This window comes from Lutjanus erythropterus, chromosome 11 (assembly GCF_056507025.1).
Source record: "Lutjanus erythropterus isolate fLutEry1 chromosome 11, fLutEry1.hap2, whole genome shotgun sequence".
In the NCBI taxonomy this organism is placed as follows: domain Eukaryota; kingdom Metazoa; phylum Chordata; class Actinopteri; order Lutjaniformes; family Lutjanidae; genus Lutjanus; species Lutjanus erythropterus.
In genome coordinates, this window is record NC_139327.1 from 5,592,649 (window position 1) to 5,653,596 (window position 60,948).

At 36.6% G+C, this 60,948-nt stretch overlaps 3 protein-coding genes across 3 annotated transcripts in view; 2 read left to right on the top strand and 1 right to left on the bottom strand.

Moving 5' to 3' along the window:
• Positions 1-6,539, top strand: part of LOC146318588 (glucose-6-phosphate exchanger SLC37A4-like) — a 19,330-nt gene extending 12,791 nt beyond the window's left edge. Inside the window, exons 5-10 of the mRNA XM_084730561.1 lie at positions 2,207-2,359; positions 2,438-2,523; positions 2,619-2,732; positions 3,881-3,946; positions 4,054-4,192; positions 6,249-6,539. Coding sequence (XP_084586687.1) covers positions 2,207-2,359; positions 2,438-2,523; positions 2,619-2,732; positions 3,881-3,946; positions 4,054-4,192; positions 6,249-6,415 — 725 coding nt within the window. The 3' untranslated portion in view covers positions 6,416-6,539. The remainder of the gene's footprint in view (positions 1-2,206; positions 2,360-2,437; positions 2,524-2,618; positions 2,733-3,880; positions 3,947-4,053; positions 4,193-6,248) is intronic.
• Positions 6,540-15,114: 8,575 nt separating this feature from the next.
• Positions 15,115-20,489, bottom strand: hmgn1b (high mobility group nucleosome binding domain 1b). The gene is made up of 6 exons (XM_084730562.1): positions 20,306-20,489; positions 18,754-18,774; positions 18,574-18,603; positions 18,446-18,487; positions 16,230-16,337; positions 15,115-16,140 (listed from the first exon to the last, which is right to left on the bottom strand). Exons 1-6 carry the CDS (start codon positions 20,321-20,323, stop codon positions 16,093-16,095), a joined length of 267 nt encoding a protein of 88 aa, XP_084586688.1. The 5' UTR covers positions 20,324-20,489; the 3' UTR covers positions 15,115-16,092.
• A 17,378-nt stretch (positions 20,490-37,867) lies between these two features.
• Positions 37,868-59,990, top strand: igsf5a (immunoglobulin superfamily, member 5a). The gene is made up of 9 exons (XM_084730903.1): positions 37,868-38,005; positions 39,537-39,618; positions 45,994-46,305; positions 50,478-50,768; positions 54,456-54,575; positions 56,254-56,278; positions 56,392-56,489; positions 56,600-56,664; positions 59,445-59,990. The coding sequence occupies exons 2-9, from the start codon at positions 39,552-39,554 to the stop codon at positions 59,550-59,552; spliced, it is 1,086 nt and encodes a 361-aa protein (XP_084587029.1). The 5' UTR covers positions 37,868-38,005; positions 39,537-39,551; the 3' UTR covers positions 59,553-59,990.
• The last annotated feature ends 958 nt before the right edge of the window (positions 59,991-60,948 follow it).

Below are 60,948 nucleotides of genomic sequence, written 5' to 3' on the forward strand. Positions count from 1 at the left end.
ATCCAGGTGATTTAAGTTAAAGTGAATGATGGTTAAAATTTTAATATTTTCAATTAAAATCATTTAATTGTCCGGCACCAAAGTAATGACAAATCAGGTTCACAGCTCACTGTGACCAAAGTTTGAAATACAAATTTTCTGACCTTCTAAAAGTCAGGATGACAACACTTTTTACAGTTTATTTTAAAACATAAGAGTTTAAGTTGGTCTCAAAACTCAAAAATCAATTACTGTACATTGCCTTGAAACCTTGAGTCCACTCAGTTGATTTTTTTTTACTGTGTCTGGCTGTCTTAAGAGAAAAAAAGAGAATTTAATAGCTGCAACTCCAGAAAGTTTTTTCCCCCCGTTTTGTTGGCTGCAAATGGCTCTTTTGATCATAAAGGTTGCAGACCTCTGAATATATAAAGAAAATGTTATTTGATTAGAGCTGAAATTATTAGTTAGTTAATCAAGACAGACAGGATAGACAGAGAAATAATAAGCAAATTTTAATCACTGGAGTCACTGTGCCAACATTCAAAGTGAACATCCACTGTCAAAAAAAGTGAATATTTGCTGCTTTCCTTTGTTTTATGACAGTTAAGTGAATATGTTTGGGTTTAGGACTGTTTGGAAAAAGTGAGCAATTTAAATCTTGTTTTTTTATTGTTATTATTCACAGAAGGCACAATAACACAAACAGACTAACCGATCGGGGCAGTGGTAGTTTAGAAACGCCTGTGTTCTATGAGGTAAAATCTGTAAGTGTCTGTTGGCTTTGGAGAGAGTGATGTTTGGCTTACTTGACAGCAAGTTTCCAAATATTCTAATTATAGCATACACTTAAAAGAACAAAATGTAGCCATCTCACGCACAAAAATGAGTATAGCAACCCAAATAGTGAGCCATAGATCGTATATTAAATAGGTTGAAATCAAAAACAAATAAAAATCGTTATTCCAGAACAGAAAAGAAATTTCACCACTGCAGGTGCAGTGTTTTTGTCAGAGAAGCAAGTATTTCTTCTTTGTTTCTTTGATCTCTGATGACATTTTATGATATTGCTTAGCTTTCTACACTGGTACTCTTGTTGCTTCTCCGGAGTGGGGACGAGGTGACTGCCATCTATTGTATACAACACAGTTGGTTACTGTAATCTTAGAGTTCTGATAAGTACCCACAAACAGATAGTTCTCTCCTTAACCCAGGCTACACACATAAAGCTTTAGCATGAGACATAACTGTGGAAAAACACATTACAAAAAAATAAGACCAAAAAGCGCCAGTTACATCAGAATCTACCAGTTCATTATAACAAGTGCCAGTTCAAATATAGTCAGACATTCCCCATATTAAGGCCAGGAGTGAGCACCAGGGGCCAGTTACACAAAGACAGACCCTGCTTTAGAGCAGTGTTTCCCAAACTTTTTTTCCTGGGGACCCAGTTTTTAAAGTTTTTAAAGTCATTGTGACCCAAATCACAGTAAGTCTTATCGATAAAGAAAACTTTTTTGTGCATGAATAAACGTTCCTGACCATTTTTACTGCCGTTTCTGCATCACACTGTATTATCTTGACACTTTATTGTAGAAATGAGAAATAAATGCATTGATGCTGAGTTAACAGGTCATCTCATTGTTTTAGTACATAGGAGCCAACCTCATAAATGAGACAAAATAAGTTCATTTAGATGGAATTAACAGGGTCTTGTTTTTTCTTCTCATCAGTAAAACGATTTTTCACATTTTAATGCTTTATAAAATATGTACTGCAGATATAAATCTTAAATTTGCTGAATTTCCTCCTTAGTCTTTTATTTATTTCGAGACCAAAATAAAATCTCCTGTGACCCACCTGTTGGTACTGACCCAGTCTTTGGGTATGACTGCTGTAGATTATGCCAGCCCTGCATTGTACCACACATATTATAAATAAGTCTATGTGAAAAATAATTCTTTCAGTCTTCAATCTGTTGTCACCAGAAGATGGCAGTGTGGATTGCCAGATGTTAGTAGAATTTGTAACAGAGCTGTGTGACTGAACAGATCTGCTGTGCAGCATAAGCCACTAGACACTGACATCACCAGGACTGACTCCATAGAAATAACACTTACTGATTCAGATGGGACTCGTTTGCACCATGTGATGCATGCTGTATAGAATCTGATCTCTTGTTAATTTGAGTGTGTGAACGTGTCTCCCTGTGTGTACTTCTCCTCACCAGGCAACAGTGAAAGCACCCTGAGTGAGTTCCTCCTCTCTCCTTTCCTGTGGGTGCTGTCTCTGGGCTACTTGGTGGTGTTTGGGGTGAAGACGGCTGCCACTGACTGGGGACAGCTGTTCCTCATGCAGGAGAAAGGCCAGACTGCTCTCATGGGTACGCATTTAGTTTGTCCTTTACTTCTCACTGATTAGAACTTGTCAGGGGTGCTGATGTCAGCTGTGTTTCCCACAGGCAGCACCTACATGAGTGCCTTGGAGGTTGGAGGTTTTGTGGGCAGCCTCACATCAGGCTTCATCACTGACAGAGCTGTTGCTCGGGTGAGTAGAAGGCAGGAATAAATTAAGCAAAAATGACTCAGTTTATTGAGTAGAGAGCCCATTGTTAAAAACATCCTCTCTTTGTTTTCCTCCAGCAAGGCCTGGGCACCCACGGCAACCCTCGCCATGCCCTACTCATTCTCATGATGGCTGGAATGTATGTGTCCATGTACCTCTTCAGAGTCACCATCACACCTGAAATCCCAAAGGTAATTGCAGCTTAAAGGTTCTGTACACAACATTCACTGCCACTAGATGCAGCAATAGAGCAACAGCATCTCAGAAAAAAATCTAGTAATTTCCCCTCGCAGATCATAATGAAACACGCTTAATTCAGACTTATCAAACGCAAAATAAATTTCACCAAAGCCAACTTTGTTAGTCTTTACACTGTTCAAATAATCACCAGCTCTGGCTTGTTTGAAATTAATCCTTAATTTACATTGTTAGTTGTGAAAAGAAACAGCCATTAAAATCACTGTCCTCAAAGCCAACAAAAGCATGCTCTCAGTTTGTAAAAGCAAAAAGAAGTAACGGCACAGAAGTTAAGCGATGTAGTGCTGTGGACAGGGTCAGAAACAAAAGGTATTTTAGCCAGTAAAAAAAGTCCACCTAAAAATCTGTATCAGTTTAAGTGTATGTTATATTTTGTTATATTTAGTATATTTTCACCATTTTATCTAGCTGCCAGACAGCCTGACGATCAGTCATTGTTGTATAAGCCAAATAGTGCTCTCTCCAAACAAACCAAACTTCATAGGTGAAATCAGTAATTTTACCTCACAGAAAATGGAAGATGCTGATATACCTCTGCCTCGATCTGTTAGCTTTTTTGAGTTATTGTCTGACTTCTGTGTTTTTAAAGTGTAGTTTGATTTCACCAAACTCACACAATAACACAAACAAACTAACAGATGGAGGCAGCACTAAACCAGCAACTCCTGTGTTCTGTGAGGTAAAGTGACTGATTTCGCCTATGGAGTTTGGTTGGCCTGGAGAGAGCAATATTTGACATGTATAACAGCAGTTTCCTGCCAGAAAAGGCTGTCTGACAGTAGAGTAAAGGGGTGAAAATATTCTAAATAAAGCTTACACATAAATTGATACTGAATTGTTTTTTCGGTGGACCTTTTTAAGTGTCTAAAATACCTTTTGTTGCTGACTCCTTCCTACAATGGTGGTTAGGTAATTCACTGATTATTGATAAGTACCTCCTACAGCCTCACTTCAAATAATGCAAACTAGCCCTTTAATGTTCAGTATCTCATACATATAGCTTTTAATTTCTCTCATAACTGTGTAAAATGCTTGAAATATGCATGTTCCAGTATCACAAGAGCTTGTTTTCTTTACTCAGGAGGCTCCTCTGTGGGTCCAGGTCATTCATCCCATCTCTGTCCTCATTGGTGTGTCAGAAAAAGAGGTACACTCAAACATTTGATGGGGTTCGTGGAGATAAACATTTGATGTTCTGAATATTAGCAAAGCTGTCATGAACACTGCTCCGCATTTTCTTGTTGTCATACACAGATCTGGATCCTCTTCCTCGGTGCTCTGTTTGGATTCTCCTCTTATGGACCAATTTCCTTGTTCGGGGTGATAGCCAGCGAAAGTGCCCCTTCAAATTTCTGTGGAACCTCTCATGCTGTTGTAGCACTGATGGCTAATGGTAAGCTGCACATGCATAAGACCTGCAAAAACATCTCAATAGTCTCACAGCAGTTTGTGAAAATTCAAGGAATTTAATCTATTACACAGGGTTCCTACATATTATGGAAAAGTGTGGTGCGTGATTTTAGAAATTTCAAGGGTTGGATGAGTATGCCAAAAAAAAAAAGAAAGAAAGAAATGAGACTTTCCAGGGACACATTTCCCCTATACTGTGTTCTAAAATATAAAATTCTGAATTTCTAATAATAAATTCATCATACAAGCAGCATCTGGAGCAGGCAGTCAGCACAGCCATAATATTTACCACTGTGTGGAAAGAGTGCAGGCCAGAGCGATGCTGTCAAAAACAAGAAAGAGGTACGGCATGCGACTGAAGACACACTCCTAGCTGCCTCTACAGCTGCACATCACAGCCTGCAACACGAGTCTGCTTCAAGTGCCTTATAACTGTACCAAATCCTGACAATTACTTTGAAAGAAAATACCACAATATATTTGAATTTTATTTATACATGGGGTCACAAATAACCAAATATTAAAGATCTTACACCCAAAAATGGAAATTCTGTGACCAGTTTTCAAATGTTAATGATGATTGAATCATTTTTGGGTGAACAATCCCTTTGAGCTTGTCTAAGCAGCCGTGAGTTATGCAGAGCTAATCTTCTCTACATAAGGAAACCACAGCTTTAAGGCTGCCTTCCTCATTATTTACATTGACACAGTGAATTAACAAGGCTGCACAGAGGCTGTGAGAAGTAAATAATTTAACTTTTTCAACTAATGTAATATTATTTATTCAATATGTTGAGAAAAAACTTATAGGAGCATAGGTAGTACTGGTTAGTTCACACCCTCTTGGGACAGAGATGTGGATTTGATGGCCACAGTGGGTAAATGCAAGATTTCTCAGGGCTGATTATTCCAAATATAAAGTCTGACTGGCAAAAGATTCCAAATGGGAAAAGAAAGTTAGATGCAAACTTTGTGTAAAATTCTTCAAACATAGGGGAGGGTTAGAAGTACCCTGCAGTACCTAGATTTTATCTTATGCTTAGCAATTATTTGGCACTTTATAGTATACATCGTCAAACAGTTGTCCTTATAGCTTTGAAAGTCATAATGGATAACTCCAGCAGTGTTGTGCAAGTTAAAAAAGAGTTAGCTCAAAGTTTAGGTCACAGTCTCAAAAATTAACTAGTTCATGTTCATTTCTTCTGGGTTTTTGTTTGTTTGTTGGTTTTTTTTTTTGTGTTTTAAATTTGAAAAGGACTTTCCTGCTACCAGGAACACTGGAGTCTACATAATGACATTATATTAAATGGTTTGCATTATTATTTATTTATTTCATTTGTAAATGTCAAATTCCTTGAAATCAATTCAGTATAGTAGCCTCGTCTTCTGTAGAGACATTCTTTGGCTTTGAATGCAGACGATGCCTGATACACCACAGAATTGTAGAGGAATGATCAGAAAAAGTTTTTATATCATGGTGACACTTTGTTCATATTTGTGCGTTCTCTCTCTCTGCTGCAATCACACTTTTTTAATCAGCTGATGATGTCAGCGTTGTTATCTCTCTTGGGAGTGAACAAAACTCACATTCAGGTTCATTAACTGCAAACTGATTTGTTCAGTTCAATGAATGCTGGTCTTTTAGCGCGTTCATGCACAACACTGCAATTCCACCGCATCCAGGTATTATCCAGATTATCCAGATAATCAAAAAGACATGCTAATGCTACATGATCAGAATGTGATCAGATCTGCCTGACCACATCTGGAGGTAGTCTTGCTTACATTGTGTTCAGATCTTAGGTTGGCGTAAACGCAGTCTGGGGAAAAAACATCTGGATACCGTATCTGGATATAGATCATGTTTTAATACCAGGTGTAAATGTGGTGTTTGTGTCCATGTACATGAATATATTTTTTACATTTTATGACTATTTCATGAACTGCTGTGACAGTGGGCTAAACATGTGTATCCCTGACTGTAGTATTCCAGCATTGACGTCATTCATGTGACTAAAACAAGCTGTCTTTTGTTACAGTGGGGGCTTTTATGGCGGGACTTCCCTTCAGCACTATTGCCAAACAATACAGCTGGGACATGGCGTTCTGGATAGCCGAGGTGATAATGGCCATCGCCACCATTGGCTTCTTCCTTGTACGCAACATGCGCACCAAAATGGGACGCATTGCTGAGAAAATGGACTAAATTATCTTCCTGAAATGAGCCAACTGTCGACGCCCTGTTATGTGACTAGATGAACTGTGGTCTTGCACTCTTTATACAGAACACTGCACACTAATACAACTCCAGTCTGACCAAACAAAACTCATCTCAGTATGTTTTCTAGATTAATTGGGTTGATGAAGATGCTCAGGGTGGGTGTGAGTCATTAAACCACTTTAGATTCACGATCAGATACCTTTGTCGCACATATTATGCTGAGTTCTTCCTTGTATTCACCAGCACAAAGATAGATGATAATCATTCATCACAAGCTTTACACAACTCTTTAGTGCTTCCATTTAATCATAGAGGTAGACATTTAAATGTAGCTTTTATAACAGCTGTGTGCTAAAAAGAACCTGGACTTGAAGATATGTGAAGGTTGGAGTTGATTTTGTGGAGATAATGTGGATTTATGTTGCTCATTTCATACCTTGCCTTCAGTGGAGGTCAGTTATTGAATGTACACTGATGGGCCTGTTTATTCTAGCCTAGTATTTTTCTAGCTATTTGCACAAATCTGGTAGCATGTATCATGGTCATTTTACTGATACCTCAAGTATTTGTAAAAATGTTCTAGGCTCATTTTGTCAGTGAAATGAAGTAATCTGAGATCATGTTATTTTTATACACAGTTCTATGCTTCATGGTACAGAATATAAAAATGCTGATGCAGACTTCTTAGCTTTTCTGATCTGACATGTTTTTAAAGGTCGATTAACAGCAAAACCTTTGCTACACGTGTTTTGTCACTGCCACTGTACTTACGTACAGCAGTTACGACACTGGACTGTATACTGTTAACTTTCTCATCTCTTAAATCTGTGAGCTTTGTCAACTCCAGTAACAATAGGTCTACATTCAGTGCCATGTTGGCACATCTGAGTATAACTGGAATTGTACACTGTACCTGAAAGGGTTAAAGACATCTAATAAATGGTAAGATTACTTTGTTGTTTGTTGGTTTATGTTTATCTGTAGTTCAACTTGTGCCCCCAGCTGTCCTATGAGATTTGGTCTATTGTAGAGCTGCTCTTACATTGCAAAGCACCTGGATTCAGAAGATCACATGAGAATCCATCTTGCCAGTCTTCAAGTTGTCTGTTTGTGTTCGCACCAAAAGCAGCTAATGAGCATCCTAGGAGGGACCACTGGTAGCTATGGGTGTGGTTTTAGGTGTGATAGGAGCAAGAAGCATTCATAACTTGTCTTGAACAAACAGTAGGGGCTCCAGAAGAGGTCAGCATAGATATTGTGATAGCATCAGTTATATCAGAACTGAGAGCATTTCTTCACTGAAAGAAGAGCAAAGAATGACACTGAAGGCTTTTCTCCATGGAAAAGATGTTTCTGCTCCTCTCTTTACTGGCTTCAGCAAGAGCTTGTTCTGGTTGATTGAAGTTAGACTCCTGTGTAACAAACCAGTGGGTGTGTCAGGTTAAGGCTGCAACTAATGATTATTTTCATTATCATTTAATCTGCAGATTATTTTCATGGCTAACTGATTAGTTATCTAGTCAGTAAAATGTGAAAAATGCTCATCACAGTTTCTCAGAGCCCAAAGTGACGTCTTCAGATTGCTTATTTCAACAGTTCAAAATCCAAAGAAAAGTAGCAATATCCTTTCATTTAAGAAGCTGGAACCAGCAAATGTTTCCACTTACGTTTTTTGAACACGCCATTTAGGTTTAGTCTTTGTTGTTATTTGATAACTGCTGATACATAAAAGAATTCGTACAGGGGCAAGTAGACTTCTGACCCACTTGCCTGATACATGATTAATCTTGCTCAGGGAACTCTGAAAAACATATGCTTTGTATCCTATGTATCACCATGATACATTGTCATGTTTACAGTGTGTGGAGAACCTTCATCAAAATTTCTTGTAGTATCTTCTTTGATTCAGGGTCATGGTAACCACACTGAGTTCCTGTCCTGGAAATCTCTGTAAATTTGAAGATTGTAGAAAACCTGGGCATCATTTTGCAGACAGATTGAAGTATCCTTAAATCTGACTGCTTGGGCCACAAATGAACACAGTCAATAATTTAGTATTTTCCTATTTTCCTGTCAGTGTAAAGAGAGGAAAATAAAATACAAAGTATATATTGTGAATCTATTACAAAAATATGTTCACCATGTTTACCAAGATATGCATTTCACTTCACATTTTGAATTTTCCATATGGGCTATACTGTCCAAGTTTATTTGCATTTACATTTTTGAAATGATCCTATCTGCTGGCTGTTCCCAGTACTCAGTGCAGTTTTCTTGAACATCAGTTTTGTTAGAGGAAATAAATAAGGAAGCGACTGAATCCAGTTATAGACCTTTTTCATGGCAGCCATATTGATAAGAAATATTTGGGTAAACACAGTGCTACCAGTGATACTAATTAAAGGCCCATTCCATTTAGGGAAGCAGAGCCTTTCCAGTGGATAATTGTTTTATACCATAGCAATGTGTCATTTCAAAGAGAACATGATCAAACCAAACAGTCAAAGCAAGAAGAGCCAGATCTACTTTAAAGTAGCTCGTGAGATAGCCATCTGCTAACTGATAAAGCTAAATTTCTGTTTTCAAAAAGCTGTTTCTTATATATCAGTTTTGATAAACATCAATTTTGTTATCCCACATACATAAGGAAGCAGCTAAAATCCAGTCATAAAGAATCAAACCAGCTAAACTAGACTAACAAGGAAGCAGCTAAATTCAGGCATGGAGAATCAAAAACAGCTAGTTTAAGCTAGATATACTAAAGGTTAACTAGGCTAGCTTAGCAGAATAGCAGTAAACTTCCATCTTTGTTTTTTTTTTTTTTTAAAGTAGGCTACAGACTTTTTTCACTGTAACCATATTGATATGAAACAGTAGGGTAAACAGTGTTAGCAATGATATTAATTGAGGGCCTGTTCCATTTAGTATAGTGCAGGAGTGAGCCATCATGCACATAGCAGCACCCTGACTGTTTGACCTGAATGGAACAGAACCTAGACCTGTGTTTATTCAACTATTTCATGTCAAGATGCTGCTGTGAAAAAAGGTCTACTGGAACATATGCTTTTCACTGTTGAATTTTCCATAGGGGCAATACTGTCCTACAAAACTAAACCAGTAAAACAGACCTTGTTTAATCTAGATAGTGAGATAGCAACAGCCAACAGATAAAGATACATTCATTTTTTTTATTAGCCGCCATTTTCCGCCAGTGAAAGAAAAAAATATCCATGTGGTATGTCATAATTATGAAATTTAAAAAAGTCCTACTTATGAGATACAAAGTCAAAATTGTAAGATAAAAAGTTATTAAATTATTATTATTGGATAAAAACAATTCTATAATAATTAAAAAATAATAATTATATTAATTATATTCATAATTAAAAGAGTGACAGGCTGTTTACTGAACATTTACTGACTCCAAACTAACTGACACCATGTCAGAGAAGCAGCACAAGTCTTTACATCAGCCTTCAGCCTCCGAGGACACAAGAGCTGAGTGGACAAAAAGTTGATTTTTGAGGATGTGTCCGTCTGACTGCTTTCTTAACGGCTCAGGCTCAGTGATGGTTAAATACCAGCTGTTGTGAACCGACTTCAAACTGGAAAGTTGTAAGTTTTGCCGTGTTTGTGTTGTTTTAGTGTTTACTTTGTAGTTTATCATGTTGAGTTTGGCGCTACTGTGTTGCTAATATGGCTGTTAACAGTAGTTTGGACGCTATTGGACTAATTTATATAATACTGGGAGACAGTTAAAAGACACTGTTTGAAACAACTATGTAATGAAAGTATGTGGTCAGAGGCTGTAACTGTTTTTTCATGTTGCTTTTTGTGGAAGTTTATACTGCAGCGCGAGGGGCTGAGCTTTGCTTTTGTACGGAAGCCGGTGTGGCTCTCGGCTCCGGCGCGTGAGTGCTGCTGCTGTGTGTGTAAATGGGTCTCTCTGTGGTCTCTAAAAGCAGAAATTATGACTTTGTAGCTCATTATTTCGACTTTTTAAAATCTCATAATTATGACGTAGCATGGGGATATTTTTTTTTCTTTCACTGGAGGAGATGGGCGGCCATACTTTCCTGTGGTCTGTATCAGGTTTAATGAACATCAGCTTTGTTTATTATCTCACATATGTTTTTTTTCCAGATTAAACAGTCAGAGGCATACCTCAAAATAACGGGTCACACATTCATTGTATCAGTTTCCATCAGCTACAGCTGACACTTCAGCCACGTAAGCCAGTGGTTTATCTGATACACGGGCTCAGTATGAACGAAACAAATACTTGAGTGTACAGTGTGAACACAGCAAACCACCCGACAGCTTCGGTCAATACAGTGAATCTTCTTATTTTCTCTACAGACCAATCACGTCAGAGGCGTGGGTGATCGTGCTACCGACATTGCGTCAAAGATACGTAATGGCTTACAAAAATATTGGTTTGTTTACAAAGGGATGCTTGATATAGTTTAGTGAAAATATGTATAAATACATCACGGAGGGAGGAAAAGTGAAAGGCGGTGAGGAAAAAAACAGCTGATAAAGCAGCGGACCAATGAGAAGCTGTCCATGGTGCTGAAACACTTTCATCTGCTTATTTTAGCCCACTGTGAGACTGGATTTACAGCGGACACCAAGTATTTCCATTTTAAAACATTTTATAGTAGAAGTTTAATACGTAATGCTTGTGTTTCTTCTTTCTATTGATCTTTTTTGAACTGAGCTAAACCTCTTTTCCTCTTCACTTCAACTATCTTTAAATTCTTCGGATTGAGTCATTTTTAAGAAAAAAAGTGAAAATTCTCAGATTTCAGCTTCTTCAACTTCAACTCCTCTCCGACAGTAAACTGAATATCTTTGAGGTGTGGACAAAACAATGCATTTGAAGGCATCATGTCAGGCTTTAGGAAACACTGATCGACATTTTTCAACCTTTTTTGACATTTTAGAAACCGAACAACTAATCAGTTAATCTTGGTCGTTAGATTGATCACTAATGAAAATATTGATAGTTACAGCTCTAAATCATATCTAGTCAAAAATACCCTCTATAACAAGTGTTATCACTCTGTTAAGATTTATTTTTATTGACTAATGCAAAGGAAAACAGTATTATTCATTAAATGTTTGCTAACAAAAAAATTAAACGTTTTAAAATTACATCAAAGAGCAACACAGGGGTAACAAAATTAAAAATGACATAATGGTACTGAAATGTATATAATATGTCTCTATATTGGGAATGAGAGTGTACAAAATACAGATATAGAAATTTAAAATGTATTCATAACTTTTAGTATAGTAACATGTTGCAGTAATAATGTATGGTTGTCACAAATGGCATGCTTTTAAATAAAGTATCAGTCTATATTTGACATTGAATTAGATACTTTCAGTATGTTATATTTTAGATTCCATTACCGAAGTAGCCTTAAATGTTCTTTCCTGCATTCATATTGTGTGTGACAGCCATGAAGCAGGTGACAAGAACATGGAAACTTCCCTATATGTATATATATGTATATATATATATATATATATATATATATATACAGTTAAGCCCGAAATGATTCATACCCCTGGCAAATTTTGCTGAAAATTACTTTTATTCAACCAGCAAGTTCTTTTTTGGACCGGAAATGACACAGGCTTCTCCCAAAAGATAATAAGACGATGTACAAGAGGCATCATTGTGGAAAAAATTATTTCTCAGCTTTTATTTACATTTGAACAAAAAGTGGCATGTCCAAAGTTATTCATACCCTTCTCAATAATCAATCGTAAAAAACCTTGATTGGCTATTACAGCAATCAAACACTTCCTATAATTGCTGACCAGCTTTTTGCATGTCTCCAATGGTATTTTTGCCCATTCATCTTTAGCGATGAGCTCCAACTCATTCAGGTTGGAGGGTCTCCTTGCCATCACCCTGATCTTTAGCTCCCTCCACGGGTTTTCCATTGGATTGAAGTCAGGACTCTGGCTCGGCCACTGCAAAATGTTCATGTTTCTGTCCGCTAACCATTTCTTCACCACTTTTGCTGTGTGTTTTGGGTCATTGTCGTGCTGAAATGTCCACTGGTGCCCAAGGCCAAGTTTCTCTGCAGACTGTCTGATGTTGTTGTTGAGAATCTTAATGTATTGCTCTTTTTTCATGGTGCCGTTTACTGTGATTAGGTTCCCTGGTCCATTGGCTGAAAAACACCCCCAAAGTATTAGGTTCCCACCACCATGTTTGACAGTGGGGATGGTGTTCTTAGGGTTGAAGGCTTCTCCTGTTTTATGCCAAATGAAGGAAACATCATTGTAGCCAGACAATTCAATTTTTGTTTCATCTGACCATAAAACAGAAGACCAGAAGTCTTCTTCTTTGTCCAGATTAGCATTTGCAACGGCCAAGTGGGCTTTTGTGTGCCTTATCTGGAGAAGTGGCGTCCTCCTTGGTCTGCGTCCGTGTAACCCAGCAGTGTGCAGTGTCCGTTGGACGGTCTGCTTTGAGACATTGCCACCTGCACAGCCCAGATTCACCAGGATGGCCTTGGAGATCCTTGAATTCTTTTTCACCTCTCTCACTATCCCCCTGGCCAGCACAGGTGTCAATTTTAGCTTCTGACCACGTCCTCTGAGATTTTCCACAGTGCAGAACGTGTTGTATTTTTTAATAATACTTTGCACTGTAGCCACTGGAACTTGAAAACATTTAGATATGACCTTATAGTCCTTTCCAGACTTGTGAGCAGCCACAATGCGCAGCCGCAGGTCCTCAGTGAGCTCCTTTGTCTTAGCCATGACTGTTCACAAACCAACTGCAGAGAGCTGCTGTTTTTCACCTGTTGAGTTGATTACAACTGCTGTTCCCAATGAATCAGGGTAATTAGGATGCTTTGGAACAGCTTGGACTATTTGGAATTTTACAGACCTTTGGATTTTCCCATAGACTGTGACAGTTTGCAAAGGGTATGAATAATTTTGGACATGCCACTTTTTGTTCAAATTTAAATAAAAGCTGAGAAATAATTTTTTCCACAGTGATGCCTCTTGTACATGTTCTTATTATCTTTTGGGAGAAGCCTGTGTCAGTCTGGCTAAATAAAAGTAATTTTAAAAAAAGGGGGGTGGGATCTGTCTGAAGCTGCAACTATTAAATATTCTCTTTTCCTTGAAGACTTTTTTTGGCAGCCATAGCTTATGGAGACTCAAGAAAATGAGCCACCATCACAGTTTAGAGGAAAAGACACCAAGCAATACACACAGTCTTTGATATTTTAGTTGATGAAATATTAACACTTTTTTACAAACTTTCTGCTGACCTTTAGTTGAGATAATGTACTATTCTTCATTAGATAAATTTATAGTAAAAGTTAAACTTAGGGAAACTCAAAAAAAAAGTTTCAAAATTTGGTCACAGTTGACTGTGAACCTGTTGTGTTACACTATAATTTTTTTAAATACAACATTTTGGAGTTTCTAAAATTCAAATATTTAAATTTATTGATAGAAGAAAGGTGAATCATCTCAACAAAAGATAAGTAGTTGGTGAAACTTTTTCAAAACTGAAGAATTTGACTTGATGTACTATGTATGTAGTATGTTGGCTTGAAAGTTTGAGCTGTTTCAAGTTTTTCATGGACCTACAACAATGAAATATGAAAAAATATTTTAAAAATATGTTATTCATTTCCATTTTTTTTGTTTTGCCAAAGTCACAGGGAGCCACTGGAGAGGAGATAAAGAGCCACACATGGCTCTGGAGACTCCGGTTGCAGACCCCTGGTCTAGCCCATGATTTGCAATGATCAGGTACTCCTCCTCTCCTCCTCTGTCACTATGCCCCCTCTTTAACCCTTTCCTATACCCCATTGTGAAAAAAGATTTTTCCATCTATCTCTTGTCAGTAATCTATTAGGTATCTATTAATTTAACTCGTATAGAAAGTTAAAACGTACTCAGGTGAACAATTGGTCTTGAAGATAAACTTTTAAGTGCTGCCATGGAGTATTAAAGCCTTTTAAAGCTTTGCCTGTTACTTAGCAGTTCATGTTTCTGCACTCTTGTATCATCTGTCTTAAAGGGACAGTTCACCCCAAAATCAAAACTCCATATTTTCCTCTAGCCTGTTGTGCTGTTCATCTATCTAGATAGTTTTGCTGTGAGTTGCAGAGTTTTGGAGATATCGGCTGTCTGTCTTCTCAACAGTGTAATGGCTCTAGATAGCACTCATCATGTGATGCTAAAAGCACAAAAAAGACATCTGAAAAATTACAGCAATGTATCTTTCCAGAAATCATGACCTGGTTATTCATGGTAATTCACACACCTATTTGTGAGCAGTTTCATGTAGGAAATATTTTAATTCTACAACAGAATCTACCTACGAAAAACTCTTTGCTAACATGAAACTGCTCACAACTAGGTCTGTGGATTATCTTGAGTAACTGGATCATGATTTCTAACTTTTCAAGTGCATTTAGTACATTATGTTAGAGAGAAGGCCGACATCTCTGCAGCCGATGTCTGCAAACGTGTGCAACTCCCACTGAAGCAATCTTAATGGATAAAAATATGATTTTTTGATTTTTCGGGTGAACTGTCCCTTAAAAGCTTGGCGTTTTACCCCGTAGTTCATGCCTCTGGACTCTTGTATCAGCAACCTTAATAATTAACCAACTTTTCAGAATGAAACAGCATAACAACTACCAACCAAGTTTTATTGGTTTGTTGATAACAATCATTACACAGGTACATCTATAAACAAATAAAAAGAAACTGCACACTTGTACTTGATACAGATACCTAAAACTCACATGAATATTGCTACTGCTGGTATGCATTTGACATCTCAAATAAATGTACAGTTTTGTCTGTCGGCCTTTGAGAAGCCAGCTTCAACAGTTTGTTTCTTCTTTTTATGGTTACACACCTCATTAGCTTGGCTAAGAAAACAAATTCCATTTTTACCATCCTTACAAGGTACCATTAAACACTGCATATAGAAAGATTGAAAACCTTTTTCACAGCAGCTATACAAATTTTATTGCGATGCTATCACAGAACAGAGACACAACCAACACACGCGATGCACAGTTCTGATAGGGAGAGCTCCAGTACTAGGGATTTTTAGCTTTATTGATCAGATTCGTTAAGAAAACTGCATGAGTACAAGAGTTAACATATAGGAACAAAGCTTACAAACATTCTAAAACACTGTTCTTCATTATAAACAATAAAACAATGAGTTGCCCTGTGACTTTGTCCATTCCCACCCCAGCACAGATTACATACACTGTCCCTTATAAAGCATATGGAATGTAATCCACGCAGGCATGCTCTTCCGGTTGTTGCCCCAGCTCCTGTGAACGTCGTGCTTGCGTGTTGACACGGTAACCTGTTCCGCACCCTCCCCTTCCTTCACATTTAAAACTGAAATGAAATCCACCGACAGTAACAACAATGACCGCATTTTTTTTTATGGCGATGCAAAATTGTGGGATGTGATGAAATTCCCGTCTCCAAATTGACTTTTTTCTTTCATTAAAAAAAAGTGTTCTCTACAATCAAACTACTAAAAAACCTGTATTTAGAAAATAGTTGATAAAAATATTCCCCTGAATTGTACAAGAAAAGAGGTACAGGGAGCACTGGTAAAAGACGTGGTTTGAGAGATGTTATTCTGCTGCTTCGTCTTTTTCTTCAGCTGCGTCTGTAGCGGGTGCCTGGAAGACAAAGTTTGACAGTGTCAAAAGTGTCATCACCACAGAGATGAGCTTTATTTTATGGTCATGTATGATGTCATGATTCTTACCTCTTCCTCAGCTTTGGCTTCGCCATTCTCAGCAGGGGCCTCTGGTGCTTTCTCCTCGGGCTTGGCCTTCTCCACCTCCTTGGCTTTCTTAGGCTTAGCAGGTGCCTTCTGCAAACAACAATATTAACCACATTAGTTACTAACAACGTAACAATATATCAAATATCACAATAACAAAAGTCTCAATACCATCCTGGACTGTGACAACATCTACCATGATATTACACAGGTTTTTAATATAGCACTCAATTCAACATTTATTCAATAGAGGACACATTTTCAAGTTATTATGGCTGAATATTTTTTTACTTGTTTTAAATATATATGATATATTATTAATATATAGTGATATTATTGTACCTTAAGGTTTTGGTATCATTACATCCCCATCAGTCACTCTTTCAACATTTGAGAGTCTAATAAATGTGTAGTAGAGATGTTAATGACTAATTGTTCATGGATTAATCACATTAAGAATTTAACAGATTAAAAATGTAATCATCATTAATTAATCGATTACAAACTAAAAAAAGGTGTTATTTGGTAGCTTATGAACTATTAATTAATTGATTTTTTTCATTTTTAACTATTGGATAAGGAAAATGCAAAACAAACAAACAAAAAAGGTTGTGGTTAATGAAAAATTAAATTAAAATATTCTAGACTATGACACCATGATATTGCATGGCTAATTGTTTTATTCTATAAAAGGGTTGCAACTGACTGCTGCATCGATTTTGTTTAGTAGTTGTAGAGACATAATTCAAACATTTATTGCCAAAGACATTTCACACATGAGTTCTGCACATACTCTGGCCATGGCTTTATTTTGTTTTGTCAAAGAGGGAAAGCAGAAGCACTTTAAGGGTGGGAAAACTCTATGAACAAAAAATGCTGCACACAAATATATAACATTTGTTTTTTAATAAAGGACAAAGGTGTGTTTTGGTAGTTTATTAATTATTGATTAAAAATTGTTATCCTTTTCAACTACTGGATAAGGAAAGTGCACAAAATTTTCCTAATCAAAGAAGATGCCTCCTGCAGTTTTTTTGTTGTTTTTACCACATTAGTCACTGAGTGTGTAACAAAAATGAAAACAAAATGTAATAAAGTATAGCTAGAAAAAAATACCATGCTGGATTGTGACAATATCTACCATGATCCTCCATGGTTAATTATTTTATTTTATATTATTTTATTGCATAATTCAAGCCTTTGTTACCAAAATATTTTGCACATGCTTGGATCATGGCTGGCTACTTTTATTTTGAAGGACAGTAGAAGCATTTTAAGGGGAAAAAAATATACAATCCAAAAAATATTGCACACAGACATATCAGATTAACTGTTTAACAGAGGACATCAAGTTTTTTTGTACAGCCATAAATATCATATTGTGGACATTTTATCGTGATATTATTGTACGATAAGTTTTTGGCATCATTACATCCCTATTAATCAACCTTTCAGCCTCTGAGAGTCTGACAGATGGGTCTAATCAGAAGTAGGGATGCTGAAGACCAATCATTAATCGATGAACTGCAGCAAAGAATTTAACAGATTAAATATGTCTTCACCAATAATTGATTTATTTTCTAGAACAGTGATTTCCACAGGGTGGGCTGCAAAATTACTTGAGAAAGGCTGTGAGAGGTCATTAAAAATAAATAAATATAAATGTTAAACGAATGAATGTAAGCAATAAATAGGTTTCGATATTGTAAGTTTGAAATTACTATAAGAGAATATTTATGATTAACTAAAAAGAACTAAATAAACAAAGCCATGGAATTTAAATTGCACATTTTTCTTTATTTTTCTGACATTATTTAATAGGTATATATTAGATGACCTGTCACACCAGCACTGGAAAGTATCTCTTATCTCATCATTGGCATAATTAGTCACATGCATTGATCACACTTGTGATTAATTGTGATTTGGTTGGGCCACAGAAGATTTTCAGATTTCTAATTGGGCCTTGGCTTTCTTAAGTTTGGGAAAGGCTGGTTAAGAAATGAGAGTAGCTGAACCTCATGTGACATTGTATTTTGTATTGCATTGAAAGAAAATAAGAAAATAAAATGAATGTCAGTATGTTTTGCATCATTAATTATTAATAATTATTGACTGTCAACTTTTTAAACTATCACTTCAGGAAAAATCTACAAACTTTGCAGCCCAAATCAGAAGTAATTAAGACAAGGTCCCACCTTTGGCTTAGCTTTGACCTCTGCCTTTGCAGGTACAGGTTTCTGTGGGACAGAAAACATTGATGTCAGCATTAAGAACACAGGTAACAGCATGCATATTTTCTGAGCCTGAGCTTGTCTTTACTTACTTCTAGCAACCTGGCAGATCTCCTCTTGGGCTGCAGAGAGAGGGAACAGACAGGGCGATTACTTCTAACAGATCAGCCAATGGCTCCCACTGATGGGGTGTTACTGACCCCTGGTGGGCGCGTAGACTAACTGATAACACAGACACTCCAAATAAAAACGTGTTTAAGTTTTTTTCTTACCTCGTCAGCTCCCGCGGTATTCTGTGAGGACACAAAAGACAGAAACCCATGTTATGGAAATTGTCTGCATTTTACTATGATTACAGGTGGGGATTGTATGGGGATATGAACTTGAAGTATTAGTTATGTAACTCAAAGGTGGGCGTTTCCAGGCAGGATATCAGCCTATGACTGCACATCCAGCCTCATACATGTTTTAGTTGGAACCAAGCACTGTGATTGGCTGAGATATGTTCTACAATTTTGCACAATGGAGCTCATACTCTGGGAAACAAAATCAAACCCTCAGGGCATGTAAACAGTAGATCTTAACAAGGCTGAGTGAGACACACTCATTAGTCAGCATGTTTATAGTCATACCACTGAGGAATTTTACGGGTTTTCTAAACTATCAAAAAATGAATCCTTGTGGAACTACTTAATGTGGTGCAGGAATAATACATAAAGTGTCCTTTGAAATTACTGAGTATAAAATTAGTTTGATATAATGCACAATAGCATCACGTAGTTTACACATCGTCGTGTGATGGTGCTTTCCAACCTCCTGCAAGTGATCTGCCTACTGTAAAACTATGGTGGAGGAGGGGGCGGACTCCGCCTCCCCCCGACACATCCATTCATTGGTAATAAATGGGATAGCCAGTGAGAGGAGAAAACCGAGCGGTGTGCTGAGTGTTCCCGCCATGAATTTGAAAAGAGTCACTCCGAGATGCTCAGCGACTCTGTCGATCTGGTAGCAAAATCTACTGGAACCCCCCAGCAACAAGAGCAGCGCTCTGCTGACGGAGGCTCGCCATTGCATAACCTGCGACTGGCCTGAGCCGACAACACACTAACACACAGACAGCCCGCTAACGCGACGGCCAACACACGACTAATGCATTTTCACGGTGGAAAATAATGGCGGCCATAATAAAAACCACACATGTATGCTCGGGTTATGCAAGAGAGTCCGTTATAAAATCATATAAAAGTGTTTTGTTCGACAAGAAAACCATAAACAAGACTTATTACCCACATTAAGATAACAAATACACCATTAGAGCTACACTCCCGTCGAGTATTACGCTGTTACGTGTAATTTGTTGTCGGCGTGGGTCCATTTTCTCTCAGAGAAACTTTAGTATCCAGCGTGACGACCCCCATAGGAAACAATCAATATGCCGCCAACTTTCTCTGCAGAAAAGCAACCCATCGACAGGGAGAACGACCCCACTTTATCCTGCACTGCATATCCAGGAAATATATCCAATTGCATTAATGCATATCACCATTCTGCGGTTAAAATTATGTCCAGCACACGAAAAATCACTGGCACAAAGATAATCACTGCACAAGAGAGATAAGACCAAGAATCAGCCACTTCAGAAAATCAAAACAGAGCCTACATACCAGCTAAACTCTTGGCTGCACGGCGCAACATTGTTGACTTTCACTCGAAACATTTGTAGCAACACTGTAACAACTCTTAGCGCCAGCCCATTTTGCAAACTGCAGTTAGTGGTTATAAATGCTGTATTACTGAATGCATGAAACATGTCGGTGTACTCACTGTGCTCCTTTTAGGCATGGTTGGTTTTCGTGGGATGTTTTTAAAAAAGAAAAGAAAAGAGAGCTAAAGGTTCCTCAGTACGGGAGAAAATAGAGTGGTATATTCAAGATAAAGCTGTGCCAGTACAGTCTAACACAGCGCAGCGAGACGTTAATGTTCCATTGGAAGAAAAACTAGCTCAAACCGGATTGGATTCTCCCCCTCCCTCCCTATTAAAACCGTTATAGTTCCTACGTGATTGACTGGGCTATGTCCCGCCCCTGGTGCCCACTGATTGGGTCACACAGTGGTCAGCAACACGATTTCAAATCTAGGCTTTTACCTGTGTGGATACGTCACACGTCAGTCAACAAAAATGGCGAGCTATTTGTCTGCCTGTGCAGCCATCTGGTTTAACAAGGCAAAAATGTCTTTAAATCTGCTTTCGCCTCGTCCAGAACGGCGTTTATTCCCTCAAAATGCCACATTCTGACATAACCGATCATTAACTCAGCTATATGTTTAAAGCTAGCACATTATGCGCCTGTAACACGAGTAAGACAAGAAAATGTGGCATGTGTACTGGTAGAAGATTGAGAGAGGGGTGTGTGCTCCCCCGACCAAGTCTTTTGTATTTTAGCTGGGGAAAATGGCGACAGGATAGTTGTGCCTACAGCTCCTAGCGTGTGTGTCTGTGGTGTTGTGCGACCTGCTCGCGGTGTTGTCACCGTCCACTCGCTCCATTGTGAGCGATCAGTCCAAGACATGACTCCGCTGGAAACGAACCGCGGTGGCGCTCCAGCTTTGTGTTAAAGTCATTTCAGACATTTCAGCACGGAGACATTCATTCATTTCCCCTGAGTGAGTGATACAGACACTGCCCTGACTGTCTTCTGTCTCCACTGCCCTCCCTGACCAAACTAAAACACTGAACGTTGTGTGACTCATATAGGTGCACTGCCCAACAAGAGACAATAAAGGCTACATGTTTTCAAATTTATCTTTTATACTCATTTAAAAAATATATGTTATGCAAATTGTAATATAATCCCCTTCTGTGGGGACTGTAAGGGGTGTAGCTCCCACCCATAATCAGGTATAAGTGATAATAACTTATTTACCACATACTTTTGTCAATAATTTATTTATAAAATGTTTTGTTTTTCTGGTGGTTCAAAGATTATTGATCAGTTTACTTGGCTTGGCTTTGCTGAGCTCTTTTAGACTGTTTTCAAGCTAAATAAGAAAAGTACAGTCCACAAAAACAATAGATGTCCTCTAAAGCAGAATTCAAGATTCAAGTGAAATTATGTGAATAATTTTGGCTGGGATTCTCCATTACCAAAAAAACAAAACAAACCTTGTAAATTGAGTAATGAAACACAAAAGAAAAATAAAATAATAAATATAAAATAATAAAATAAAATATGCATTTGTAAAATAAAATGTAGAACAATAAATTAAAATATTGTGTAAAGAGACATAGCACAGATAAACATAGGACATAAACAGAACATTTAAATATAGGAAAAAATATGTTATGCGCATTGTAATGTAATCCTCGTCTGTGGGGTCTGTAGGGGGTGTAGCTCACAAACCTAGCCATTATGCGTAGGAAATAATAACTTAGTTAGCATATACTTTTGTCCATAATTTCTTTATAAATTGTTTTATTTTGCTGGTGAGGACAAAGATTATTGAGCAGTTTACTCTTTTGCACTCAACAAAAACAATACATAGTCTCTAAATCAGGATTCAAGATTTAAGATGGTTATTGTCACACAAGTATAATAATGTAAAAAGGTTTAGCTGGTTATTATTATAAAGGAAAAAACTAAATAAAACTGTAATTTAAGTGATACAACACAGAATATTATTCATAGAATAAAAAATTTACAATGATAAAATAAATAAATGATTTACAAAATAACATATTCAACACTGGAATAAAAAATTGTGTAAAAAATCATAAATATTGGAACAAACACATGCTTTGCTTGCTGCTTTGGACAGAGTTATTATTAATGTGTTTGGCATGTTAGGATATGATGATTTGCAGTATATTAATTAGGCTCCAATAAAAAAAAAAACAGCCCACAAAATCATCAGATGTTTTTTTTTTTGTTTTTTTGTTTTTTTTTAGGAAAGCGGACTTTCAAATGATCATCCTGTTTCAGCAGGAAATACATCACATTCAGAAAGTACTTTGTCAAAACAACATTTATCGACTTTTATAACAAATAAGATGAGAAAAAATGAGGATGTGCTCAAGCAGACTAAATTTTCCCCAGCTTTTATAGCCCAACACCACAAATCTTTCTGAATTCAGACCTGGCTGGGTAACCTGCTGACTGGATGAAGCTATATTAAAAACAAATAAAGGTTGTGGCAGCATTTGCTCCAGTATTATTGTTTAATATTTTTGTACTAGAACATCCCCTTTTTTTCATGAGACAATTTTTTTTTTGTTGTTGTTGTATGGTATTGACCTTACTAAAAAACGCAATCACAAACATTTTTATTGTTAGTTTTTTTTCAAGCAAAATAACATATAAATTAAAAGAAACAACACTCAGATAGTACAATGGTGCTACAGAAAACAACACGAGACTACACAGCACCAACTTAGACTTCACAGACCTACATAAGACTGCATCAACATACATCAACCTACACAGGACTACATTAATTGCATGAGTGCAAACAAGTTCATATCTGCTTGGTTCCCAGTGGGTTCCTCAGATCTGTGACACACACTGAGCCTAAAGATGCTGTCAGACAGCATAAGACTGTGCATACAGCAGTGTGTACTGCTGCCACTTTAGGAAAATAAAAATGGATCAGTATCTCATTACAACATGAAAAGTTTATTCTTATAATAAGATGTCTTTCATGGTATAACAAGTTTTTTTGTGTTACATGACATACGAACTTCAACTTTTCTTGTAATAACACTGTACTATTTATCTTGTTATAGTGTGCAGCATTTCCACAGACCATAATAATGAATTGTTGTAATATCACGTAAAAATGTGATTTTTCTGTGTGTTTTTTTTTTTTTTTTTTGACATGATAACATTTATTTTTTGGCGTTGTGTGTATAAGTTACCATTTTATGAAACATTTCATGTTATAACAAAATAAAAAGTATTGTTAACAAGTTTCTTGTTATAACATGATAAGTTTGTATATTGTAATAACATGAAAATATCATTTTTAACATAAATTTCAATTATAAAATATATGTAAATATATATAAATATATATTATAATATTATAACAATAAAAGTTATAACAATTATGTGAAATGTTCTATGTTACAACAATAAATGAGCACATTATAACATGAAAGGTTTTGTGTTGTAACAAATAAATAGTATATTGTCATAACAGGAAAAGTTTCTTGTTATAACGTGTGTATGACATAATAACGTGAAAATATCGAAATGTGAAAACATGTTATAAGAATAAAGTTTTCACATTATGACATGATATTGATCCATGATATTGATCTACAATCAGTAGATCAATATAAATTGCTGTAGATTTAAATCATAAGCTGCTATAAATGTAAATATAAATACTGTAAATATAATGTCAGCAGGAAGAATGCGGGGGGCATGATAGGTTCTGGATCAGCTGCTGCGTGTTACTTATGCATCACCATCTTTATTTAAGAGCATTTGACTCTCTGTCACCTCCAACTTGTTAACGCTGCCATGTGATTGGTTGTAGGTCAGATATGATCAAACAATTCCTTTCAGTGAGACATCACTCTTATGTTTAGACCTACTTCTTGTTTTAAAGCTACTTCGAGCTACTAAAGCTCATATTGTGTTGATTTTGGAGGCCACTGTGGATAAATACAGTATTGTTTCCATCACCATAAACCCAAAATATAATGTCAAAAATAAAAATTATCTTTTAAATAAAAGTCTCCCCCTGCTGCTTTTTAACTGGCTTATATACTTCTTATTGTAACTTTGACTGTGAAAATATAAACACAGGCTTGTTACATCTGATTTCAAGGAGAATCTGCCCTGGTGGCAGCCATTAAGAATAACTTAACCAATCTTCATTTAGGATGGTCTTGTTTACCTAAGTAGGTCACATAGAGGCATCAGTGTTAGATATGGACTGGTTCATAAGCAGTTAAAAAGTGCTTGTAGTAGCTTTAAGGTGTCTGTGCTGGGACATAGCAGCTGTTCTGCTCTAACACCATTAAACAAACAGACTGGATTCACAGTGAACTGGCATTTCCTGCAGGGCCACATTCGACAGCAGTTTGAGAGCACACCAAATTTGATTTTGTTTGGAGTGTCCTTCCAACCCACGTCACACCTGTCTGTGACATTTTACTGCTAACAAATGTTCCTCTGCATACAGGTCAACAGAGGTGCAGGTATCTAAGAACAAACACTACGTTACTGTACTTAAGTCGATTTTTCAGATAGCTTAACTTTTACTTCCTACACTTGTTTCTTTAGTTTTAGTACCTTTGAGGGGAATTATTGATTATTTTTATTCTGTGTCATTGTGTGCCACCTTCCTAACATCAAGATCAGCTTCAGCCCTAATAGACGGGATTTTTCAGTGTATTCATCAGTACATTTCAAGCACAGCAGACATGACAAGATTAAAAAGTCTTACCAAGAGAAAATAGACATAACATGACAAATAACAATGTGAAAGAAGATGAAAAAGACGTAACATGACGAAAAAGACAAATCAGGACAAAAAAACAACATAAAAGACGCGTGTCTAAAAAGATGAACAACACGAAGAACAGCATAAAGGACAGCAAGACAAAAAACGCATAAGACGAAAAAGATGAAACAAGACTAAAAGAGAGGTTAGCATGATTAAGAAGATACATCTAGACAAAAATACAAAAGACATGAGGCAAAAAAGATGTAACAAGACAAATAATAATGTAAAATTTGTAATGAGAAGAAGACATAAAAGACGTAAGACAAAAATGACATAACAAGATGAAAAACAACCTAACAGACTTTTTACTTGTATACTTTGATTACATTTCAGATCTTGTACTTTTTCTCTTTTACTTGAGTAAAATAGTTGAATTAGTACTTTTACCAGAGTCATATCTGTACTTCAGATTTAAGGTGGTCAAGTTGAAAATTCAGCTTGTATTGGCCTTGTGTTGGTGTCCATGAAGGAAGCATCCAGACACACTAATTCAGCAGATATTGAAAGTTTCCAGCTGATGCTTTCAGGCCAGCATGTTTTTTTTGTGTGTGTGTGTGTGTGTTGTGCGTACCTTTGCTGTACTTTGGAAAAAAACAAAGACAAATTTCCACTGAGGTCAACAATAAAGTCATTGTAATCTAATATTTATCTCTAGTGATTTATATTAACACACACTTATATAATTTTTCAGTCATAGATGTTTAATAACATCTCCATGATTCCTTTACTTCCTGGCCCATGCACATATTACCTGAGGTCAGCTTTCACTCACAGCATATGAAAATGCTGTTTATGGAGCCCACAGGCCAAGTACATTGAAAGGAGAAGCCGTTAAAGAGCAGTTACAATCAACACTGTAATGTTTACACACAGACAAGTGGGTTAAAGGGATAGTTCACCCCCACATAAAAAGATGGCACTCGGCTTGTGGTGCTCAAAGCACCAAAAAAAAAAAAAATTCAAAACCAGTTTCTCTTTACAGAAATCATGGCCTTGGTACTCAAGATGAATCCATAGACCTTGCTGTGAGGAGTTTCATTTCAGAACTACTTTCTTTTCAGGCAAAAAGTTTGGGTAAAGTAAAGTAGTTCTAGTAGATTCTACTGCAGAGAAACAGTAGTTCCTACATGAGACTGTACATAAGAATGTCTGCGGATTATCTTGAGTAACTGGGTTATGATTTTTGGAAAGAGACCCTGGTGTTGAGTTTTTCAAATAGATTTTTTTGGTGCTTTGAGCATCATGAGTGCCATTTAATTCCTTTATATTGTAGAGACAACAGACATCTCTATGGCTGATATCTTCAAAACACCAGGACTATCTGGATAAACAGCACATGAATTTTTCATTTTGGGGTGAACTATCCCTTTAAGGATCTCTTGAGAACTTAAGCTAATGTGTGGCAACAGCAGCATTACATCATGTGCGGCAACATACATTACATCACATACTTTGCTGCTGCTCTCATGTATGTAAATATTTCAGAAGTAAACTAAATTATCACACACACAGACACAGACTTCAAGTTAAGGCTGTAATGTTAAAATACTCTCATCTTCTAAAATTGGGTTGAAAATTTGCAGCAGAGTCAGGCGGCCCATCCCCCCCATTTGACACCCTGCAGATTCACCCACTTTGTCTAAATAAAAGGTTTCGGGCCGCTCCCTGTGGCCAGAGAGGTGTAAACAATTAGGCCAAGTCACATGCTGATGCTCGCCGGTATTCTTATGGTAATGACATCAGGAGTTCACTTCACCCCTCTGGCCCGCTCTACAAAAACAGTAGCTAATGCATAAATGAGGTACCTGTGTCTGTCGCTGACACTAAAACAAACTGATTTGTTCAGCAGTTTGCAACAGAATCATCTTCTGTGGTGAAAGAAAGAATCTTGAAACCTGTTCCACTGGTTGCGTCTATTCTGAACTGAACGGTTTGGAGCTTCCGGGGGGGAATACAGGACTGGGGTCACGTCCTTCACATTTCTATGTAACGTCTGCTGAAGCGAAGCCCAAGCTTGACAGAAGAGTGACATGACCTTTACTTCATGGGACAGATGTGGTTAGCTGTGGTTGGTTGATGCAAATATGTGATACAGAAATAACCAGCAGGCCCATGAATACTGTAGAATGTCTGATAAACATGATCAGCCAGGTTTAGACAAGGCACGGTTATAAAGATGTCATGTATTGAAAAAACAAGTCCTCATAATTCTTTGTGCAACAGAGGTGGTTAAAGTTTAAACAAGTTTTGTGTCGGTGCAGTTCACAAGATAACATAAACCTACTCATCCTCAGTGAAACACATCTAAATTATCTTTTTTATTAGTGTTGTCAGTGAGCAGAGAATGAAAATCTAATATATAGTTGTGGAAGAAATATTTAGACCCTTAAGTAAAAGTATTACTACACAGTAATACCACACTGTGGATTACCGTGCATGTGCATTAAATGTATGTATGTAAAAGTAAAGAGTTACTGTATTCTGATACAGTTACTAATTACCTGTTAAAAATGTAGTCAGTAACATAATCCAAGTATCAAAATATTAAAGTCGTGTAACTTGATTTCTTTCCGTTACTTTTGGATTACCTCAATGTAAAATATGGTGACGTTGTTTAGCCTGATCGATCGTTGTTTAATCGGTCGACTATTTTCTCAATTAATCGATTAGTCGTTTGGTCCATGAAATATCAGAAAATGCTGAAAAATGTGGATCAGAGCTCAAGATGACGTCCTCAGATGTCTTGTTTTGTCCACAGCCTAAACATATTCAGTTTACTGTCAGAGAGGAGTAAAGAAACCAGAAAATATTCACATTTAAGAAGCTGAAATCTGAATTTTTTCACTATTTTCTTTAAAAGAAAAGACTGAAAACAGTTAATTGATTATCAGAATAGAGGCAGATTAATTTAATAGTTGATTAACAACAGATTAACCGTTGCAGCTCTTAAGTGTTTTATGTTTGTTGTTAGGTTTATTAGTTTGTCCAGCGTTTCCTGTCTTTGTTGTGTGCAATTTACTGAGTGAGTGATTGATTTAAAGACAGAAAATGTTGCATTTTCCACCCAATGAAACATTTTTTTCACTCGAGGTCATGATAATGAATTAGCAGCTGTGTGTGCACTGTGCATGGTAGGATATCATTCTTTATTTTAAAACTGTAATCCTTCTGATAATCCACATATTTACTAAATGTATCTGTAATCTGATTACATCTTTTTTTTTATCTGCAACTGTCATGGAATGCAGTTAGCTTTTCTTTTGTATCCAGATAACATAATCCCATTACATGTAATCAGTTACTCCCCAAACCTGGTAAGAATGATCAGCAAAATCTACTTAAGGTATGAAAAGTAAAAGTCATTGTGCAGTAAAACGGTGCCTGTCAGTGGTTTACTATTTGAAGTTTTTTGATCAGTATTGCTGTTTAATTTGTTTGTTCTGTTCTGCTGATGTAAATGTTTAAGGTTGAGCTTTAACTACTTTATATATTGTTTGGTAGATTAATCCACAGTAATGATTCATGATGTGGTTTTTCAATAGTTTATTTAAAAGTGGGAGAATTTTCTCCAAGCTTCATCAGTCAGTTCATCACAAACATTAAAAGTCAACACATTTGGAGATACATGGTTTTCACTGGACAGGAAGAGTGTAGAAAACTGTAATCTAAAAATTAACTAGTAACTAAAGCTGTCAGACAAATGTAGTGGAGTAAAAAGTACAATATTTGACTGTGAGATATGGTGGAGTAGAGGTATAAAGTTTCATAAAATGGAAATACTCAAGTATCTTGAATTTGAACTTCTCACTCGTTCATATTTTGTTGATGTTGGAGACACCTGTGGACAAAAGTGGTCACGTTTCCTCTGCCAGAACCACAAAATATTATCTCAAAAACACAGTTATCTAAATAAAAATCTCCACTTTAGTAGCACTTACATACACCAAACTTCAGTCCAGTTTTATCCCTAAATATCTATTGAAGACTTTTACAGAGGGATTTGTTTACAAATTATTCAAAGACCAATTTATGCATTTTATTCATAAAAACATTTTAATGGCTGTTGGCAGTATTTTATGGAGTGATAGGAAGTTTTCCCTCTGTACAAACGTTACACTCTGTCAATAAAATGACAGATTCTGAACCTGGCTTTATCCAGTGTTCACATTTCTATTCTGGAAATTAATGCAAATTTTATGCAAAATCAGCTATTCAGTTCTCAATGATTTAACATGAATATACAAGTTTTATTTATTCAAGTTAATTAAGAGAGCTCTCTGTGAAATGAAGAACAGACTCTTCAAACAGAGAAAATGTAAAATGAAATCAAACTGGTTTGTCATGTCCATCAGTGTGACTGAAGAGTTATTACTTCAACTTAAGATCTTTAGCTTATTAACATGTTTTCTCAAGTACGACTGAATTAATATTCATTTATTCATTCATAAAGTTAATTTGACCAGAAACGTTTATTTGCTTTGAATCATTACAAAATTACCTCAACTTGTCTTTTCAGATTTGGTGCACTTAAAATCTTAAGGCAGCTCAGACAAATTGTTTAAAGTTCATTTTTACATTGAAATACAGGCATATATAATTTTACCATCTTTAATTTTTATTTCAATATAATTTTTTATAATTCATTTTTTGTTTTAACTGTAGTTTGAATTAGTTGAAATAATCTCTTTTGCACAGTTAAAAACCATATAAGAAACTGCTGTTCAACTGCTTGCCGCAGTTGTTTTTCGCAGTTACTGTAATTACGACTTCCTATTTTCTCCAAAATAAAACACATTTGAGAGTAAATATTGGTCTGTGTGACAAAGGATGTCTTTAAAGTCTCAAACATGATTCTAACTCATTTTTGACAAAAAGGGCAGAATAGTAGAGGAATATGTGGTAAAAGGAACTGATTTAACTCACCACATGAGGGAAAAAATACAACAAATGTCTGGATTTGAAGCACAACTGCAACCTACTGATCAGCTTTATGTTCAGAACAACATGGAGTCTTTAAGCTTTACAGCTTAATCTTTTTCTTTATGGCAGGAAGAATTCAAAATGGAGGAACATGGTGCAGCAAGGTTGCTTAGGTAAACTGATGCAAACTAGCTGAAGCCTTAAAAAAGTGATGTATTATGGTGGTTCTTCCACCAGTGAACTGAAAAGCAACTTGCACAGCTGCAGTTTGACTGATTTCTCTGTTCTGTCTTGTTCAACAGGCTTTGCAGGACATACAAATCAGCACGTCGTAAAAGAACGTCCTGCAGCTCTCTGCAGGAGCCTCTCTAAAGATACTGTACATACATGACGGAGGGAGGGAGGGAGGGAGAGGAGACGAGGGAAGGGCAGGGGGAAGGGAGGGGAGAAGGCGTTAGGTAGGTCTCAGATAACAATGCTGTTGTTGTGTTGAGTGTGGAGGAGCCCTTCCATCACAGCTGCTGCCTGTTGCTGTCCTTTCCCTCCTTTTCTCTCGCTCTCGCTTTCCCTCTCGAGCTGTAAGAACAGTGGGAGGAGACAACAACGCCACAGAGGAGAGGACTGTTACTGCAACAACAGCTCCGTCTGTGCATGCATGGCTCTTTTAAATCAGAGAAGGAGGAATAATGCAAAGTAGCCTCATGTTTTTTGTGGCAAAGTGAATTAATACACTTAAAGGGACAGTTCACTCTAAAATCAAACATAATACATTTCCTCTGGCCTGTAGTGCTATTTATCCATCTAGATTGTTTTGGTGTGAGTTGCAGAGATTTGGACATTTTTGCCAGCAGTTTCATGTAGGAACTACTTTCTTTCTACAGTAGAATCTCCTACTAGAAAGAATAGACAGTATTTTATTTGGAAGTCAGACTTTCTTAGTTCCCAGTCGGAAATCTCAAATGTAAAGCCCCCTGAAGCTGGATTTGAGACTCAGAATATTGAATGAATCTCACACACCCTGACCTCAAAACCAAGATGGCTGCCCTATGTATCAACAGTAGTGACAGCTGTAGTATAAACTGCTTATTAGCACCTCTGTCTTTATTTGTGTCTCATTAAATCAGTTGTATGCACATTACAGTTTAAGTTCCATCTGTAGACATGTTGCAGCTGTGGTCGTATGTGCAAAATGTGCTGTTATCAACTTGTCAAAAACAGCTAAGATGCCTAGCACTAACCCTGACTTGTTTATTTTTTAATTTTTTTAATTGACTTTCCAACTTAGTTACTGGAACAGTGCCAACTCAGGTGTGATGTCATTCCCAATTCCGAGGATAATGGAATGCAGCGTTAACATATTAACATTGCTGGTTCCCTTGTCTCGATGAAAGTCAATGGGTTTTTTGAATGATTTTTTTGTTATTTGCCTGAAATAAGGTACATAGTTAACACACACTTGAGAAATGTTCACGTTTTGTTCCACAATATAAAATAAGTAAATACCCTAGTCGTGAATTTTGAAGGTTTTATGTTTCCTAAAAAGGTGGTTGCTGATAAGAAGTGGCTAAATGAGACTACAGGGCACGTCAAACACTAGTCACTTAGTGGGAGTGACACTGTCACTCAAGTCATGTGACCGTGGTGTAGTTTGTTTATAGATTAACGTTAGCATTGTACTTTGACCCTTCAAAAATCAGAAAAGTATTGTTCGTCTGTGACGATGTCTTGCTGAACAGAACATGTATGTATCATAAACTTTTGTTTGCCACAGGGCTTATTTTCTGCACTAATCCAAATCCCACTGGCTTTCTGTGGAGGGAACTGGAGCGATGCTAACTTCTGGGATGGCCTACAAATATACATTATCCCTCCATCACTCTCTAAGTATTTATTACTTTTTATTTTTTCAGAAGGCTGTATTCTTTGTCTGGACATAATGGCTGCTCTGCAATTTTGTGCGCTTTGCAAAGTCAACCAGTGGACCGGATTGGACTCTTTGGCTGGCTGGATCCGGGCCGCGAGTCATACGTTTGACACCCTTTTTCAAAGGTAAAAAAAACACAGTTCTTACTTTCAGGTGATTGTACACTAATGAAACCATACGTATGAATATCATATTCCACTCCTGCTGTATTCTACCAATAAAACCCCTCAGATCTTCCACACTGGACCTTAAACAAAAGCATATATGGAGCACTGCGTTGTCTCAGAGGTGACAGGAACAGAGACATGGGCATAATCCTCAGGGAAGGGAGACAGGATGAAGGTAAAGGTGACCTCATCCAAAGCCTCTTTGACCGAGGGCAACTTGTTCATTTGTCTTCGTCACTCTCTCTATCTCTACACACACACAAACAAACACACACACACATATACATACACACATGCCACTTGTCAGTTGCTGCTGGTTGAATCTTATAGACCGGTAACAGGTGAGACGGGACAGCTGGGTTGTGCACAAACACTCTGTCTTTACATGGCGGCCTGTAAAGCAGCCACAGTGCTGGAGTATGTTGTGCAGGCAGGTGGAGATGACTGTGAATGGATCAGCGGGATGTAAGGAAAGTCTGAGTCTCTCCCTCTCTGTCTTACTAAGTGGATTTCTCCCATGCAGCGAATGCAGCCTTCCCATATGGAGCGGTGGGTAAAGCCAGATTACACCAGTCTGTGAGAGGGGGGCTGCAGCACCACCACCAGAGTTCACAGCAAGAACTCACATGGACATTAAGGACAGGCATTATAGTTCAACTCTATACACACTGTAAAAAATGACATTTATTTTAACTTTAAAAATTAGTTCAATATGGTAAAAAAAAAGAAGCTATCATCATTACACAGTTAATTACTTACATTAAGAAAATAATTTATGAAATTCTATATTCAGATGAGTAACTGATGCATTATTTAATGACATATGTGCTAATTTCACTATAAAAAGAAACCGTGTTTTAACTTAATAAAGTTAGTGTCCAGGCAGCCTTTAAGCTTTAAGTTGGCTGAATTTCAAAAGACAAGTTGGGGTCATTTTGTAATGAATGTAATTTTACTCATAATGTCTTTATTTAAACATATTAAGGGAAGACACTACAGGTCAATAGGGTAAATATTATGAACCTCCATTACTTACATTACGACAGTTATTTTCGCATTACAAATTTTCTGTACATTTAAGTTTAAATGTGCAAATGAGGCATTATGTAATTAAATATGCCATAATTTCACTGTGAAAATTTGTTTTAACTTAAAAAAAAGTTAGAGTTCATGCTGCCATAAAATTTTAATTTTGGAAATTTGAAAAGACAAGTTAAGGTAATTTTGTCATAATTCAAACAAATAAACTTTTCTTGCAAAAAACAAACAAACAAAGAAAAAAAGAACTAGTTGTACTTGAGAAAACATGTTCAATAAACTTAAAATATTGAGTTTAACCAACAACACTTAAGTCACATTGACGAACATTACAAACCAATTTGATTTCATTTTACGTTCAAACTTTATACAATTTTATATTGTATGTGCAAATGAGGCATTATTCAATTACCTATGTGCTAATTTCTTTGTGAAAATAAACAATTTGTATTAACTTCAAAAAAGTAAGTGTCCACACTGCCTTAAATTTTTAAGTTGACTGAATTTCAAAAGACAAGTTGAAGTAATTTTGCAATGATTCAAAACAAATACAGTTTTCTAGTCAAGTCCAGACATTTGCAGACATTTTTATTTACATAGTGAGTTAACAGAGCTCCTTGTGCCACATTTTCTTCCGTTGTTGTATATTTATGACCTCATTTAAAGGAGATACTACGGCTGAGGTAAAAAAAAAAAAATTAATAGCCATTAACATGAACCTTCTTCAGTGATTACTTACATTAAGACAATCCTCTGAAACCTTAGGTTTAAATGTGCAAATGAGCCATTATCCAACTACATATGTGCTAATTTTACTGTAAAAATAAACTATTTGTTTATGTATATTAACTTAAAAAAGTTAGTGTCCAGACTGCCTGATATAGAATACAAAAAAAAAACAAAAGTTTAAGTTGACTGAATTTCAAAAGACAAAAGAGATAGTTTTGTGATAATACAGACTTTCCTAGTTTCACTGATTTTCTTTTACATTCAAAAGATTTTTTCATTTAAAAGGATTTTAAGTCTAATGAACTTGATTAAATAAAAGCTGTGAATTTATGTTAAGTTATTGAGAAAAGATTAGTTGGTTCCACTACATTATTGTATTACCCTCTTATGTGTGTTTAACAGTACAAAAAAAAGATGATTTCAAGTAATGTGAACTCAAGTTAAAACAAAAAATGAACAATGAAATGACACAGAAACACATGCATTTTCTACGATCAAAACATTGTGTTTATTAGTCCACTCAGCAGTCAGAGGAATGTGTTACAGTGTGAGGAGGGGAGTGCCCGTGACATGCCTTTAACACAGTCATTTACATGTGAGAGAGGGTGGAGGCTTGCCCCAGTGGCAACACAGCCTAATAAGCTCAGTAACAATAAACCTTAGTCGGCTTTAACCATTGATTAGCCAGCAGCTGACACAACAAAAACAAATCCCACAATGGCAATTAATGCATGCTCTGAAGGAGGGAAAGTATTGCATTGTGAGGTCATATACAAAGGACAAGGTTCACTTCATTCTACAGAAACAGTTTAGTGTTTCAGATAAGGGGGCAGTTAAATGTAACTAATCTGTGGCTGCAAACAATGAGGTGAAACAATAGGACTGTTAGATGCCCTACAAGTCAAGCAGCTGACACGGAGATGAGCGTGTATATAATGAGTTATGACTGATGATCTCTGACACAGAAGTGACTCTGGTGGCGGGAGAGGCCTCTGAATCCATCGCAGGCCATATGCAGGGGATCAGAGGGACTGCTATTGTGACCCTCCCCCACTATCTACTTCCTGCTTTTCATGGTTGTCTGCTTGCTTCTCCCTATACAATACCAGCTGTGTCTGGAGACATTCCAGCTCGTACTATATGCCGCCTTCATAAAACCATGACTGTTGGCCCGAACAGTGTGAAGACAGATCGCATTGCATCTTCTCTGCTGCATCATATGAGATCAGATAATCAGGGGGCTGTTCCACCAAAGGTCTTTTGAAATGCTTGAAGTATCAATTAGTTCTCCAGCTTCACATATATATGTGTGTATATTTGCACATATACATATATACACACATGCGCAAATATATATGACTATATATATATATATATATAGATTTAGATATAGATATAGATATATAGATAGATATAGATAGATATAGATATATAAAATAAATTTGTCAAAAAATAGAAAGTTTACCAGTGCTTGCGCAGTATTCCCACTAGGAAGTGAAACAGGGGTCTTTAAGGGTGTAGCGAACCCTTTTTTATGCCTGATTAAATCAGGTTTTTGCAAAAATCTGACGGAGTTGATGGAAATCTGGAACACAGTTTTAAAGGGTCAGCATTTTAATAAAGAAAATCTAATTTTTAAACAAAAATAATTGTAATAGCTCATCTTTATTCATGTGTTATTAGTAGGATTTTAAAGGCCTTTAGGACATTTTTAAATTATTTGAAGATTTGAATTCTTGTCTGGGACGAGAACAAGATTAGAAATAAAAAAAAAACAAACAGTTCATGAATTACATTTATGGCGTACGCATTAATCCTAAATATGTTTTTATTTTTTAAATAAAAAATGGAATTAGAGTGTCAGTATAAATAACATTCAATAATACTTGGCCAATCAGATTTCAGCCCCCCACCCTGAAACTCCCCTGCAACCAAGTACTACATTAAAGTACTGCTTACATGTCAATATATCAATAATAATAATAATGATAATCCAACAATATAATAATAAAACACTGGCCAGGCTCATTTTGCATGATATTCATTTTACTTTTATGGAATTTTTGGTGTGGAATCACAACGTTTATTTGTATAAATGATCTGAAAACTTTTTCCAGCATTGTATACATTATGTGTCTACTCATACTGAACAAAATATAAAGCATTTTACCTATTTGGGCTTCAAGCACACAGAGTTCCACTTAAACAAAATCTAGACAGCATGTTTTCACAGGTATAAATAAACATATTTTCATATGGAAAGAATCGTGACATTAATCTTATATCTTATTGCTGTGAAGGTTCATTATTTTTGCCATGTTGAAAACATTTGCCAAATGTATTTTGTAACTGTAATGGGTTTTATTTTACATCTGATGGTTAAATTTAGTCATACTACCATCACATGGAAAACTTGTTCTCAGGGTTCACGAGTCAACAAACAAAGAAAAAGACGCAATAACATGAAAATGTTTGTACTTAAGTGTATAAAAATTATACACTTCTGCATGAATAAAGCGGAGTGTTTAGTATGAGTAGAACATGATCCTACAGCGCCCTCTAGTGTTGAAGATGGAAACTATCCTTCAGTCAGTACCACCTTCTTATGATGATGCTGATTTTTGCAGCTCGACTTGGAAAGTGTGTCAGACCTGCAGCTATATTCTTCAAACAGAACAGCAGTCTGTGTCACAGCAAACAGTCCACCGCCCACTGACACTCATCAACATTTATCCCACATCCACAGGTCACTCCCCAGGCAGAGTGTACTCTTGTTCTCACACAGTCCTCCACCTTCATTCATGCAAACAGGATCAAGTACAACAGTTTACTTATCACCGACGATCCAAGTTATATTTATGGACATGATAAATAAATGTACAGCAAGGATGATGCTTGTTGTCTTCTTACTCTTCTTACTACAGTGAGTATGCCTTTCAAAAGTAACCTTCATCACCTTATTTGCACAGACACTATTACTTTTCAGTATCATGTGATTACTGTCAATATTGTAGGCAATATAACTGTCAATATCAATATTGCCAAGAAGATATTCCCCACACCATTACACCACTAGCAGCAGCCTGAACTGTTGATACAAGGCAGGATGGATCCATGCTTTCATGTTGTTTACGTCAAACTCTGACCAGACCATCTGAATGTAGCAGCAGAAATCAAGACTCATCAGACCAGGCAACGTTTTTCCAGTCTTCTATTGTAGCCTCAGTTTCCTGTTCTTAGCTGACAGGAGTGGGACTCGGTGTGGTCAAAGTTCGATATGTTGGTGCGGTGGTCTTCTGCATACCTTGGTTGTAACGAGTGGCTATTTGAGTTACTGTTGCCCTTCTATCATCTTGAACCAGTCTGGCCATTCTCCTCTGACCTCTGGCATCAACAAGACATTTTCGGCCAGACAACTGCCACTCACTGGATATTTTCTCTTTTTCGTAGATCAGCAGTTTCTGAAATACTCAGACCAGCCTGTCTGGCACCAACGACCATGCCACGTTCAAAGTCACTTAAATCACCTTTCTTCCAAATTCTGATGCTTGGTTTAAACTTCAGCAGGTTGACTTGACCATGTCTACATGCCTAAATATCCGGTGAATGTGTGTCTGCAGCTTGAACAGACAACTCACTAACTGTCATGAGACTCTGTTACTTACTTCAAACCAGCAAGAAAAGCACAGAAAAACAGAGAAAAACAAAAGTCTGAACTCTTTTTCTGCTCTTTTTAGATGCGTCTTTGTCTCTTTTTTCCTTCTGTCTTACTTTACTTGAGTTGACTGTTTATTCAGAACAATTACTGAAATAAGAATTCAGGTGAAGACGTGGAAATATTGTGGAAAACGTTTACAACAGAGCATAAAAGACAAAAAAAAAAAAGACAAGGATATTTCACCTTGAGTATCAGGCAATAAAAACAGGCTAACAAACTGACTGACTCACCAACAACGTAGCATGGAATTAATCTTGCGATAAGACACGAATACCTCACCTGTCCACAGTGCCAGCAGGTGGAAACCTCAGCCTCACACACACACGCCCACAGTGGAGTGGCTGTTAGGGACGTTATGACTGACTGTACACTGAGGTGATAAGGGCTGGGCTTCAGACCTGAACCTTGCTCCCTGTGAGAGTTTCACAGCCTCAGGTGGAGTCCTGCTGCTCACCTGCCGTTTCAGGAAATGAAGCTTGGATCCAGTGAGCACACCACAGCCGGAGCTCCACACAGTGAGTTTGTTGAACTGAACATGCTGTTACTTCTGAGGAATAATTTGTTACGATGAAGGCAGAGATCTGATCCAGTTTATGAGAGTTTGATATCAACAGGTAGAAATGCTATTCATGTGTGACGACACCATGTACCACGTTAAAACAGTGTTAAGGTAGTAACAAAAGTAAGTAAAAAATTGATTAATATGGGCTTTCCTAATTTTTGTGTATTTTGTGTTGATGAGTGATGGAACCAGTGGTGTAATGGTGCCTTGAGATGTGGGGATACTCTTAATTTATGCCCCATTTTTCTTTTAAAAGCAACCCGTCCAGCAACGGATAAACACCCTGAGTAACAGTCAGGCTTGGGTGGTAACAGATTACATGTAAAAGGATTACGTAATCTGGATACCAAAAAAGGTAACTGATTTCCATTAGAGTTAGTAGATAGTAGGTGAAGAATATGTAATCAGATTACAGATACATTTAGTAAAAATAGGGATTATTAGTAGGATGACAATTTTAAAATAAAGAACGATATACTATCATTCACAGTGCACACACAGCTGCTCTAATTGAATCTTTTAGCCTTTTCTTTTTTCTTTACTCCTCTCTGACTGAATATTTTACGGTTGTGGATAAAACAAGACATTTTGAGGAAGTCATCTTGGACTTTTGGACACGCTGATCAACATTTTTCACCATTTTTCTGACATTTTATAGACCAAAAAACAAATTGATTAATGGAGTAAGTGGCTGGCAGGTTAATCAATCAAATAAAATCAGTCCAAACATACATATATCTGTATTCTTCACATGTTTGGATCTATTTTTCATGTGACAAGATTGTGACAGGATTAATTAATCAATTCATTGTTTTGTTTTTAATTAAAAAAAAAAAGTCAAAATTCTCTCCATTCTCTTCCAGCTTCTTAAATGTGAATATTTTCTGGTTTCTTTACTCCTCTCTGACAGTTAACTAAATATTTTTGAGTCATGGACAAAACAAGACATTTGAGGACGTCATCTTGGACTTCGATCAACAATTTTCACCATTGTCTGACATTTCACGGACCAAACAACTAATCGATTAATTGATAAAATAATCACTGATTAATTAATGATGAAAATAATTGCTAGCTGCAGCCCTAAAAACATTTAATTACTAAACAGTTTCATCATATTTTATATTGAGGTAATCCAAAAGTAACGGAAAGTAATCAAGATTTCTCACTTTCCCCTGATGGTCTGAATAACTGACTAGATTTGTCATTAGTTGTGTAATTAATACATGAAATATTTTGTCAGTAAAAAGAGACCCATGGCTGCAGGTAGTAGATCAAACCACTGTGAGTCTCACTGTCAGTTTCACTGATATTACTCACCAGCATCAGATGAGTGATCGACCTCTTCCAGCTGTCATGCAGACCATGATGTATCTTACCAATATTGTTTCACTTTACAGACCGGATGCACGAGAGCCTTTTGTGAACATTTGAACAGTGAATTGTCTGCAAAATCTCACAGCTGTCTCTGTGTCATCTTTCAGGATAACACTACCAGCATGGCTGTTTCCTGGAAATCGTGGCCTAACCTCCTCTGCATCTGTTTATCACTGTGTGCAACTGCAGGTCAGGATTCATTTTTCAAATAGTTAGATAAGGTCTGTGTAAGCCTGCTGAACTGGACTGAATTTAGGAAAAATAAACAGTGAGAGTAAGTTTTTTTTCTGGGTTGCTGCACTTTTTTGTTCAAAATCTCTGAAGTATTCCTTTTTCCAACATAATGACTGTGACAATCAAATGTATATATTTAATTCCACATTTGCAGAGCCTTAACTGTAGTCATGTCATGTCATGCTAGCTTGTGGGGAAGAGGGGTAAAGAACGCTCCAAAGTTACATTGCTACAAAGCTGCATTTTGGTGAGGGGAAAACTGGTACTGACCTCTGACCTCAAATGAAAATTGGCTCTGTACCCAGAAATCTCCCCTTTACAGACACATCCACTTTATGCTAAAAATATTATATATAAATATTATAATTGTACTTTGTAACACGTTAGTCCCAACACTGAATAAATATAGTATCAACCCAAAAACTGCTGCAACAACTTCAGAGACATGATGGAGTATGTGACAGGCCATGATATACTTAAGTCAGAATGTTCTAAGTTCTTATACGATCTTAACATTCAAAATGTGAATAGAAGTCAGACCAAAACACAATGTTTGTTACAGATTTATGATAAGAGAAACTTGGCACAGAGTGCTGAGCTGCATCTCAAATTCATTTTCAAGGTCCCAGCTTTCAAATGATAAATAACACCTCGATGTGGCATTTACTGTGGAGCTGCTATCTCCCCCTAAAGATCCCCTGTCCCCCAAAAAAAAGACAAAATGGGTCTATGGTAGAGATGAGTGGAGTTGAAAAGACCTGTGAGATAAATTGTGTGATAGACGGACCAGCTTCAACTTTAATGGGGACTTTTAAGGGGAGATGAAATAGTTTAAATCCCTTATATCCTAGATGCTCAAACTGCAGTACAAGTATCACTGGTGGTACACAGTGGTGGACAGTAACGGAGTATTGTACTGAAGTACATTTTTTCAGTATCTGTACTTTACTTGAGTATTTGTTTTTTGTACACTTCAGACTTTCACTCCACTATATTTTAGGAAGGTTTTCGTTACTCTTTACTTTTAGTCTAAGCAGAGCTTTAAAGTCAGCTGTTGATGTTTTTTCTTTTCTAAAATGTGATTGGCCACACGCCGTGTTCCTCACAGAAGAAAACCAATCACAGTACCCGCATTCAACTGGGATGGATGTAAAAGTAGAAATACATCATCCAGACGCTCTGTAACAAGAACAAGCAAACTCTCCCTCTTTCATTCAAACTCAGTAATGATGACAGCAGGAGGAAGACTAAATTAAATCTCAAGATGTTATTATAATTAGAAAAATAATAATTCCAGGTAGATTTTAATGTTGGATTGTTTTCATTGGGGTGAAAAATATCACATAATTCATGTATATACTGCCTCTGAAGACAGAAATAAATCTCAGTTTTAACAGACTTAAAGAACTCCTCACAGTTGGCTTCAATCTAATTTAATGCAGTGATTTTAATACAGTTACATCAGAAAATGTTTTTGACTGAATTTCTATGTTGAAGTTTTTATAGGTGTTTCTATAGACTTTGTGTAACAGAGTGGTTCTACAAGCAGGTCAGTGCATCATTAACTGGTTTCAGAGTTACAAGCTTCTGTAAATGCATCATGAAAACAATACAGCATGTACTGATATTAACAAATGTACTTTGTAATTTCTTCTTATGAATACTTAAGTCCAACCAAAACATAATGTCTGTTACTGTGCTGAGCTGGATCTCAAATTCATTTTCACGGTCCTGGCTTTTAGATAATAAGTAACACCTCTATCTGGCTTAAACTGCTGTCCTGCTGTCTCCCCCTAATGGTCCTCTGTCCCCCATAAAAAAGACAAAAATTGTTCTGTGGAGTAGAAAAGACCTGTGAGGTAAATGGTGTGATTAAAGGACTAGTTTAAACTTTTAATGAGGACTTTTATGGAGAAAGTAAATATGTTTAAATCCTTTATATCCATTACTGATCAGAATCAGAATCAAAATTAGAATCAGAAATACTTTATTAATCCATGGAGGGCAAATTGCTCACATCACAGTTTCTCCCATTCAAGAATACAAAACATATAAGCATAGAGAAATGAAGAAACTACAAAAAATGTATAAAAATAAGAATATTCTACTTCGATATATAACAACAAAAATAGTGTAAAATAGTACTTTAATCTGTAGCAGTAAATGTGAGTATATACATATAGTATGTTATATATCTTGGAAAAATAGAAGAATTAGAAAAAAAATAAATATAATGGAATATATGGAAAGGAATATAATGTGTACCAGACTACAATATGTAACAGTGTAAATAAATAACACTGCTCTATGAGTTTTGCAGGTGTGTTATTGCACATTATTGTCATCTCAAGTCAGATTATTGCACAGAGTGAGTACTGCACCTTTGATAAATTGCATAAAAATTGCATGATATAAATGAATCAAGTGAACCAACAAATGTAAAATCCATGTTTGATTTCCAGAGTGCAGTGTTGAACATTTTGTCCACAACACTTGAATGATTTTTACATGACTTTGCATCAAGCCAGTTCAGCTCAACTCAACTCATCTTTTTTTATTGAACCTTTCATACACACATGCAGTCCAAAGTGCTTCACATAGGAAAATTAAAACAACAACAACAACCTGATGTGGGGGTGGAGCCAATCCCAGCTGACTCTGGGTACACCTTGGACACCTGACACATAGAGGCACACAATCACTCACGCTCACATTCACACCTACGGGCAATTAAGAGTTACCAATTAACCTAATATGCTGTATGACTGTGGGAGGAAGCGAGAGAACCCAGAGAGAACCCACACAGACACAAGGAGACCATGTAAACTCCTCACAGACAGGCCCTGCCTCAGCCACAAACTCCCCAGCCAGCTGGGGGATTCAAACTCAGAACCTTCTTGCTGTGAGGCAGCAGTACAAATCACCGCACAGCTGTGCTGGCAAAAAAAACACAAATAAATGAAATCCAATAAAAATGCAGGAATAAAAATTAAATAATTAAGAATTAAGTAAAAGGAACACAGAGAAATAGAAAAATGATTGAAGCTTAAAATACCAGGGTTATAACATCACTCCCAAATTAAAAATTAAAAGCCAGACTAAAAAGATAGGTCTTTACTTTCCTCTTAAAAATACAGAGAGAGCTTGCTGATCTAATGTCCAAAGGCAACGAGTTCAGGACCATAAAAACAGACAGAACTCTTGCCAGTACGCTTATGGGACACATAAGAAGCATTTAAAAGAAAAGCAGTGGAGGACCTCAGTGATCTGAATAGAACATAAAATGAAAGATCCCTGATGTATGGAGGAGTAAAGTCATTCAAAACTTTATAAACAAGTTAAAGAACTTTAAAATCAATTCTAAAAGAGACGGGTAGCCAGAATGGTGTTTTAAGAAGCTGAGTAATGTGATCAGCTTTCTTGGTTTTGGTTTAAACTCTGGCTGCAGCGTCCTTTATCCACTTTTTGGGGAGGCCAAAAAGCTGTGACTGTCAACTCAGGGAGATACTTTTAGAGTAATACTTTCCAAACCCTGCAGCAGGTCTGACAGGTTCCTCTTAATAGTTATTAATCATTACCCTCTGTGCTACCTTGAAGAAAAAAAGCTGAACCAAACCAAACTGTCATGAATCTAATCAGTTTCTAATCAGTCATTTTCATCAGAATGTCAACAGTCCTGCTCATTTCAGACACGTTTGACTGTTTGAGAAACAGTTTTCCTTCTGCTTACTCTCGGAGGATGAAGCAACAATAGCAAGACAACATCCAAGGGGACGTTCACGAACTCTGCCTCAACCTTAGAGCTCGACATGTGAAGGATCAGTTCAGATTAAAGTGCTGTTTGAGTTTCACTCTTGTCAAAACCCAACAAAACAAAACCTAATGTCTTTTGTGATACTTGCGTACCTTGAGCAAACTCAAACATGTCTCGAGCACTGATTTGAACAAAGAGCTTTATGTGCCTCCACAACACACAGGCCACTTTATTTTTTCACGTTGCATTCCATTGCATGATTTAATGTTGTCGTCACTTCACTTTTGCAGTGATGTGAACAGCAGCAGTGTGCCACCTATCACACAACAATCTGTAGTACCTAACTGACATTTATACTGTTACTGTTGCAGAAAATTATCTCATTTACATTGTTACTTTTTTGCACAGCTGATTAATAACTGTCACTTTCTCCGTCAAAGAAACTTTGCAAGTGGTCTGAGTTCCATTAATTTGCCTATATTAAAATACAAATAATTAGAATAAATTGTTATAATCAGTAAAATAATCAAAGTATTTAAGGAACATATAGTATGGGGACACCAGGAATGGTTCTAATGCTTTTTGTGTTTTATCACAGATTTCTTGTGTTACAGCTCTATTTGAAATAGCAATATTTCCTCTATTATTTTTGCACAATTAAAACAAAACACACAAAAATGACAATGATAACAAATAGCAGTAGAAGCAACCACTGCAGCTGCATCCACCAAAACAGAGGCAGTGCCAGGCTTGGAGAAGATGTGAGCAAAACAAAACCCACTGACACCTGCTGGAAATATTCTATTATTATACATATTACATGATGTTATATGCTTCTATATGCTTTCTGTTTTAGATTAGCTCATTTCCATCCTTTTACTGCCGGCTTTTATTATTTTCTGTGATGGTTCTCAGAGGGATTTTGTTAAGAATGTTAAAATAAATGTTTTCATAAAATACATTTAATCATTGGTTTCTACAATTTCTAAAATTCTAAAATTCTAAAAAAAATGTTCTAAAATTTGAATGAATCTCTCCCTACACAAAAATACTTCTGTGAATATGCAGTCATTATGGTTTACTGTATGCAATGGCATGCATGTTGATGAATAGATAATTAAACATTACAGAATGTACATTTTGGTGTGATTTGATCTTTTAAAAGATATCCTGACTGAATAAATGCTATAATCTCTCTTTATCATGCAAGATTATAGATTTGTAACTCAAACAAAATGACCACTAAAGGCAGTTAGTTTAAAAATTTTGACACTTCCAGTGTTACATTAATAATTAGCAATTCAATAATGCAGTAATTGTAGGCCTGTACTTATGTGCAGGTATATATCTATATTGTATATAAAATGTCAGCTCTCACCACAAATTTGCTGAATCTAAAGTGAAGCCATAGTATTAAATATATTCAAATTTCTTATATTTTGTTCCCCTAAAAAATCAAACAATTATTCCAGCGATTGAATGAACTTTACATGATCCACTTTCATTATTCCTTCTCTCAATTCAAATAAAATCACACAAAATAAATGGTAACTCTTTATTTAAAGAGCTGTGCATAAGACTGTCATTACACCTGTTATCTGAACACAGTCATGTCTGTATGAATGTTTATGATAACTGTCATTAAGTCATGAACACAGTGACTGATAACAGTGAACACAGTACCACAGCGTTTTTTTCTTGCTGGGTGGGTTTGGCTCCTGGCACCCCAGGGCTGAGTCAGCTAATTAGGAAGGCTAGTTCCATGGCTAACCAAGCTAACTAGCTTTAGCCATGGATAACAGCAAACATAGGGTAGCCTACTTTAGAAACATGTAAACTAGCAAACTGGTGTCTGTCCATCAGGTAGCTCTGTCAGCTAAAACAGTCATCTCACTGTCCTTATAACATTTAATGACATCTTTATGACAAATCAAAATGGTGCCACTTGTGTTAAAGTCCAGGAAATTATTAATGGCACTGTTACAAAAGCATGATAAAATGTAATGACATCTGTATGAGTCCAAAATGTACCACTTTACTTGAGGTCAAAGAAACCATTCATGAAACACTGACACGGCTAGTGTCAAAACCAACCAAGTCATGTTAAAACTTAAAGCTAAACAGTTTGTTTGAATCTGATAATGTCAAGTTGTCATAACAAAGACATTACTGGCCTAATTAATGTCAAGTTGCCATTATAAGGACATCTCAAACAATGTCAACTTTGCATTAAAAATGACACAATTGACCAAAGGAAGTTTAATTACAACAGTCATGAAGACAGGATGCCATGTTATGTTCATTACATTGTTATTACAGTGTAATGACAGTCTTATGCATACTCCTTCAAATAAGGTCTTACTAAATAAATAAAAGGTTTGATCATTTGTAAGGACTGATACTTGACTGATAAGTAAGACCTGAATCAAAATAAATGTATTCAGCTATATGTTTGTAGCACATAGCACAGTGGCAACTACACAACCTGTCAACGTAAAGAGGCCTGTGCCATCATAACAAGATTTCTTCTATGGCTCATCTCTCATTCCTGTCTGACATGTGTCTTTTATATTCAGTGGTGTCACAACATTTCCAGCTGGAGCCTCTGAATTCAACGGTGCTACAAGGCTCTAATGTGTCCTTCAACGCCACTGTGCAGGGAGCATGGCAGCAGATGACCTGGTCTAGAGAAGGGTTTCTGGTTGTCGTTGTCCGTTCCGACGGTACCATATCCCTAGCTGGAGCGATGTATTCTGCCAGATTCTGCTCCAGCGGCATCAGCTGTGTGGAGTTCTCCATGCACAATGTCAACCGCAGCGATGCTGGGAAGATCACCTGCGCTGTGCTGGGAGTGTTTGGAAGTAAGACAGTAGAGCTTCACGTACAAGGTGAGGTCATTAACATGTAGCTAGCTGCAGTTAAACTGTATGACTGTGAGCTGTTTGGTGTTTGGTATTTTAAGAGACACATGCTGCTTTGTAGTTGCTCTCTGACCTCACTGTGGATGCAGGGTGTCCATAAAGTCTCCTTACAATTTAACAAATTTATTACAAAAGCAAATGAATAGACAAATCTGTGAAAATTATTACAAAATGAAAAGTAGATATTGAAGTTTTTTGCCTGATTTAATACACCTCTATATGGGCACCATTAGTTGCACAAAGCACATCAAGACAGTACTCGATTTCTTGCCATGTGTGCTGCAGCATAGCCTCATCACTGGTGGCAATGGCATCAGTGATCTTTTGCTTCAGGTCGGTGATGTCCCTGGCAGCAGTACAGATGGACATTGTAGGAGAACTATGTAGGAGGCCATGAGAATGAATTGGCAGCTGTGTGTGCACTGTGCATGGTAGTATATTGTTCTGTATTTTAAAATTGTAATCCTACTAGTAATCACCATTTCTATCAAATGTATCTGTTATCTGATTACATCTTTTTTGATCTGTGACTGTAATGTAATTCAGTTACCTTTTCTTGTATCCATATTATGTAATCTCATTACATGTAATCAGTTACTCCCCAAGCCTGATAATATTGATGCCGAATTGTCAAGAAGACTGTAGACATGTGACACTTTTTTTTAAATCTTATTTCTCTAGAATATTATATTGTTTCAGATACTTATAGAACTGTTAAAATGATATATTTCTTCAAGGGAGTTTGGCATGATATTTTCCCCAGAGAGCGCAGGGAGCTTTAGTTTCATTCAAGATGAAAAATATGTGTATTTTATAAAGTTTTATCATGATTACAGAAACACAAACTAACTGCTAAAGTATGATAACTTTGTCTGACTGATGATAGTTAATAGTTTGAGTAAAGATCTGCTCTATCAGTACATTTTAACAGCAAGTATTACAGGAAGCACTACAGAAAATTGCAGTCGAATGTTTAATTTCCAGGCATTACCACTGACTGCCCCTATAACAACTTGGACACATTTTTGCACATTGACTGTACACAGTCTAACCAAATACTAGGTTTTCACTTTATCTTGTTTAACATCAGCTCAATATTTCTGCCTTCACTTAGTATAAGGGAGGTGTAATGACTGGCATATACTCTGGAGGGCAGCAGTGAGCTCCATTTGTCTTTTCAGCAGCCTCAGGCAGTAACACCTAATGACAAAGAAAAAGATGAGTGAGAAAAGCTTGTATACACACTTGTCATCCACTGCATGGTAGCATGATTCTAGATGAGATGCTTTGTTCTTGCAACTTGCAGCTCAGAGTATAACAACGTCCTGCTCAGGGAGAAAAACTGTTGCTTCTATGAAGAGAGAAGTAGTTCTGTTGGAGCGTGGACACCCTAATAAAACTTTAACCACCTATATCACAGAACTGGAATTCAAACAAATACACAGGTGTACAAAAAGACACGCATAACATAAGAAAAAACTTTTAAAATATATATTACAAAGGCAGACAGAAATCATTCAGAGTATGTGTCACTGATAAGAAATAAATTAATAAAGCCTGTGGATGTACTGTCCATTATATATTCAGTGCAGGGAAGATCAATCAAAGTTCTGAGAAAGAAAAATAGAGTTTTAGGACACTTGTGAGACAATTTTCACTGGTGGAGCTGTTTTTAAAAAAAAAAAAAAAAAAAAAAAACTTCTCTTTTGGAGAAAGCAAAAACAAAAAAACAGTTACACTGTAAAAACAAGAAAGTTGAGAAAACACACAAACTCAAAAACCTATTGCAGTCTCTTGCCCTGAAATTTTAAGTTGACTCAACTATTTTTTTTACAGTACAGTCCAATACTACGATATTATGGTAATATGTTAATATGTATATACACTTTATAAAACTCAGTCAGGTTTATTTAAAGGGACAGTTCACCCCAAATCCATGAGTAGATCCATGGTTCGTTCTGTGCACTGACATAGTTGTCAGCTGTTTGGTAGATAGACAATAGTTCCCACATGAAACTGCTTACAACTATTCATCAGTAGCTTTGGCGTCAACATCTGGATTAGACCTGAGCACACTCCCATCAACACTTGTCTCTGTGATACAGTGTTCCAATTAACCAGCCTCAAACAAAGGCCGTACACAGCAGTATAAAGTAAATCACTCTATATGCCTTCAACAGCTAAAGGTGACTGTAACCTGAAGCTAATCTCGCTGTGAAACATCTGGGCCCCAGCCTCTGTGAATGGATATTGATTACTAAACTGCTGGATCACTATCTCATTGTGCTGATCAGGACTTCCAAGATTACAAAACATGCATATAGCAAAACCTGCAGCCCAAGCTATTAAATCCACTTAATAGACCTGCCAGATGAGCACACTGACTGCTCCTCTGTGTGGGGACACTAATGAGGGACACTGTTCAACAGCAAACCAGAGAAAGTCCCTCATTAAAGGAATACAATTTATTTATTTCTTTTGAGAATGTCTCATTGGTTTACCTGATGGCAGGGATGCTGACAATAGAGTGAGAAGATATAACAGTAATAAAAAGTTGCTTTAAGTCTTATGATAGGTTGTATTGATTTATACAATGTAAAAATGCACTCTCATTTTCTTAATGTCGGTGGTATTTGTGGTTTCATCACAGGCTCATTCATCAGCTGTTTGGTTGCAGTGGGAGAAAAACATTGATACAGAATTAAATAGTATAGTGACATTTTGTGTGCCAATATTGTATGGATAAACACAAGTATTGTATCATACAAATGATGTATTGCAAATGTAAATGAAACTGTTTGGTACTGGAGTAATAAAACCAATTGCTTTTTCATTCCACTAGGTGGTGTTTTTTTTCTGATGATGTCAGCAGAAGTCATGATGAGCAGGACTGGTCAGACTGTCTGCTTGAAAAACTATCTTATTTGATAAAACAAATGTTGACAAAGTTTTCCTTCAGGACATAATCTGCAGATTAAAGGAGGAAACAGATGAGACTTCAGTGGGCTCAAAATCAGAATATCATTTATTTATTATAAGACGATTGTGAGAAATGTGATGATTGGATGAACCATCTGATTATCATGCCTAACACAGGCTAACTTCAAACAATCGGATCAAACTCTTGCAGAAGCAAGTTGGAAGAACATCTCTTCCACCAGGAAAATTTTTTAACTACAACATCCAAGAATATTTTTGTCTTATCTCTTAGCTGTTTATTATCATTTCTCAGTGTTAGATTGGAGCACTGAGGCTAATAACCTCATAGGGACACTAAATTAATTTTCAGCATTTCACCAGGAAAATAATTACATTTTTAGGATTTATTATTTTTGTGTATTATTTATTCACCCATTTGCTGTATATAGTTTTCTTGTGTATGCTTTTGTCTTTTTGAGTAGCATAAAGGGGATTACCACCTACATCTCATTACAAAACCCTGTGTTGTGAAAGGATCCATAAAGTAAATTAAACATTAAAAAATAAAGTAAGCTGCATACAAAAAGAAAACAATACATATTTTAAAATACTCATCAAACAGTTGGTTCAAACTATAGTTCTGCCTTTTACTGACAGGTAGCCAATCATGCTTGAGGATAATGAGATGGCGCTTGGGGCGGCCAATCAGATTTCACCAATTTACCACTACCACACCACAGATTTAACTATTTTTGAAAGTGCCTGCCCTTTTTCCAAACAGTTTCTAAAGACGACCTCCTAGATGGTTCTGTGTAACAAACAACATGAGGTGTATGAGGTTAGAGCTCTATGGCAGTGAGGAATAAGCTACGTATGTCAGGCTTCAGATGCACACAGTTTGTTAGTCGGATCACTTCATTGTTGGTGATTATAGGAACTGCTGGCAGTACAAAAAATATAGAATATCTTTAGACTTGCTGCTAGTCTAAGCTTCACATCATTTAAGATTTTTTTTTTAACTTTCAATATGAAATTTGTCCTATTTTTCAGCCATTTACTATTATTTCCCAGTTTTAGCTTGGAGCATTGAGGCCAGTAACATAATGAGGACACTGCATGCTTTCATTACTCAGTGACTAAGCTGAACACTGGGTCACAAACCTAAAAACGTGCTGTATTCACAACATAACCTCTCCTCTGTCTCCATCTTTCCCTGTCAGAGAGTGGTACGGTCAACATCGTGGGAGGGAACGTGACGGTGGAGCAGGACCAGCAGGTGGAGTTCCAGTGTGTGACATCTGCCTGGTTCCCTGCACCCACCATCAGCTGGACCCGCAACAGTGAAGCTGTGAACAGCAGCCTCTACAACACCACCGACGTGCCTGATGGGGATACCTTCAACTCCACCAGTGTCCTGAAGTTCCAGGCAGTCGGCGACACCACGGTGGAGTGTCTGGCCAATGTGTCGAAACTACCAAACCCACTGTCCAGCTCTGTCTTCTTGGTGGTTGGTGAGGGGATCACTACTTTTTTCTCTCAGTGTGTCTTGTTTTGGTGCTTAGTTAGTTGCGATGCTGTAGGGCAGAGGTCTGCAGTCTGTGGTTCCAGGACCACGTGAAGCTCTTCAGCCCCTCTGCAGTAGCTCTCTGTGACTTTGGCAAAAAATAATATGGAAATTAATAATTGTAATATATTTGTTATTATTTAATCGTTATTATTCTTATTCTTATTATTCTTCTTCTTATTATTATTATTATTCAATATTTCTTTAACATTTTACTTTTTGTTTTGTCATTGTTGTAGGTGAATGAAAGAGTTGAGACAACTCAAAATTTCAAGGCAACAAAATACAAAATGGAGTGAGTTTTTAGTCCAACTCAAACTCTTAAGTTTTGAAAACGTTTTACCAACTATTTATCTTTTGTTGAGATAATTAGCTTTTCTTCTTTAGATGTAATTGAAGCTTTGAGTTTTAGAACCCTCCTCAGAATTCAAGTGATTCAAGTGAACATGAATGATGTTGAAAATTTTGAAATACATTTTTTTTGAATTTCTAACTGAGGTGGAAGTAACTAATTACAAACACTTAAATTACTGTAATTAAGTCGTTTTTTGGGAAGTCTGTGCTTTTACTCATACTTAAGTATGAATCTACTTAGTTACTTTCAAAATCATAGTTGATTACTGAGTATAATTTGAATTCATATCCAAACCTTTGATCTGCATTTTAGTAGCCAATCAGGTGATCTGATCACAAATGGACCAATGAAAACTAGGACATGTGGATGAAGAACAAAATAAAAGTGGCAGCACACATTTGGAGCAAGGATGTTATTCATTAATCATTTAATTCCTGTTAAGAATTTAACCAATTCAAAATGTATTCATGGATATTTAATCAATAGACATGGTGGTAATTTGCACCTCATTTGAGATTGTTTTGTCTGATGGAGCCATTTGTTGAAAATTAGGGAAAAAATGTGTTTTGTATCTTATAAATTATTAATGATTAATCAATTATAAGCGTTTTGGTTCAGGAAAATGTACAAAATATGCAACTCTACTTTGGAGAGCTGACTGTGACATCAACGGTTAAAGGTAATTAATACTCTGAGTAGTTTTTGCAATTAATAGTTTGTACTTTTACATAAGTATTTTTCTAACATCAGTACTTTTGCTTGTAATTAAGTATTATTTTAGTTGTGTAACAGTACTTGTACTTGAGTACAGATTTTCAGTACTCTTTCCACCACTAGTTTCTAAAACTCAAAGATTTAAGTTGATTTAAAGGAAAAGCTTTAAATGATGTCAATTAAAGATTATAGGTCAGCAAAAAATTTCAAAACATAAGAGTTTGAGTATGTTGCCTTAAAAATTTGAGTTGTCTCAAATGTGATATTTTTTTAACAGTCTACTGTGATTCTTACATTTGCCCACTGTAAAAAAAAATAAAGCTTATATACCAAATTTTTAAAAAAGTTTTAATATTTCGTCAACTGAAATGTGCGTCATAGTCTGCATCTATGGCTCGGTGCCTTTTCCACTAAATTTTGACAGTGGCCAGTCATTTTGAGTCTCCGTAAGCGTCAAGGCAATGAGAGAATGCTATAGTTGTGGCTCCAGACAGATTTCTTTTCGTTTTTTGGCTATAATTGGCACTTTTGATCATAAAGGTTGCAGACCCCTGCCACAGGGGCTCTCTGAGGCTGGACTTAGACCAGGGTTTTTATTTTAAACACAAACGGAAAATAAGCAGTGAAACACACCAAAAATGTGAACCTGCTGATGGTGTTAGCTCACAAGTCAGCAGATAAGAGATAAGATTTCATCCTCTGTGCACCATGAATATCTGTACCAAATGTCATGGCAGTTGAGATATTTCCAACACCTAAAAGACAGAACAAGTTGTTTTCCAGTGAATCCTAAAACCACATATATGACCCTTGGAGAGCACCAACAATAAGTGTACCCGATCCTTGTCATCACATGGTTAACATTATGAATTGGCCACACTTTGGTTAGATTTATGCTTCAAAACTACTTGCTTAGGTTCAGAAAAACGATACTTTTGGTTTAAATAGGTCAACCGTCAATTTACCATCAATTCATTATCATGGCCTCTTGTGAAAAAAAAGTTTTCACTGGGTGGAAACAACAAACATAAAACACTTAGCTGCAATGATTCATCTATTGTTAATCTACTATTAAATTAATATGTGTTTTGATAATTGATTAATGATTGTGAGTCATTTTTTTTATTTATTAAAAACCCCACAAAATTCTCTGATTTCAGCTTCTTAAATGTGAATATTTTCTGCTTTCTTTACTCCTCTCTGACAGTAAACTGAACAGTTTTGAGTTGCAGTCAAAACAAAACATTTCAGGATGTCATCTTTTACCATTTTCTGACATCTCATGGACCAAACAACTAATTGATTAATGGAGAAAATGGTCAACAAACTTTTTGATAATGAAATTAATTGTTTATTAAAAAAAAGTCAAAATTCTCTGATTTCAGCTTCTTAAATGTGAATATTTTCTGCTTTCTTTACTCCTCTCTGACACTAAACTGAATATTTTTGAGCTGTGGACAAAACAAAACATTTAAGGACGTCATCTTGGGGAAAACTGATCAACAATTTTTTACCATTTTTTGGACATTTTATGGACAACTAATCAGTTAATTGAGAAAATAATCAACCAATTAATCGATTATGAAAATAATTTTTAGTTACAACCCTATAAACACCATATTAGGCTAAACAATTTCACCATATTTTATATTGAGGTAATCCAAAAGTAACGGAAAGTAATCAAGTTATATACTATACTTTAATATTGTGATACTTGGATTACATTACATTACATTTTAAACAGGTAATTAGTAACTGTAAAGTAACCCTCCCAACCCTGAATATTATTCTCTGAATACTGACAACACATTTCTGTTGTTTGCCTGATCTACAGAAGGATGATCTTTGATACCTCTCAGTTGTGTTAATGTACATGTAATGTACAGTCCATGTATAGACCCTCTGATATTAACATATGACCTGTGTAATGGCTGAATAATCTGATAAAACCAGGTCTTAATTGAATAAAAAACCCATTTAACACATGCTGTATAGAATTACATTAACAGCAGCAACACTGAGTGTAGGGTTTCAACCGGGACCTGCACACACGCATAACATGAGAGTCCTGCAGCAATCTGCATTTTAGAGGAGAGAGAGAAAACAAATTTGAATGTGTATGAAACATGTTTTATTTGTACACAGTGTGGATGGGAGACATGCAGTATGTTAATGATAAGGGTTTGTGTGGTGGATGAGAGGAAGCTTTGGATAAGAAGCACCAGCAGTTTCTGCAACCGCAAGGCGCAAACCGCAGTATGGCCCCTGTGAGATATGTCAGAATAAATGTGTTTTTCTCTCTCATTAGCATCCTCTATTCAGACTGTAATGACGGTGTAATGATCCTTCACCACAAATCCACATTTAAATAAATGTATTAGAGAAAATAGAAATATAAATGTATGTGTGGCACAGGCTTTTCAGTGCTTTGTGTGCACTTGCAGTGCTTTCATAATTCTAAGGTGAATATTGTGTTTCTTTCTTCCTGTTTTCAGTGTTTTTAATTTAACAGTTTAATCTTACAATAATAAGCTCTCTTAATTCTGTTCTTCCTTCCTACATCAGTCCCCAAGCCTCCTGACTGGACCGTGCTGATAGCTGTGGTCTGCTCCATTGGAGGTTTTGCTCTGCTGGTTTTGCTCATCATCGGAATCATCTACTGCTACAAACACAGGAAGGAAAAACGTAAGGCTCTCGTTATATCAGGCAAACACAACTTATTCTGTGCTACTGTGTGTCCAGAACCACAAATGTCTGAAGGGCTGTAGGCTGGGCATAGCTGCTAATCATAAGTATAGCACCACCCCTTCGATTAACGGGATTGGTTCCTTAGGTTTATGACATCATATACCCAGTCTGACTGAATCTGTTTTTTTGAGACTGCCCTTTCTCACTGCTGTTTCAAAGCAATTGCTACCATGATTAGTGAGCAAACAGAGGAGAAGCCAGTGAAGCTACTTGGTGGTAGAGGTGGGGCTCGGGTGTGTGGTGAGGGTGAAGGTGTTTGAACTTATTTTGCAAAAAAACATATCAGACACAATATATTACTTCCTGCAGAACATTATATATTGTTTAAAACATGACAGAAGGTGGACTTTAAAGTGAAATAGTTACATGATGCTTTAAAGATTAATTTATAGTTTATTCTCACTCTATTTTAAAGTACTGAAATCAAACCACTGAGATACAGTTCTCAACATACACTGCCTGACCAAAAAAACCAAAATCACACACTCTAATATTTCATTGGACCGCCTTTAGCTTTGATTACGGCACACATTCACCAGGGCATCATTTCAATAAGCTTATGCGGTGTCACAACATTTATTTCTGTCCAGAGTTGCATTGATTTTTGTGTGTAAAGTGTAAAGTCTTCTCCAGCACATCTCAAAGATTCTCAGTGGGGTTCAGGTCTGGACTCTGTGGTGGACAATCCATGTGTGAAAATGATGTCTCATGCTCCCTGAACATCTCTTTCACAATCTGAGCCCCATGAATCCTGACATTGTCATCTTGGAATCTGTCCGTGTCATCAGGGAAGAAGAAAACCTGTTCATTCAGTATATTCATAGTGAACTGACCTCATAACGTTTCTGAACCTCGACCTGAACAACTGAAGCAACCTCAGATCATAACACTGCCCCCACAGGCTTGTACAGTAGACACTAGGCATGATGGGAGCATCACTTCATCTGCCTCTCTTCTTACCCTGATGCCCCCATCACTCTGGAACAGGGTAACTCTGGACTCAGAGTTTTTCCATTGATCCACAGTCCAATCTTTATGCTCTGTAGCAAACTGACACCTTTTTTCTGACTATCCTCACTGATAAGTGGTTTTCTTAAGGCGACACAGATGTTTAGTTCCAATCCCTTGACTTCTCTTCACACTGTGTGTGGAAATGTTCTTACTTTCACTATTAAACACAGCCGTGAGTTCTACTATTGATTTTTTATTATTTGATTTCACCAAACATTTAAGTGATCTCTGATCACCATCATTCAAGATTTTTTTCTGACCACATTTCTTCCTTGAAGTTGATGGTTCTCCACTATCCTTCCAGGTTTTAATAATGTGTTGGACAGTTCTTAACACAGTTTTAGTAGTTTCATCAGTCTCCTTAGTTGTTTTCTTTGCTTGATGCAGAACAATAATTTGAGCCTTCTGAAACAGAGTAACATCTTTTCCTCGACCACAGGATATGTCTTCTGACATGGTTGTTTCAGAAATGAGAAGCTGCTCACTGCATCAGTTCAATAACTTGTTTCCAGCTGAAACATATTAATCACTGCAGTAATTATCCAGTGGAAGTGTATATTTACATCACATTAACTGATTTGTCTAATCTTGCAATCCTCTCCAGAACGTAGCTACCAAGATGAAATGAGGTAAGAAATGAGTATTTTATTACTACCTGACTTTTTACCTCTACAACAGCACTTGCTTCTGCCTGTTTCTACACAAAGTAAAATTCTCTGTTGTCGTTCATGTTTGTGTGTAGCAGGAGAGTGAGGACGCAGAGCGAGGTCAGTGGTGTCAATACGCCTGGAAAGAGACAGGGTCAGATGAACGCAGGATACGTGCCGGATGGTCAAACAAGTAAGACTGATGAGGACATGTACATAAACACACACAAACTTTAAACGAAAGTCTTTATCACTGTTTATTACCATGCTAGGTATTATCTGAACTCCTCTCTCTGATCACAGGCGTCGCTCCAAGTGAAATCACTGACAGCGGCTTTTCTCAGGCAAACGGTTCCCATGTTTTTGAGGTAGGATTTTGATGTTGTTCAGCAGTACACAATGATAAGCAGCAGAAAATGTGGGTCACATGGGGAAGAATAAAGGAGATATTATGTATGATGGCCGCAACATTGGAGGGGAGTGAACGAAGAGCATAAAGTATACTGTCCTCCAACTCTGTCATTGTTTTTGACTGGTAAGAAGTGATTTAAGACATATTAGGGAATGTTTTATGTGGCAGTAAGCATAATTTGGCTTTTCAACAGAGTATGTTTGAGCTCAGATGGTAAATAATCTAGGACAGGGTTTTAAGAAATGACCCCTCATTATCCCTAAAGACTGCACTTCTCTTTGTGTTAGGCGGGACACTGAAAACCTCCCTGTACCACACTGTGGGCATCTTCTCATTTTACTGAGGGGACAGTAGTCTGTGTGTTTTTTTTTTTTGGAGAGCAGAGAAACGCCTCTGTTCTTTAAACCCACAAATGAAACTGAAGCTTCATCGTCTCAGCTTTGTGTTTATTATGTTCTTCTAAACTGGAAATATTTCACATAAGACGTTATTATCATGCACATACACACAAATGTCAAACTTATTACACAAAACCAATATGATTTAGCCCCTGAATGTTTACACTCATTATGAAATAATTGTAGGGGAAGTTGGGGACAGTTGCAACACTTTTTGCATTTCTCTCTGGACTAGACCAACCAAATCTGTCTGCTAATTACCCATATCATATTCAAGGATGATGATATATGACATGTTGTTCACAATGATTATTTGAATGGAAAAAGGACAGATCTTGCAACTGACTCCAACCCTGGGGACAGTTGCAACACATCAGAGGACGGTTGCAACACATCAGGGGATGGTTGGTTAATTGGTTAAATTTCACTAATCAACTTTAGCATCATATTATGAAACTATCCCTTGTTTCAAAAAAATAGTACCATTAAATTATTTGGTAAATTAATTATTATATTATAAATTAATTAAATTAATACAGTTATTGAGACTGTAGATCATAGGTCTAACTTGAGTCAATGTGCAGATGTTACAGATGAACATTGGTTTTTGGGTGCACTATCCTATTATGTGCCCCAATATGATTAATTTATGAAAAATACCATTGCGTGGTCTGCTTTGATATGGCTGCTTAGCTTGGGGACAGGTGCTACAATGTGTTGCAACTGTCCCAACCTTATCAGCCATGACAGAACACCTTGTGCTGACTGGACACATTGACCTAAACACACGCTAAACATGTCACTTAGAAGTTAACAATTTTTGAAAGTTTTGGTTAATTCATAAAAATGGTCATACATCCCCATATTTTTTTCCCAATAAATGCAGCAGCACATGTTAATGTGTTGCCTGTCTCCTTGGTGGGGACCAGTGGGGACTGGTGGGTCTAACTGAGTGTGTGCAGAATGTGGATCATCATCCCTCAAAGCCCAGGGGTCTGCAACCTTTATGATCTAAAGAGCCATTTTAGGCATTTCAGGAGCTGCATCTATTAAAGTCTTTCTTTTCTCTGAAGACTTTTAGATGTAAGCTATGACACACATTTTAGTTGCTGAAATTATTAAAACACTTTTTTTTAAATTTTGTGTATAGGCTATGCATTTTTGCAGTTGGCAAATGTAAGAATCACTTTACACTGTAAAAACAACAAATAGAAGACTCAAAATTTCAAGGCAGCATACAGCAACAGATTTTTGTGCATTTAGCCCAACTCAAATTTAAATTTGGTCACACTGAACACACTTTCACTTGAGTGAATTGACTCTAAAATTTTCTAAATACAATTTTTTGGGGTTTCTTAAACTCAAAGATTTCAGTTTATCTAAAGAAAAAAAAAGTTAATTATCTCAACAGAAGATTAGAGTTTGAGTTGGGCTCAAAACTTTTGCAGTATGTTGCCTTGAATTTTTTAAAAAGCTTTTTTCAACTTTTTCCATAGACTCACACCAATGATAAATGAAAATTAAAATGTTTAAAAAAAAAAAAAACTTTTTGCAAAGGTCACAGGGAGCCACCAGAGAGGGGCTAAGGAGCCACGTATGTCTCCGGAGCCGCAGGTTGCAGTCCCCCACTCCAGCATATTCCTTATTGAAGAAATAAGACTCGTTGCAACTGCCCCCTGTTGCAACCATCCCCAGTCTACCCTAGCACGTGTCATACAGTGTCGAAATCAGACAACATTTTGTTAATACCTGTGAAGGAATGCCTGCACTGTCCCACACTGCACCCACACTGTCATACTCCAGACACAGTCCTCAGTAAACAGTTGGCACACAGTGTTCATTCTCGCACAGAGAAACAAGCAAGTATAAATCAAAAAGTTATGCTGCATGCTCCTACATGTCTTTAGAAAACATGAGGTGGTGATTTATACAGATCACTTTGTGTGGCTCTTACAAATGAAATGAAGAAATTACCAGCCTGTGAATTTATTATCTTTAATCACAAAGATGCTAATCATTGTATGTGTCATTAATCAGGCGTGCTACATGTGGATAATTCATTGCTTGATCGTTGAGCTAATTTACGTAAAGGATGAGGTGCCTCTAAAACAAATATATTATTCAGGTCCACAATTACAGCCCAGTAATTCCAAGATGATTGCCTCTTCAGTAGAGCAATAAAGTGACAGAGCTTATGTATTATATAAACTTTGTTTTGCAGTAGCGAGGAAGGAAAGGCTTGTGAAATATGTGTGGTTTAACTGCAAATCTGAGCTTTCTTTGAGAAGCAAATTAGATACATCATTTATGTTGATTTTGCTTTACTTCTAATTTTTAGATGCCAGATGTTGTGAACAGTAACCAGACAGAAAATGACTACAAAAGTGCTTACAACACTGTGGATGAATCAGGCTTCAGGAAACACAGACATGTCACCATAGTGTAAGTACGGACAGCAAGGGGCGCAAGGGGAGGAAGAAGTCTGCAAATGTCCATGAGTTTTTGGTGAAAGTTGCAGAGCATCTCGAAGCCTTCCTTTGGATTCTGAAGACTGGAGAACTGTGGGAAGAAGGACTGAATCTGCCCAGAGCAAAGAGCAACGTGCTGCAGTAACGCCAAGGCTGCTGGCAGAGGAGACTTTTACTGGACATGAGTTTCACTGCCTGTATGAAGCTCTTCCAGCAGAATATAAATTTAAGAAATCCCTAGGAAATATATTGAGATTGCAAAACTATGACAGCATATTGGTGCCATGCCAGAAAAAAAAAACAGATGAATATCACATAGGGATGTAACAATATATTGAATACCGTGATATTGCAGTAAAAAACAAAACTCAATTCTGTACTGTACTGTGATATTCCATATTCAAGTGTTCATTGCCACAGTTTCTTGCCCATGCGTAGCACATGGCTGGCTAAAAAAGGAAAAACAAATTTTCTATTAAAACACACACACACACACACACACACACACACACACACACACACACACACACACACACACACACACACACACACACATCAGATCTATTATATAATAAATGTTTTTTAAGATCACGATTTTGTATTTGTATTTTTGGTTTTATTACATCACTAGTATATCACTATAATGTGAAAACTGTTCTAACACTTTTCTTATTATAACAATATACTAGTTATCTTGTTATAACATGAAATGTTTCACATTAAAACATGAAAACTTTTCAAAACAATGTACTACTACTATCTTTTTATAACATGAAACATTTCATGTTATACGGTGTTATTACACAGCTTTGTTAAATTCTTGATTCTGTTTAGGCAATTACAGCATTCTAAGGTCTGTTATTTCTGTTTAACAGATAATTGCTATGGACGCACTTCTGATCATAGACTCTGGAAGAGCAATAAAACATTTTTAAATGAATATTTTGTCTCAAATGATTTTTTAAAAGTGAGTAGTCATGTAAGAAGCAGGCTAATGTACAGTGAGCAGGTCATTATTGTGAAATAAATCCAAACAGAATGATGCAGGACTTGAATCATCAAGGGGTTTATTTGACTATAACAACCTGCTCACTGTACATTATCCTGCTTATTACACGGTTACTTCCCAAAAAATATATATATTTATATTTGGCGTACATTTTTATGACACAAAATATTCATTTTAAAAAGATTTTAGTGATTTAACAATGATTTTATTGTTCCTCCAGAGTCTATGATGAGAACTGTGTCCATAGCAATGACATGGTCTTCATAACAACAGTCTGTTGTACATAGCAACAGCCTGTTATACAGACATAATGCAGTAAGTGACCATAACTTATTGTTATAACAATAGAAGTTATCAAATATAAA

Bases quoted from the DNA above. Each gene is read 5' to 3' on its own strand.
- hmgn1b (XM_084730562.1), bottom strand. The intron at 18,604-18,753 runs GTAAGAAAAAAA...CTCTCTCTGCAG, and splicing joins ATACCGCGGGAGCTGACGAG to CCCAAGAGGAGATCTGCCAG. The intron at 18,488-18,573 runs GTAAGTAAAGAC...TCTGTCCCACAG, and splicing joins GATCTGCCAGGTTGCTAGAA to AAACCTGTACCTGCAAAGGC.
- igsf5a (XM_084730903.1), top strand. From the start codon at position 39,552: ATGGCTGTTTCCTGGAAATCGTGGCCTAACCTCCTCTGCATCTGTTTA. The intron at 50,769-54,455 runs GTGAGGGGATCA...TTCCTACATCAG, and splicing joins CTCTGTCTTCTTGGTGGTTG to TCCCCAAGCCTCCTGACTGG. The intron at 56,490-56,599 runs GTAAGACTGATG...CTCTGATCACAG, and splicing joins CGTGCCGGATGGTCAAACAA to GCGTCGCTCCAAGTGAAATC.